The sequence below is a fragment of the Hesperophylax consimilis genome, chromosome 25 (genome assembly GCF_061612785.1).
Source record: "Hesperophylax consimilis isolate HC1 chromosome 25, BYU_Hcon_1.0, whole genome shotgun sequence".
Lineage (NCBI taxonomy): Eukaryota > Metazoa > Arthropoda > Insecta > Trichoptera > Limnephilidae > Hesperophylax > Hesperophylax consimilis.
The window spans coordinates 9,370,127-9,432,703 of record NC_142860.1 but is presented as its reverse complement, the minus strand read 5'-3'; the positions used below and the strand labels follow the sequence as shown (position 1 = coordinate 9,432,703).

The following is a 62,577-nucleotide window of genomic DNA, read 5'->3' as shown; positions in this document are numbered from 1 at the left end:
TACCATTCACTAATGTATACGACTTTGTCACCGTTTAAAATAGATAAATCGTCTTTAATTCGAATCCGAATCTTATTCCAATACAGAGATAATATAAATTAATTAGAAAGTTAAGTCTTCCTCGGGCGTGTCTGATTTTTATACTATTCAAAACTATACATAACATTTTAACTGTTAAAAAACTAAATTTTATCGTGATCAATTTGACTATTAATTTCATTCCAATGGAGAGATGAGTAAGATAGGCGATACATTACTAATCATGGATGTAAAATACTAACAAGATTCAAATTAACTACATTTTAAAACGAGGCTTAAGAAAACGAAATGTAAAAATAATAACTGTTTTCAAAAAATATCTTAAATGATTTGTATTATATTAGTTTATTCGGTTATTGTAAGGTTTTTTTGTCATTTTGTTTCATGTTCCACCTTTGCGATTACATTTATCACACCGATTTTTTAACGGATGTGTGCTGAATTTTTAATATGAAAGAATTATCTTTGGATCGTATTAATTTTTTTGTTCTCCATATCGTGTGTAGACATAATTATATGCAGAGTAAACGTTGGAACAGGAAGTTTACACCTGGTAAAATTAAAACAACTAATTTCCTTAATAATTATAATATCTACCGCATAAAAATTATGTTAATCGGTGTTTTGAAATTTACAGAACTTACTTATTATTACGATAGAAAATAAAAATTGAATAATCTTTTCCAATACTGCCAAATGTTTAAGTTAGGACAAAACGTTGGCTAAAGTGGGAGGAACGGCATACTTCGAAAATTAGCAAGTTATCAAAGAACTTTATCTAATAGATTTTATTTAATAGAGATTAATTTATCTTTAATTTAATTTATCTTTATTTTCATCGCTTTCTTATTTTCAGTTAAACCTATTTAACCTATACCTATTTTACAACTGAATGAATCATGTATTACATTTATATAATTATACACAAGTTTTGACTACCATAATACGGACATGTGTCTAGTGTGGTAGTCGAAAAGCATGTAAATCCAAATATATTTTTATGAATAAATGAATAAAGAAAAAAACAAAAAAAATGTCACAAATGAGCTGCTTTCCGTGCAGAAGTCAAATTGCACTATTTTTGAGCATTGGTTTGACTTAATTTTTGGTACTATGCTCTGGGGTCGAAAGGACAAATATGATAATTTATCAGAACCAGGACCGACCCTGAGCCAAACTATGCCTGGTTTTAGTGTTCCTTGTCACAACCAGTAGACACCTAGTGAGGTGGCCTTTCCATGAAAAATAATCTGAAGGGTTTTAGGTGTTATCAGCGCCTTGGCAATTCGTCGCCTGGGCTGCTTCAATTGCGCCCGCATATGGCCGGCCCTGATTAGAACACCTGCAATTAAAAAAGTATTTGTGATTTAACGCAATATAGTGATCTCCTCTTGAAATAATTGAGTTTTTAAAGGAAAAAATATTTATTCATATTGATATTCCGTATTTACGCCTGCCAATAGACAATAGATCTTAATATTAAAACACAACGTACTAAAGTATTTTATTCTAAAATATTCTATTAACACAATCTACGAAGATATGATATGAAACAATTTATGTTTCAATTTTCTTTTTTCAATCGGAATTCTTGTTTTATTTTTATTTTTTTATTATAACTAAACACTTATCACTTACATTACAATCTTATTTTTCTGTCAATCTTAATGTCTAGGAAGATAATTAATTATACAACAACGTCTTAAGACTACTTAAACAGAAATTTCATTCAATAGCATCATTTTTCGTATCATGTTATGTTGTGCTATAACTTCTGTTATTTCGTGTGGTATCTTAAATAAGTCATGGCGATGAATACAGCTCAAGTATTCAGTCGTAGTTGTCACCGAGAGGATTGCCTAGAAGAATGGGCTACCAATGGAATAACTCAAAACTTAGTATTAGAAGAGTTGCGTAACGTCTGGTTACTAGGCTAAATCTATGTTTTGCCTAGAGTAAGTCTTTATAGTGCATGAACCTCAGATAGGTTCCATGCATCCACATATAGACGTACCTGAGCAATTTATTCGAGCATATTTACATATTTAGTTTAGTCCAACACTGAAAGAAATGTTTAGGTACTATTTACAAAATTTTCAGTAATTATCTACTAAACAGTTTAGTTGCTGTGGTGACTGCCGAACTTTTAGCTACTGTTTGCTAAACAGCAGTTTATTTATGACAGCTTAACGATTCAGATATTCTAGCTAAACTAATCGGTTGAGACAGCTTTCTGTGTTTAGTTGTGTTACCTAAACTGTATTTATGACAGCTTAACGATTCAGATATTCTAGCTGAACTAATCGGTTGAGACAGCTTTGTGTTTAGTTGTGTTACCTAAACTGTATTTATGACAGCTAAAGATTCAGATATTCTAGCTAAACTAATCGGTTGAGACAGCTTTGTGTTTAGTTGTGTTACCTAAACTGTATTTATGACAGCTAACGATTCAGATATTCTAGCTAAACTAATCGGTTGAGACAGCTTTCTGTGTTTAGTTGTGTTACCTAAACTAAAAAATATATACCTAAACCATTTTGTAGTGTTTGGTTAGAAAAACATAACTGTTTAGATGTAGTAACCTTATTATTTAGTTAATATTCCGAAATGGTTAGGTTGATTAACTAAACTTCGGTTGGAATACCGATATAGGTGTTTTAGCTCTCTACTGCTAGCTAGCTTTAGGTACTGTAGCTTAGCTTTTTGGTTAGATTATCTGTATTAAATAGGAAGTGCAGCTTTGCAGTTTAGCTGAAAACAATACAGGGTGTAAATGTAACCACCATCAACTCCAAGAATTGATTCAGAATCATGGGTTAAATACTATGAGTTGCAGGTAGTTTATTACAACCCTTTTGAGAGATAAAACTTAAATAAATAAATATCATGTTTTGTAAGACTAGAATGTACTTATTAAAAACCTCATTCACATAAAATTTATTTTGTTAAGAATCGTCTCTCAAAATATTATTTCCAGCTACCAGCAAAGCCTCAAAAAAGAAAACACGTTTGATAATATACACATTTATATTATCATTTTTTATAATAATTTTTTCTTAAATATAGTAAAAGTTGTTTGTGTCCTGATTTGGCACATTCTTTTCGGCGCTGCCTGTATGTGTCTTTGTGCTTTTCTACGACAGTATTGAATGTTAAAATTTATCTGTTTATCAGAAAAATGAAAAACTTTGTTACATGTTGTGAAGTATTTTTATTTTATTTCACTAATATGACAGAAACAAGAAACACAAATAAATTTATAAGCACAAAACACATTTTAAATGTAAACCAAGTCTGCGACCGAATCTTTATCTGGTTTAAATATTCATTTGAGTCGCTAATATTGTTCCAAGTGATTAAATATTTCAATTTGAGGTTTTAGTCATAAATTTATTCAAAAAATAATATGAATACAGCATTCATGAGCACGAAACTCATTTTAAGTGTGTACCAAGTCTGCGAATGAATTTTGAACCTCACTTAGCACGTTGAAGTTAATATGAGGAAATATACTCATCTCATGAAACATTAAAATGCAGTATTTTTTAATATCCGGCATAGATACTGCTGTTTTTTTTAATTTTTCAAATAAATTTTGATTAATTCCCGGTTTTAGAGATACTGAAGCTAATTCATTTTTCAGGGTCAAAGGCGAAGGTAATGCAAAATTTTTAGATAAGAATCGATAACATTTTGGTCCTCCCTTATATACAGCAAGTGCCAAAGATTTATCCGCGCGACTATATCTTCGACCCTTTTTTTGACCGGGCTAAGCTTTGATTGTGATAAAATGAATTTAGAGAGAACGAGATTTAAGCTTGAAAGAGAATCTTCCAAGCAGGTTCTATTTCTGAACGAGTTGCCATAGAAAGGCGTTTCTTTAAATAACAATTTTTACGCTGGACATACCGCAGCTTCCGCTTGGTACCTAAAATCTCCAAACGCATTTTCTTCTTCCTGGGAGAAAGAGCTGCGGTTGACCCAATGTAACCTTATATGCTCTTCCTATTACCTGGAAAACACACAATATTTCAAGCTAATTATTACATTATTCAAATAAAAGGAAAAAAATAATGATTGTAAAACAAAAAACTATAAATATTCTTACGCAGGGAAGAAACGTTTTTCCGTGTGGCTGAATTACTGCCGCTGATGTCTGAAAAAAAAATTATCTTAGTGGAAAGGAAGAAACGATCAGCATATTGGATGATCAAAATTTTGAATATCGTCGGCTTAGAGTGTAAACCTGCTAACGGCCAAATAGGTAACTTTACAGGAGAGACAAAAAACGTTCTTAAAAAAAAATTAATTAATTTTAAGAAACGGTTCTAATACAGTATTGTGTATTTTTTTATTCTTTATAATATAAATCAAAAGAAGAGTTAATAAATTCAATATTTATTTAATAATTAACACATTTATGATATAACAGGTTTTTGTAGTGCAGTAACATTATTAATAAAGGATTTGGCAGTTTTTCACTCTTAATATTAAACTACTTCATTTTTTTATAAATTAAAAGTAATGCTTCTAAATACAACGTTTTGTTAATATAGATTAGGAACACCTTTTTCGGTCTCAATATTATAATATTGATAGATTCTATAACTTTGGAAAATTATCACGTAATTTAATTCTAAAACTAAATGCTCTATTATAATAGCTTCTCTTAATAACAAAATTTCTCTCTTATCAAAAAAATATTGAACTCTTTATATTTTACTCTCTAACATAAAGTAACAGTTACACGTTGAAAGTTTGTAACCTGAATATTTCTAAAATAAAATCAAAATAAATCACATTACACACCAGTCAGTCTCAATTATTACTAATACGAGTAGTGACTAGTCATGAAGTAAATTATCATAATAATAACGATAGTCTTCAGGTAAAATACTTTTTAAATATTGCAAGTCTTCAAACTTCCTTTTTGTAATTTTTATTTTTGTTTGAAAGTGATTTCTAAGGGAATCAAAAGGCTATGCAATTACAGTCGGTGATTTTCTTTGCGGTAGTATTTTCCATACATCAGTGAATCTCAATTTAAAAAATACGTCACCGTTGGGAGTGTACTGAAGAGCTCTAATATCAGTAACTTTAGCGTCATCTTTACCACGTCCAGGACGAATGCTTTTTAAAAAAATTACTTCATCAAAGCTTTGAAAAAAGTATGGTTTAAGTAAGTTACATCATAAGGTCTAGGGTTTTTCCTTGCCGACCTGCAAATAGATATATACTCCGCAGGAACATTGATGTTTTTAATTTTTCGAAGAAAACTTCTTCGGAAAGGTTTTCACTTTGTGATGGCATTATTTATTTTAGTAAAAAGACAAATAACTTTGTTTACATCACTTTATTTGTAAACAATCAACATGTTTCGTGAACAATTTTCACTTCTTCAGGATCAAACGTATACGTATACGTTTTTATATTTTTTTATAGTGAATACCTCACAAGAGTCCCAACTGCTCCCGTCTGGAGCCAGTGAGACTATGGCATCCCCAATTGGGGGATGTTGTGAGGCTGAAGGTAAGTGGTGAAGGGAAAGAGGAAGGTGGGGAAGTACCTGGCTATTCAGATCTAGTCACTAAACACGGCTAAAGCCATTTGGAGCAACGTTTCAATTCTGAATGGTGGTCTTACACCAGGGCGATACTGGTAGTATCTTCCACTCTGGAACGTGCCGCAAATATACTATATATTATTTTAATTAATTAATTGTGAAATAACACAAATAAATCAAATAAAATTTATTTGCGCACGCCGGGTTTGAACCCGCGACCTTCGGAATGGCAGTCCAATGCGTTACCACTGGACTATGCCGGCCGTCAAAATTTGGTCGTTTGATCCTGAAGAAGTGTACATTGTTCACGAAACATGTTGATTGTGTACAAGTAAAGTGATGTAAACAAAGTTATTTGTCTTTTTATTAAAATTGATGTTTTAGTCCATATGTGTGTGCCCAACTTCAAGAAACTTTGGTTTTATGATTATGTTGTGGTTTATAGCAGACAATAGCAATGCATTAGACGTTACACAATTCATGTTTTGATACGTGCAACTATCGCTATAAACAATGATTGTATTTGGTTTTGCTTGTTCATTTTGTCGTAAAACCTTGTTCTCAATTAAACTGACCCATATACTTGAAAACTCTTTCGAATTTAAACCTCCTTCGGTTTCATTCCATAATTAGCAATTGCCATCTTTGTTCTTTAAATTAAGGCAAGATTGTGTATTTGGAGCTTTGTTCTATAGTATAAACTACTCTTTTTTTATTTGGGAGCCATCAGAACCGCCTGCAAGTCAACCGTTAACACACTTTCTTCAGCTTTATCTTCTTCTTTTTCTTATCGAGCTTCTTCTTTTTAAAAACAAAAATACGTACCTTTGCAATATCTCAATCCTCAAACCTCCGTTTGCACAAGTAACACCGAATTATGTCATTATTTGTAAGAGCACGCGTGCTGTCATCGAAAACTCTATACAGAAAGGCGGTTAAGATGGACTTAGCAGCAGACTTTTGACGCAATGGATTTGGCAGTTTTACTTATCACGCGTTTTTGTCAATTTAAAGCCAAAACTGACACTAGCTGTTTTTCCTAGCTTGTGTATTTTTTTTCTTTTTTGAATGGTATAATAAACGTAAAAACAGTCAAAATGGATTTAGCAGGCTTACACTTTAAGCCGACGATATTATTCCTTATCAAGTAACATAGAACAGATGTAATCTTACCTACCGTAATCCTTTTGACAGGAGGAACCAAACTGCTGGTACCCGGTAAGATATTAACCTCTGGAATAAACATATTTATCGGGTTAACCAACGTCTGTGAGCACATAGCATATTATTCCTTAAAATAAAAATTATTCCGTAAAATAGAACAGATTTATACCTCTGCAATTCTGCATGATCCTTTTGGAAGGATTTATATTTTCCATGATGTAATTATGGTCTTTGAAGACATCGCACCGTCCTGGCGGAACACAACTTCAATTAGCTTAACACTTTAGCTAACTCATTTTTTTCAGTGCGTGTTTCCGTTTAGCGACTGAATTACTGCAGCTGGGTCCCACAGGAACAGGAACACTGATGTTTGAAAACAAAATGATCTTAGTGGTCAAAGGAAAGAAAGAAAAGATCTGCATATTGGATAACAAGTAACATAGAACACATGTTTACCTTTATAATCTTCCATGATCTTTTTGGCAGAAGGAACCACACCGCTGAAACCCGGTAAGATGTTATCAAGCTCTGAAATAAACATATTTATCGGGTTAACCAAAGTTCGTGAACTAAACATATCATATTGCAAGTAATTATGGTCTTTTATGACATCACATCGTCCTGATGGAAAACGGATGGGGTCTAAAAATAAATTAAATTCTTAGGTAAAATTAAGTTACACATTGCATGGAACACTGGAGACAAACAAAGGGATATTCACACCAGTATTTTCGTCATAACGGGTGCGATACTGTCTTAAATCTGGATAACTTCCAATGCCGGGTAGATTTAAAGTGGCAGTGCAGAACTTGCAGAACTTGAAACGCAGCGATCCATTGGGCTTTTTGTTTTTAATGGAGAAATGGCAGCCGCTAACTAACGCATATCTCGCCATTATAGGGTAGGATACGTATTTGATTCTATCAATTCACCAGGCCCATTTACCCTCATATACTCCGTGTTTCCTGTCTGTCACTACAGCCCTTCACACAACACGGCTTGATAACTTTATCCACTTTATCTTCAGACATTTTAACAACACAAAACACGCAAAAATCTGAACTGTCAAGATGTCAAGATGGCGTCACATGCGGTGGCGGGGGGTACTAAGAACTGAAAACTACGTCATCGCGGCTACACGACAAAAAGGCCGGTTCGGTTGTTTTAACTAAAGTTTTGTTATACTTTGCTCAAGTTTGTGCAATGCAAATAATTGTTGTGTAAAAATATCAAATTTAGATATTCCAACATCAGTTTAGCTATTTAAACAAAAAATTTAACCAAACTAGATGTTTAGTTAAATTTAGCTAAATACTTTGGGAAGTAACACATAAACTTAAGTTACTAAAGTGAAATAGGTTTAGTAAATTACTTTAGGTTAATTAACCAAACCGATTATTTTGTTTAGGTAAGTAAGCCTTTAGTGTGCTATTATTAAAGTTTAGTTGTAATAGCTCAAGCACATTTTACTAAACAACGACGGTATCTGCACATAAAGTAGTTTAGGTACTGTAGCTAAAGTTTAGGCGATGGTTACACAACTTCAATTAGCTTAACACTTTAGCTAACTCATTTTCTTCAGTGAAACACCACCATCATACTCCATCTTACTTCTTATAATGCCATCGATACTTGGTTTTAATTTCATCAGAAGTTTGAGATCATTCACTAACCGAAGACATCTGCCATATTTAACACAGAACTGGATGTCATTTATAATATGAGGAAAATATGAGGAACAACAGAGGACCAAGGTGTGAACCCTGGGGAATACCTGACAACGAATGGATTTTTTTCGATTTATGTAAAATTTATTACCAAATTTTGGCTTCTGGATTTCAAATAGGAGGCGAAGAAGATAAGTGTTTGTTGATCGGAGCCAAGTTTGAACATTTTGGGTAGTCTGAACTGTCATGATCAAACCGATTTTCCCTTGGCAAAATCCGTATACACTACACCTAGTTGGTATCTCGTACCAATCCCGAAAATGTCAGCAATTTAGATACTGTAGAGTTTTTGGCATAAAATGGTGGTTTTCTAATAGAAAAGGTGATTTGGTTTTGTCATTTCTTATAAATAATCGTTTCAAATATTTTTGGTATCGTTGACAGTATGGCTATAGTTCACAGATAAGCCTTGAATCCAGCTTTGAAAATTGGGCTTACACGTGTGAATTTCCAAAAACGGGGGAAACAACCAGTAAAGATGCTCAGATTACATAATATATAGCTCAGTAGATAACTAATGGCCTTTGACGTATAAGTAATTATGTTAGGAGGTATTCCGTCCGGCCCTGCAGCTTTTCCAGGCTTTAGAGTCTGAATACAGGCATCTATTTCCTCTGAACAGGTTAGCCTAGCACCGATTTCTTCTATGTTACAGGGCTCTTCAGTTGGAGTAAAGTCTAGATTTAGTAGCGCGGCTTTCTGTACACTGATTGGAAGTAGTCTGCAAATTTTTGGTTAACTATTTCGGGGTCGGAAATAATTTCCGGTCCGTCGCTCAAGTTGATATGGAATGTGGATTAGCTTCTTGGGATTTAATAAAATTCCAAAAGCATTTTACATCGTCTTTGATTCCAAAGGGTTTTTTTTTAAATATTGACGTTTCGCGGTTGGAATATCTTTTTTAAGCTCGGATCGTATTGCAGAAAATACTGATTGCTTCTTGTGCAGTTTTAAGTATATTGTATATGATGAAGACCTAATCGTAAATCAATGTTTTCAACCTAGTCACAATATGATATACAATTTTTTTGTCATTTGTTAAGAATATAACGTGGTGACACTTAGTACAATTTAAAAATAACTGGTCGTCCTGACATTAGGCTATTAATAATTGCTATTAAAGTCATCCTGTAATTTGATGCAATCATTTGGGTTTATGGGTTTGTACAGTTTGGCACCATCGGAAAATAATTCAATTTGTGATTAATACATATTACTTCAGTTCAGTTTTCTGTAAGAGTGCTGGCAAACCGGGGGCTTTATTTTTTAAATTAATTTTACAAAGTTTTCTTTACCCGCCTCACTAAACCAAGTCTTAATGTTGTGATTAATAATTTTTGTCATATTGTTATAGATTATTTTTTCTCACTATTTATACCTACTTTTATTTTATATATTAATTTATATTTTGTAATTCCATATGGATGTATATAATATCTATATAAAATGTTAATTGTAAAAAATAATATAATAATTATAAAAAACAATAAATAAATTATAGAATTTCATTATTTTTGAAGAATGTACTTTAAAATTTTTATTTGATTCTGAGTGTACTTCTAAACCTGTACAAATATTGTGATCTTTATAGATATATATATTGTGATCTTTATATTATAAAGGTAGTGAAAATTTATTTAACATAAATCACCATTGCGGGTCTCTACCTACTTACCACGTTACCATGACAGGTAGTTGAGGGCGGAGCTGAACTGTCAGGTAAGTGAAAAATATGTTCCATTTTTTTATTATTGAATATGGGTTCTGTTGCCGTTTCATAGCTTCTTACTTCCGTAGAGTGTATTAACTCGCATTGATAAATATAATGCATAGATACCCGTAAAGTCATTTTCCGCAGCAAGGAAATACTCGTATTACCCAAACAAGATCGTAGGGAGTAGGCTACTTAAAAATAAATAAGGTAAGTGCTTACAGGATACGGGAGCTCCGGAATCCCAAATCAATAATTATAATAAGTCAAAAGGTTATAGGAGAAACTTTATAGTGAAATATATATTGAATTGCCCGAAAACAGGAAAACAAACGGAACTAACAATGATACATTAAATAATGCCTGTCAAAAGCATATGACCAACAAATTCCGTTAACTAACAATGATGTTTTTTAGTTTAATAATATTTAGAAAGAAAAATAACAGTATATGTTCCACCACCACTTGGTGAAGGCAGAAGGTTTAGTTCCAGCATTCTGTAATATATACAGAGAAAATGCAGCAGTTCTTAGGTAGTAGATTCCAGTGGTTCCTGCAGTGGCATAGTAAAACATGATGGCAGTTGGATTGTTTGCGCACTGTCCCTTCTGGAAGCTATTCCAATCGGGACACTTGCTAGATGTGAAGTTCTGGGGGTATAGCGTAGATTCCTGGACTACCTTGCTATGGTGGTTAGTCCAGGAGTATGGTCACTATCGATGAGGATAGATCCGAGCTGATCTTGCCCTGAATTAGCGAAATAATCCACCTGACCTTGAAATATAATAACAAAAACAGAGCGAATTTATTATACAGTAGTCTTTATCACTATATGCTAGAAGTTACATCTGCATGTTCATAAAAAATGACAACTTGCGATGTTCTGCACACAGAAAAATGCATCTGCTAAAAGACATTGAAACTTATATAGATATTTATATGTAAATACGTTTATTCATTTTTACTATTCTTCGACAGACTATTTACCCAGTTACAATACAAAATTTCTTATTTTGAAATTCTTACATGATGGAAAATTTCAGAAAACGTTTTAAGGTTATTTAAAAAGTATAATATATTCTCAGTTTTATAAATGCTGTGCTAAAACATCTGTTCGTGTGGTATCTTGAACAAGTTGTGGCGATGACTACGACAGAAGTTTTCCGACACTTATAAGAAATATCATTCCAAAAGGATTGGGTTATCAATAGAATTATGAACTGCACTAAAACGAGATTTGCATATTGCAAGATTTGTAGAACTTCTAGTTTCTAAGTTGCCTCAAGTAAGTTCCACATTGCCTCAAATAAATTCATTTGATTCATGAACCTCGGATAGGTTCCATTCATCCGCAAATAGACATACCGGAAGAATTTTTCTTTGTTTAGATGTTTTGATGATAAACAACAGGAATTTGTAGCAAGTTGGAGTGAGCAGTGATATGTGGACCGATAACGTTAGTTTGGGATCAAATACGAAGCCGAAATCTTTAATTCTATTGACTCTGCAAAATGTTTGTTCTTTTACGATGTATAATACACTTAAAAATTTATTTAATTCTTATTTCTTTTTATCTGACCATTCTGCTATGGCATCGAGGTTAGGTTGCATTTCTAAAATGTTTTTATCATGTCAAAATTAGCTTTAAATCTCTTTTCCTCTGCTCAAACTCTCGTTCGTCACGGCTCATTTGTGTATTTCCAACCTTTTTACATCATTTGTCTACTAGGCAAGTAATCTTCAAGAATCTCGTTTTAATAATAATGCCTACTAGATTTAAAAAGAAGATCAGAAGGATGTCCACACCGAAAGTCCAAGTGATTTCCACTGCTACTTCACCATTACTATCACAAAGACAAACACTCTTCACCCGCAGTCTCTTGATACGAGCACTCGATCTTACCGATAAGTGCGAATTGAGCTGTCCAATTTCCACACAGTGAATTACGACACGGTACTTGAGCATACGTCGTATAACATACAGCATACACCATACGCCGTTCTCTGTTACTCTAAACACTAACGCATGCTCAACTCTGCCACATCAGTAAGAGCCCAAGAACCACCAGTCTTTACCTATGTGTACCACAAAGCATCATTCTTGGCAACACTGTCCTCGAATAATACAAAATATACGATCCTGCTTATCTCTACAGCACCACATGTTTAGTACTGGCATAACAGCAGAGGCCGGACGGCCTGGACCCCTTCAGATCTCTGCGAAAGTAAATCACCTTTCAACAACAAAGAATCACCATGCTTGCCCCATCGGTCCTAGTTTAATATTTGAATGTAATCTGAAATGGACAAGGTTATAGTGAAAATATAACCTACTAAGTTCGGTGAATTTATGCATTCTTGGACACGCTCACGTCACAAACCACCCTTTGCCAACTTATCTCCCAGACCAATGTACCCTCTAGATTATTTATTTTCAATACTGCATAGTTAGGTTAGACATCCCTCAGCAAACGCTGGCGTGGCCGAGATCGAACTGGCGTTTTTGTGGCTGTCGTCCAACAGTCTTTAAATCCGTGCTGAAGGAATCTAACATTCACGCGCTACGGCAAAAGCCAACTAATCCCCGATTACAAATGAGTGGCGTGTACATTATTTTAACCTAAATGGGCCTCCCGCCTAACTAATCAACCTAAACAAGGGATGGTACTAAATAGATGGTGCCAGACACTTTCAATGTGGGGGACCCTATGTCACAACCACATCAATTTTAAAGTAAATCTTCACTTGGAATACCTTTTTAAGAAAAAACTGAGGAACTCTAAAATAATGTATCAACAAAACTCTAATACGCTTTGGCGGCAATATGTAAATATTAATTCCTATATTTAAAAAAAACAATTACTAAACAAGTTTCATGTAGCTATCGAATCTTCAAATGTCACAGCACCCTTGAGGTGATTTTTTACGGTTATCCAATTATTGTTAACTTCTAGGAATAGAATGTAATTGAGGAAGCAAGTAAGGTAATTAATAAGACACTGTCACTTCACACACAACGACACATCATATAGATGCTGAGAGCTACAAAAAAGTCATGACAGTAGACCTTGTGAACATTAACAGATTCAATTATCGTGCTTTTATCTCGCCTTGACATATACAAATATAAAATCGTAATAATATAATGGAAGAAATAATTTAATCGAATTTATAAAATTGAGTTGCTCGAAAGCAGGAAAAACATACAGAACTAATAATGATACATCAAGTTATGCCTGTAAAAGCACATGACAAGAAAATGCCGATAATTAACAACAACTTTATAATTTGTAAATAATATTTTCAAAGAAAAATCAACAGATTACGCGAATGTGTTCCACCACCACTTGGTGAAGGCGGTAGGCGTAGATCCAACAACCCCTAATCCATACAGAGGGAAAGCAGCAGTTCTTAGGTAGTATGTTCCAGTAGTCCCGGCAGTGGCAGAGTAACCCATGATAGCAGTTGGATTGGTTTCACACTGTCCCTTCTGGAAGCTAGTCCAATCGGGACACTTGCTGGCGATGAAGTTCTGGGGGTTTTGGACAGATTCGGCGACTAGCTTCCACGATCGGATGTGGTCATCATCGATGATGATGGATCCAGGCTGGTCTTGACCTCCATTAACGTAGAAATCCACTTGACCTGAAAAGTAGAGCGAATTCATTAAACTGCGCTGTCTTTTTTACTGTATTGCTAGAGGCTACATTTGAATGTTCTTAAAATTATGATAATAATGTTCTGCACCTAGAAAAGGCCTTGAAACAAGTGAAGAAGATACAGTAATATCATTCAAACAAAGGGGGTATTCCGTCTGGGCATCTAGCCTTGTCAGGCCTTAGAGTCCGAATACTGGCATCTACTTCTTCTGAGCAGGTTAGCCCAATACCGATTTGGCCAATGTTCCGGGGCTCCTCAGTTCTGGTAAAGCTTAGATTTAGTTGAGGGGCTGTCTGGACTGATGATTGGAAGTAGTCTGCAAATCTATTTTAGGGTAGGAAATAATTTCCGTTTCGTCGCTTAAGTTGATACTGGAATATAAATTTGCTTTTTGGGATTTAATACAATATCCAAAGCATTTGATCTCTACTCCTTAACTGAATTCTTTCAAAATATAGACGTTTTGCAGGTGTAATATTTTTTTTAAACTTCTGTAGTTTATATCGTCTTCCATGTTATGCTTTTCTACTTTTTTTCAATAATTATTATTTTATAGAACCACTCTGGATAATTTGTTAGTTATAGTTAAAATGTCAAAATGTCATGTCGTTTTTCATTTAAAAATGATTTGAAAAACATCCATTTGAATTATACTTTTGTATTCGGTAATTAATGAATGCAGATTATGGAAACCAAATTAAATGACAACGAAATGACAACAACATGACAACTACATGATAGCGAAATGACAACGACATGACAACGACATGACAACGACATGACAACGACATGACAACGACATGACAACGACATGACAACGACATGACAACGACATGACAACGACATGACAACGACATGACAACGACATGACAACGACATGACAACGACATGACAACGACATGACAACGACATGACAACGACATGACAACGACATGACAACGACATGACAACGACATGACAACGACATGATAACGACATGACAACGACATGACAACGATATCACAACTAAGTTCACTATTTTCCAGCTTTGGGTAGATATCGTTTTCATGGTTAATGAGGAACATACGTTAATAAGTTTGTAGCACAAGATGTTGCAATTGTATTTAATTAATTATGTATTTGAATTAAAAGACTGAACAAATACGCACCTAGAGGCTTAATGATTCCAAATAATCCACCATCGGTGTGAATGACATCTACAAAGGTGGCATCAGTGGCAGACAGGGTTTGGTCAGAGGGGCTGTCGAAGAAGCAGGGTCCTGCGGGGTCCATGCCAGTAATTCTGGCGATCTTGGTTCCTCCAGAAAGGGCCGCGAAGCCTTTTCCGGCAAATCCGGAGATGTGGGCTCCGAGACTGTGTCCCACAAGATGAATTCCAGCAGGGTTAACACCAACTGCAAAAACGTACCGTTTTACTTAAACTTGTCACTCAAAGATCCAATAAATAATTTCAATTATCCAGAAACATAACTAACTTTACACAAATGCCTTGCATCAATAACCAGATTTAAATCAATAAATTATTATGTGAATTCATTTATTTTTTATTTTGTTTGCGAATATACAGTCATACATAGAATTCAATCAGTTATTTTTATACTGAAAATAAATTAATAAAGAAACTGATGAACAGATTAATAGAGAAACATTTGAAGCAAATAAAAAAATACACCTAGGTAGCACAAAAGTTAGAAAGGGGTAAGATCAAATTAGTGTATAGTGTATAAGCCTATACAAAGTAGCTTTTTGATTGTAAATGGAACTTAACTGGTTAATTTTATACTCAACATCTTAAATGCAAAATTAATTCAGATTTATAATTGCATATTTCCTAAATATACTCAAAAAATTTTGTAATATTTCAATAGGGAATTCTCGTGCATTTTGTAAATAATTTATTTCAATAAAGATAATTATTTTATTATGTGCCTCTTTTTTTTCTTTTTTTTTAAATGCATTTTCAATTTTTTGTAGTTGTTTTAAAAATTGCGTGCTATTTCGGCTCTGAAAACGGTCATGCGCCATTTTGACCGCTACGTCACAAGTGCTACGTCACACCTTTGCCGCCGCCGACGCCATCGGTATGCAGGATCTACTCAGGCCGGTCAACAGTGACGTCATCGTTCGCCCTTGAACGCTTGATCAATCACCGGGCGTTTTTAGCTGCATTGAAATATTTCGTTCGCGCCTGTTTTTAAAGTCATTATAACTTTAATAAATGATTTTTGAAAATTATAAAAACTATGTATTCTTGTGTCTGAAGTGTTTCTACATGTGAATAATTATTAATAAGTGATTTTTTGGTGTGAAGAGAATTCCCTATTCAGTAAGTATTTACAAAAAATAAATTATGTTTGGGAAAATGTTCTCAAAATATCAAAATTCTTAAAATCTTATAATACTTAAAAACCTAAAAATTATCAATTTCTCAAAATTCTCACTATACTTCCTTATGAAGAAAAGTGTACAGTAAATTTTATGAATGCTCACCTTGACCAAACTTCCAAAGTTGAACTGCCAGCAACTGTCCAATGATCCTGACCAAAGTAGCAGCCCTGGAGTAGAATGCAAAGATCAAAGAACTAGAATCCAAGTACAGGACGTTTGTCTTTCCAAGATTGACGAAGGTGGACGTCATGACGCTTGCATAAGGATTAGACGTTAGGGTGGTAAGGAATCCGTGAATGATGATGGTAATGGGTAGAGCACTTTTGAAATCGGGATCCGATAATATGTCAATTGCTGAAGAGAGTGCGTATGGCGTCTGGAAAGAGAAAAAAAATATTGATTTTTTTTTCTCAAAGTACGACAAATAAGATTCATTATAAATACAGGCAGGAATGAGTGTCATTAAAAAGATAAGGTGTTCCAACAGCAATTGTGTCTATGTGATGCATAAAGTGGGACCTTAGAGTCAGCAATTTGTGAACATGTGGCCATCGATTGCACTTTCCACTAATGCCTGGCGAAATTAGGTAGACGTGACGGTCAGGACACATAAAATCCAAGAATTATCTCGCAGAACATGTAGAGGCTCGTGATCTAACCACTGACCATTCAGTGGAAGAAGACTGTAGCAACACTGCCGTATAATATAATAGTACCTATATACCTGCACTTGAGCTATGCTCTTATTAAACGGTGTCCCTGAATTGCCACACGTTTAGTGCTGGTCCCATTGTATAAGGTTAAAATAATATTTTAATTCTGTCCGTCCTGAAAGCGTTCCCAAAAAGAGTACCCATGCATATAGCACCTATCTATCCAAACCTTAAGAAGTCAAAAACCAACAACTTAATGGCTTGGCCATTTGAAGTCTTCTTCTTTTACCAAAAAAATAAACGACACACATACAATATATTAATGAATAAATATATTCAGTTTTATTCAAATTGTTACTGGCACTTTTTTGGTTAGTCTTCGATTGATTTTTCGCATCGTGCTGATTTATTTTAATTTATATAATCTGTTTATGACATAATTGTTTATTTATATATTTATTTATTATTTATTTACACCTGTGTTAATTTAAAAAAATGTCTAAACAGCCTATCAGTTCCTCTTTTTGTAATTTTTAACCAATCATTAAAGACAAGATGTTTTCCTAATTTATGGAAACATAGTTTTCTTACTCATATCTTTAAAAAGGGTGTCAAAACGGATGTTACAAATTACAGACCAATATGTATCCAGTCATCGAAACCTAAACTTTTTGAAAAAATAGTACTTGATAAAATATCTACAAACATTAAAAAAATCATAACTCCATACCAACATGGCTTTTGTTCAAATAAATCTACATTAACTAATTTAATAATATAAGAAAATTTTATATCTACATCCTTGGCAAACAGGTGCCAGGTAGACTCAATATACACTGACTTCAGCAAGGCATTTGACAATGTCTGTCACAAAATATTAATCAATAAATTAGCTAAACTTGGAATATACGGTAATTTACTAAATTGGTTTATTAGTTATTTGTTCCAAAATAGTCTTTGTGTGAGAATAAATGGCACGAATTCATAAAAAAATATGGCGACAAGTGGAGTGCCGCAAGGCTCTCATCTAGGACCCATTTTGTTTATAATATTCATAAACGAAATTGTTGATGTATTTACTGATATAAACGTTCTAATGTTTGCCGATGAAATGAAACTTTATAAAGATATTAACCACATTAATGATTGTATTACACTTTAAACTAACTTGAGATATCTTTTTGAATGGTGCTCAATCAACAAATTAGCATTAAACATAAATAAATGCCAGTTCATTCATTTTCCCAAAATAAGTAATCCTATTTTTTTTCAATATTCATTAAATGACGAAAATTTAATTTGTTTTAATACAATTATTGATCTAGGCATTATGTTCGACAGTAAACTCACATTTGTATGTCATATTAATAATATTATCAACAAGGCCCTAAAGACTCTTGGCTTGAGAGCTGAAAAAGATTTCAATAATTTAGGAACATTTATTATGTTATATAAAACCCTTGTCAGATGCCGTAATATATATATTTCTCTCTCTCTCTCTCTACATATAGAGAGAGAGAGGGAGTAATGAGTAAACCCTCACTATTCAAAACCATTTGAATTCACAATGTGGATAAATAAGCTAACTGCTTTAACGACCTGATTAATATCTTCACTTGTAGATATCTATGGCCACTATACTTAACTACCACGGTAGAATTCTAAAAAATTGCAAAGCATTAAATAACTTACACTTTTACCAGGAGAATACAGTCTAAGTTGTATCTTAGATGTGTCAGGATCCGATAAATTATTGGTCAGCTGGGGATAATTAACTCCTAGGAACGTCTGAAATGCAGTACCTAGAATTTTTTTAATCCTTAAATTATTTATGAAGAAAAAAATTATGAAATTAGTAAAACTCACATAACAAGGCACTTGGTAAAGTTCTCTAATTTGAACCTAGAAATAATACGAACCCGGACATATAAAAGCTTTGCAGAAACTGGGAGTCGTAATGAAAAAATGTCGGACTTTCGTGAAATTCCAGAAACAGCTTTCCTAATTAAATCGGCGTCAAATGTACATATAAATAATATCTATGAATAATATGAGAACTACTATATGAAGCCATTATTTGTGGACATATTTTGAAAGTTTTCTTAAGTTTTTTACTTTTAATTTGCTGTTTTACTTTTATTGCATATACCTCTACCAAATTCATCAGGTCTTTTTGATTATATAGTTATAGCAACGTTCACCCATTCAAATCTATATTTCTCCATAGATCATCATTACATTTTCTTCCATTACGCTTATGTTCATTGCGTTTCTTTTTAGAGTTACAACGGCCGTCTTCTGTGTCAGCTGCAGAATCATAATAGGTTGTAATATAAGGTGTGATGGTAAGGTTGGTTGACAACCTAAGTCTTGCTTTTTAGATCCACTCATATGTCTTTCTGTTTTGCAAAAAGATACCTATCACAGCTGTGGCCATTATCACAACATTCATAAAGAAAGTCTTTATTTGTGCTCCAAGCGTTAGTACTGGAAAAATGCATTTGTTATTAGTTTACAGGAGTTATTATTGCATTCCAACAGACCTTATTACTATCACCGCATAAACAATGAAGTCGACCTTTAGATAATTTGACTTTTAATTACTTCTGGTCATCTGTTAGACTGTAATATCGACTAATAATGTACGTAATAACTAAACTGGGTACTTTAAATGTGAGACAGCGTACAATTTATAATACGTAAATATTTATATTTAAACTTATAAATAAGATGCTCCCGAAATACATGTTTAAGAATGTAAATTTCAATTTAGAAGTACATGGTTAACCCAAGAGAGGCTGTTAACATTTTACTCTTCCGAAAACAAATTTGTCGGAAACTCAAAATAATCTTTATTTCAAAGGATTCAAAATATTCAATGAACTACGTAGAAGCTTGCAGCTTTCGTGTGTTGTGCCTAAATGCCATAAATAATAAATACTAATGTAGCGTAAATTGTGCCTAAATATCATAAGTCGTTAGTTGTTAATAATTCTGAAGGTTTACATTAGATATAAAAATATAATTTTTTACAATCAAATAAAAAACAACAAAAAAAAAATTGTCTGCAGAACACGTTTCCACTCCTGCCGGTATTCTGTTTTTTTATATTCAGTTCCTTATTCCTAAGTTTCTAATCACCTAAGTTTAGGTCTCCCAAAACTTCGTAGCAATGCAGGGTTTTCTATTGTCAGATTTATGATTAATGTTTTATGGGTTCTTCGAAAAATAGTTCGATATGTTAATCCGGGCTATTGGTTAAGGTTAAAGGGTTTAAGGAAATATGTACTTACAGTTTGAAATGAAAGTAAGTTGCCCCTCTGCTAATTGCACTAAGCAAAGGCACGCCACTGTGAGAAAAGCTATTCCCTTCATAACTGAAAGAAAACTTTATTATTTATTTCACAGAACTTGAAAATGAACGTTGAAATTTGATGAATTGTTCAGATTCTCCGAAACAACCCGTCCTAAATTTTTTGACGTTTTGAGTAAAAATATTCTAAATATCTATAATTTTTTCGTTTTTTTCGTGTTTGAAATTAATATATTCCAATTTATCAATATCAAAGTCTATTTCTAATTTAAAAAACAAAGATTATGTTTTATTATTATAATTATAATTTTATCTTATTTCTTAAAACGGTATTTGTTTTAACGACATCTTCAAAAAGAAGAAATATATAGCACATTACGAATACTTTGGAAATATTTCTAAATTCGATGAGAAATTTAAAGTATTTGCAACAGATAAATATGCTTCTTTTGGCTGTGTAAACAATGTATATATCTTTCCATGAACTATTTCAGATCAATTATTGAAGACAATATTAGTGATTCCTAAACGAAAATCTGAACAGAAAAATCAGAAAAAGATACGGTCACATCTAGGTCCTATATTGTCTTCAATAATTAAATATTACAATTTGAGGTTTTACTCACTAAAGTTATTCCGAAAAAATAAATATTTTATATCAGTTATTATATAATGAATGCTTTCACATACACGGTCGTTTATCAATTGAATAAAATTATCACCACGTTTTTTAGTAAGACCGATAATGTTTATAAATGTTATGTATATAGTGTATACATATGATTTATGGATTTTACATACTATACACATATATAACATATTTTATAATAAAAACAAAGCAAACAAGCAACTACTAATACAACATTTTGACAAAAATAACTACAACAAAATCCCACTCAAAAATCACAATAACATTATAAGATTTCAAAATCAAATAAAATATTGGATACAAACATAGGGAGATCATAAATAGAAAACATACACACCAAAACAGAAACCAAACAACCGCACTATATATTTGTAACACGATGATATTTGTACATAAAATAGTAAACAACCTGCTACCCAAATATTTTTCAAATAAAATTGTATACAACAAGGACATACACAAAAGAGATGCAATGAAATCAGGCTACCAAAAAAAGAAAAGGCGAATACTCAGATTAGTATAGGTACTATATAAAGGGATGAAATACTATAATGCGCTGCCGGAAAAACCTAAAGTCTGCCCCAATTGGTAAGTTCAAGAAGTTGCGTAGGAGCCACATCAAGCAAGAAAAAATAAAGTATATTTATATGTAACAAATTAATTATTAATTTATAGACTTAAATGCACAAATTACTCAAATAAAATTTATAAATAAAAAAAAATATATATACATATATATATATATATTTATAATTCTTTCAGTTAATTCATACTTATAGTTTTGTGAAAAAGCACCTCAAAGTCGTTTATTCGCCTGACCGCAATATTATTTTAATATGTAAATGACATTCTCAGAGTAAAAGTTTAAAAAACAATATTAGCCCTGACCTGGAACCTTAGAAGAACTAAAATAACACAGTTGAGAACTACTTTTTCTTTAGATTTTTTTTCCTTGTTTTATCACAAAAATCAAATAATTATATTTCATAAAATTAATAATTAAAAAATTAATAAAAAGTCATATTTTATCAAATTAGAATACTAGATGTAATGCATTTGGCAATAACTAGTTGATTATATAAACACCCAAATAATGATATCTCGTGCTGGACTTACTTGTATCGGATTAGAAGAACTCAGAAACACTTCTGAAATTGAAGAAAAAAACGTTTTATTTATTGGAAAATTTGCAGCTTAGAACGACCGGATTATCTCCATGGGCGTAGGCAAAAGAGACAATTTATTTAATCTTGAAATTGTATTTTGTGTGATTATGACCATGGAAGGATGGTTCTAGGGACGTCTTATTACTAAATGATGCAACTTCTCTCATTTTTTTTTATTTATTGTAGGGTGGTATTTAGCCTCTTATATTCTCCAATGGCTGCTGTCCTTCACCACTTGCCTTTAGTCCTCGGTCTTTTTCGTCCTGGTATTGATAAATTGATAATACTATGTATGTACGACGAATATTTATGTGTCTATTACGATTTTTAATACCTTATGATCAAAAGAGGGTCCGGTCACAGACACAGGAATTAATTCATATGTCTATGGGTCCGGTCCAAATTCTTTGAATATGCCTTGGTTGTCAAAAAACAAAAAAAATATATTTATTTATTTATTACACGCCCTAGTGGGCTTTTCTTATAAAAAAATACAAGCATTTTGTATCAGAGTAAGCACTTAAAAATTAATACAATAAAGAAGAATGTAAACATAATGGCAAAAATGAATCCTCACGCATATAATTGAGTTTAAAAGATTAAACAAAACAAAATAGTAGAAGCGGAGAAGTTATATGGGTACATAGGTCTATTTGTGTCTAGAAAAATAAAAGTGGAAGAATATACAACATTTATACTGATTAGTTTTCAAATGAAATATATCACACAGATCAGAATATTTGGTTCCGAGATTGTGAAGTCTCGGAATCGGAGAATTTTGGTAAGCTAGTGTCCTGGTGTTATTTAAGTAAAAAGGTAAGAAATGTCGGCATGATTTTTCGGGAACATGGATATTGATACATTGAAGTAATTCGGGACAGTCAATTTTAAAATGTAGTATTCTTTGTAACAGTATAAAATCTGTGCTTATTCTTGTTTCTGGAAGTTTCAATAGAGACATTTTATTTATAGGTAATTGTAATATATGTTTTGTATAGGAATATGCAATTTATAATTTATAAACCTTAGAATCTTCCGTTCAATCTTTTCAATGTTATCTGAATTAATATTGAAAAATGGAGACCATAACGTAGAGTTATACTCAAGTTGGCATCTGACAAGGGTTTTATATAACATAATAAATGTTCCTAAATTATTGAAATCTTTTGCAGCTCTCAAAACAAAGCCAATAGTCTTTAGGGCCTTGTTGATAATATTATTAATATGACATACAAAGGTGAGTTTACTGTCGAACATAATGCCTAGATCAATAATTTTATTAACACAAATTAAATTTTCATCATTTAATGAATATTGAAAAAAAATAGGATTACTTATTTTGAAAAAATGAATGAACTTGCATTTATTTATGTTTAGTGCTAATTTGTTGATTGAGCACCATTTAAAAAGATATCTCAAGTTAGTTTGAAGTGTAATACAATCATTAATGTGGTTAATCTCTTTATAAAGTTTCATGTCATCGGCAAACAGTAAATAGGTATATAAAATGTATAAAAAAGTTCAAAAATTATTTTGAAATACTAGAGAATTTTTTATTGACAGCTAGTTGAATCATGATTTGATTTCCTTGTCGATAAGAATATGAAATATGTTGTTTATCATAGAGTACTATATTTAGTCCCATACAAATTTCATGTGTGACTCTGAATCGTCAAGAATTTCCTTCCATTTTATATATTTTTTCAAAGCCAGCTTATGTAGTTCGCTGAAAATTCAGTCCAGTGAAATTAAGTGGCCTGTTATGTGGAGTTGATGTAAAAAAATAAAAATAATTTTTTTTTTTAAATTAGTTACATTAACCAATAAACTTTTGATTTATAGCTTAGTAATATTTTTATGTAATTATATTGATGTGTTTATACTTTAATAATAATTAATAGTGATAGATAAGAATAATTTCAGGAAATGGTTCAAGTAAAATGTATGGGATCTATAACGTGGACATTAATAATTATTTTGTGAAAGTTAGTTTGATTTACATTTGAATAATCTTCAATAATGTTTATCTATCATTACTATTTGTTATTTGGGAAAAAAAATTGTAAAATTTTCAGTAAACCTTTCTTAATTTAATAGTCTTGAATAGTTTTTATATATCTTACAACTGTATACATTTCACATTTATTTTTGGAATAACTTAATGAGAAAAACCTAATATTGTCTTCAATAACATTTTGCATTAATAACGATAAGTTTTACATAATATCTTTGTGCTGTATATTTTGCAGTTTTTCAAAATTTTACTCCAAAAATAGCTAAACATTTTTCAGTATTACATTTTTTTAAATGAGATTGACTGATTTTCTTAAATAAGACTGCTCCTTTACACCGGATTTAAAATACTAAAAACAACTGTCAAAAATTATCTCACCTACTACATAGAATCTAATAAATTATTATCACAGAAATAATTTGGGTTCAGAAAAAAGTAGGAACATCCAACGCAATAGCACTAGTAATATAATATATTAAAAATTCTTTTAAATACATTGCCATATACCTCAACCTTTCTAAAGCCTTCTAAATCACAAATTAATTACGTATTTTTCTAGAATGTATAGGAATTAATGATAATGAGACGACATTTAAAAAATTTAAATGGAAAACAGAATTCAAACTGTAAACAACAAGATAACCAACAAATCTGTTCTAAAATTGGAGATGTAAAATTCAGGGTTCCACAAGGAAGTATTTTAATCCGAATGTGAAGGCAAAATCATAATCTTTGCGGATGATACTGCGCTTTTCTTATTAATGGAAAAGCAGAAGACGCATTAAACAAAAAACAATAATGGCTAGACTACACTCACTTAGATAATGCCAATAGAACAAATTCAGCACTTTCAAAACAAATAAATATAAGAAATTCAAGGAAAACATGAAACTTTACGGCTCACATTACATAAATGGGCAACGTCCCTCAATAGAAAATGTTCATAGGGCTTAAAAATTGGTCGCAGTTTAAAATGGACTGATCACATAACATATTTATTCAAACTGAACTGTAACAAGTAATTCTTTAAAATCAATCAGGAATGTCCGTTGAAGTAAAACAACCAAGATCTGGATCGCTCTCTGCCAATCATTATGTGAAAACGTTATTATTAACTAGGATTAAAATTATACTCAAAGTGACTTTAAGAAATAGACAACTATCTTAACGTCATTTCAATTAATTGACTTTATTAAAAAAAATACCCCGTTTCGTTCATAAATACAAAACACAATAAGTAGCAACAAACACGCACAGTAGAACGCTACATCTCAAAAACTTATCCAACAAGCAACCACGAATACAACATTTGAACAAAAAAAGCTGCTTTTACTACGGTACTAGACTCTACAGCAAAATGCCACTCTCATTTAAAACTCAAATAAAAAGCTGAATACAAAACAAGGAGATCTGAAATAGAAAACATACTAACACCAAATACAAACTTGACAACAAAACCAAATTAATTAAGCATTAGATTTTTTATTGCTAGAATTAATCTACGCTCATGTAAGACCATATTTACCCAATAAATTTTGACATTTGCAATTATTTTTATCATTCATCATAATTTTACGGATGTGTGCTGAATTTTGAACGCGAAAGCATTTTATATGGATCGTAATAAATTTGTTTGCTCTAAAACATGTGTTCAAATAATAAGATGCACATCAAACGTTGTAATAATAGGTTTACAGCTGGAAAAATAATAAAAGAAGTCATTTCCTAAATTAAGTCAACCGAAGCATAAAAATGTATGTAAATTCGTGTTTTCAAATTCACCAAGTACAATAATTGTGACGATAATACAGGGTTTTCCAATAGGAGGTGTTATTTTGATATTCAATCGTAAAAGATCAATGGTTTTGTTGCTTGTGTGGCACGTAGCGCCGTCTTGTTGAAAGTAAACGTTGTCCAGATCAATACCATCCAATTCCGGTCATGAAAAATCATTAACCATCTCTCGATAGCGCAATTTATTCATGGTAACTGTTGCTCAAGCCTCATTTTCAAAAAAGTAAGGTCCAATGACTCCGCCGGACCATAAACCGCACAGTCACACGTTGAGGATAGAGAGGCTTTTCAACAATAATTCTTGGGTTTTCCGAGCCCCAGATGCGACAATTTTGCTTGTTGACGAAGCCACCGTGGTGGAAATGGGCCTCATCACTCAAGATGATTTGCATTTGATTCACTCAACTGAATTTTAATAATTTTAATGTGTTATTGAAGCATGTATCGTTTCATTTTTATTAATGATGTATTTTAAAATGTCAAAAAATGACAGCTGCAAAAGTAACATCTACCGAAATAGCGGGCTATTTAAAATAACACCTCTTATTGTAAAACTCTGCTCTATATCTTTTGCAATACAATAATAAATTTCAACAAACACAAAATATCGTGAATAGACCAATTAGATAAGCGTATAAAAAAGCATTAAAACTCTGACGGTAAACACAAGCTTTGCATAAAGACACCACAGGTTTTTTCCACCTAAGACAACTCAAGTCAGTTCAAAAAAACCTTCTTGCAGATGAAACTATACTACTAATCACCTCTTACGTAGTCTCACATCTCGATTACTGCAACGGCATTTATGCGCGACTTCCAAAATATGAAATTGACAAACTGCAATCCGAGCAAAACCGGGCTCTCTAAATATTCGCAGGTATCAAATCATCTTCTTTACCTTCCCTGGCTCAAGTGCCTTGAAAGAATCCAAATTGTGCTGGACGGTGTTTAAATCAATCAATGAAATAGCCCCACCCTACATCTCTGAACTAGGCGTCCCGGATAACACTGGTGTAAGGCAGTCGGCTCATAGATCAGCAACATTTTCAGCAGAACTAGAACGGCAGATTAGAACCTAAGCGCAAACCAAATACTAAGTTTGGAGATCGCACTTTCGGAGTACCTGGGCCGAAGGCTTGGAATATACTCCCTCTGGAACTAATATGTATAACAAGCCTAGCAGAATTCAGGTCTAAACTAAAAAAATATCTGTTCGGGCATATATACCGATAGATATTTTCAACTATTATATCCTACCTACCCGTCCTTGTAACCCTGTCACCAAGAGAATAAAGGTTCGCCAGTACAATTTCTACACCGCCTCTGTAAGGTTGCATTCAAAGTTTAGTGCAATTTCCCCGTGGAGTTTCTTCAATCAATACCTTTTTCAGAATTAATACCTTTTTAGGCTCTCATACCCTTAAATTAAGTATACCCGCCTGAGAGTATCATTTTAGTAGTAGATACTTATAAGATATCTTAATTACACTTTTCTTATTGTTTTTATATTATTCGAAATATTGCTCATGCCGAGGGATGAATCACATTTATGACGATAAATTCTGATAAAATCCTTGTACTGTTGTACCGACAAATATAAAATTAGTTTTTTCTCTACTAAACACACTCATTGAAAAACATGTATAAATTTTACTAAAATAAATACCGGAATTAATGATGGCACTTCCAATTAAATGTGTTCCAATTATGTCCTCTGTGTGTGTACTGTATCTAAGTTTCTCTAATAAATAATGAAGAGTGTTAATCTCAAGTGACCTCCCAGGTATGTATGTTCTTAAATATTATCTGCTTGTACAATATATAAATGAATAATAATAATAAAATATGTACAATCTAACGCGGCTTCGCGTTCATTGATTCAATGCAATGTACTTATAGTTTGTTTTATGGATCAACCCTCCGGTAAATGCAATAAGTTGATAATAGTTTGACTGTGTAGTTAGTAATAAGAAAGATCATTGTATTAAGTATTTGTACAGCGCTCTTGGGTTGATTTCGCACAAAAGCGTAGCTATACCAATCAACCAAGTATTATTTATTAATATTATTAAGTTTCAGCAATGAAAGCATTCAACAATCTCTCACTTAATATAAAAAGTGAGTGAAACAAGAAACATTTCAGATACAAAATTAAAAGATGGCTTAAAGAACAAAAAAGACAATATTACAAAAAAATTTAAACTTGAAGGAATAAAACGTATTTAATAATACACAACACCATTACAAAATACACATCATTTCGTGGAACCGTAAAATTTTTAATTTCCGCATTTTTTATTGTCTCAATTTTATTTTATTTTGTTTCAAATTATTATTTCATATTAACTTTTTACTAACTATTATTACATTGTAAAATGGAGGACTTAGCAAGGGTAAAGCACCCAGTGAGGCCCACATTATCAAAAAATGTATTAAAATAAGTAAAATATTGTATGTAATATTAACATCCCATTGCATTTAAAAAGGAATACGTATAAATAAAGCCTGTAAGAAATTGTTATATCTGGTGACCTGAACTGAAGTTAGCAGAATGAAGATATCCCTGATGATAGTTGATATCCGATAAGAAAAGAGTAACATAAGAGAGAGATGATAAAGTTTTTGGTGCCGTTTTTGTGCAAGAGATTTTTGCGGGCCTGATTTTGTCCTTGGAAATCTAATGCGTTTTGCACATATCGTAACCCAATTGCAGTTTTGACGCTAAAGATAATTTTGGAAGTAACTTGTTATTAGGATCTGGTCACCAAACACGGTTTAAGACATTTCAAGTATTAAACTTTTGCAAGGGAGATACTGATGGTATCTTTTACACTTGCGTTCGGTAGCTGACAATAGATTAACATCTGTGTGTTTGTCTAAAGGTAAATACTTCGTGATGCGTTGATTATAAAATACGTGTTTGGATAGTTAGATAATTTTAATTTCCAATAATGGAGGATTATCATAAATTATGAAATATTACCATCTGCCAAAACCCGAAAACAAATTAAAAGTGTACATAACTCAGATACAATGTCATGAACGTAGATTTTTTACTAAATTCAACAAGTTTTTCAAATTTATAAATAAATGGAACCCGGAAGAGATAAATCCATCAAGCCATTTCTCTACAAGGGTACGCAGAAACAAAAACCGACGCGCAACTCTGCATTCCTTTACATTCACACGCCCCGTAGCATATGCATATTCATATGCCTTCTGTTATTCTGACTCTTGACATGATCCGACTAAACATAGTAGGTAAGAAATAGATTCAGGCCAGACTTTTAGCCAAATCAGGACTTAAAATCCCAAGCCAGAATGGCGACAAAAGGAAATAGAAAAATACTGTGCACTTTTCGGTATTCACTTTTCTAACAGCCCAGATCTTGAAGGCAAAAGGCATAGGGAAGTTAATTCGATTGATCTTTCATTTGTCTTTTAAGATCAAGTCTTGCAAAAGTAGTTCGGCTTGTTTCACTACTGTACACCGGTTTCAAATGGATAAATCGTGCTAATCCTTTAGAGTCAGAACATTAAAAATTTAAACATCAGTGGAAGAATCGTAGCCTTTCATCTGTAACCTATTCCAAAGATTGTAGTCGATCACTTGAGATAAATACTTTTATGGAACGGATTGCTTGGTTTTTTAAGGAATACATTTATTTTGATATTCTAGAACCAAAGCACTTACAAAAATACAAAATAATCTACTACGCCCTTCTATAATAAATCTACATTAATAAGTTATTAATACCTTCCACACATTTTATATAATTTAACGTCAAAGAATTGTGCAAGTTTGGATTGCCACGGTAGTGCCTGATTATTGTTTTGGTTGGGAGTTTTTCGGGTGGCTGCCCTGCGATCGGTTGGACGGGCGAGCAAAAATAACGCGGGTATACATAGATCGGGACAATACGGGAACAATACGAGGGACGACGATTCCGCGGTGCGCGTGGCGTTTGGCGAGAAAGAAGTGATATCGAAAATAATTAAAAAGATCGCGCGGATACCTTGAACTTATCCTTCGGAGACTTTCCGTTTAAATTTACAAAACATAAAACCAACGTTTCAACTCCTGTGTGAGATCGGCCTGTGCTTGTTCGAGTGTTGTGGCTTGAAGAGATGAAAATATACAATCGTTTGTTTGAAAGTAAAAATGGTTTTATTTGTGAGTGGTTTTGAGGGGTAATTCCTTGGAGACTGCACTGGATTGCCAAACATGCTGTCGAGGTGACGCAAAGATGAAGCATCATTGTCCCTTTAAACGTTCAATGGATGCTGAATGATTGAGGATGGCCTCCGCACTCTTTCGCACTCTATCCCACGAATCTCTACCCGGCGCAATCTGCTCACCGCTGGCGGACTCTCCAAACACCTTCAAACATGATCAAGGTTCTTCAATGCTTTTACAAATTATGTCTCTTTGCCTTAGCCCCATCATAGCCCTGGTGATTGACACGGGTCCATGCTCATCAGACGGGACATCAGACGTGACAATAAATACGGTGAAAATAATAATGTGTACCTCAATGTTCGTAGATTACATTCGAGATACTAATACGTCTATATTTCCACAGGAGTGAGTATTTTAGTTTGCACACAAAATATATTTATTCTTGTCCCTTAATAGGCAAAAAAGCCTATCTTCTGAAATATTTAACATTATTTTTTTATTGATTTTATTCGATTTTGTACATCTAAAATTTTAGCTTTATCTAAAAACCTTTAAAAAATTTTTAAATTTTCTAATTTACATGAATAATAACTCACGATAACATTTCTAATTTCAAGACTATGAAACTATTTCTCTTTGTTATTCTTTGCGGTTCTCTGCAATTGACAAGAGCTAATATATTGACAGAGATAAGTTGTAAGCCCACACATTACTAACATACATACTGAAATATTAACTTAATTTAACTTTTCGCTTAGATTGATTTTACTATTTTTCCCTTAAATAATCTTACGACTACGACTTCTTAGCACAAACCCAAAATTAAAGTTTATTTTATCTCACAGAAAATCTGAAGAAAATATACATACGACCTGAAGACAAGATAAATCTAAACAGACCCCACGGCTCAATTTTTGCGCATGAGTTAAATTTATTGAACTTTCACTTAATTTGTTACCCATTTTCCAGGTGATTCAATCAAATATTGGCTCGGCGTTCAGTATGGACAACTCAATGGCACGGATAGTGAACCGAACCTATCCCGTATGACGATTGATCTGTACACTACCAACAAGACGGTAACATCCTAATCCTTTTACTAAAAGCATTAGTTAATTTTTTTCGACAAACTTTGTCACTTCTGCCTGTCAACTTTTGTGTCTTACAGCTCCTCGCCCCAGGATTTGGTATCCTTCTTCCCACCAAATTACTTTGATTACTACTTCATTATGTAGGCTTATTATTCCCTTTTTCAGCTACCTTTTATCCTTGGTATATTATATTATTATGTTCAGAAAGGCCGATTCAAAACCTTCTTTCTGACCATTCTTCAAACGATTACTTTATCATTTCTAACAAAATTAAAACAAATTCATTGGAGAGTCGTCAGTGGCTCGCGGTTGTAAACCATCCACCTGATATCATTCTGTTGTGTGATACAAATTTGAATTTTGCACTTCAAAAGCCCTTTCATTTCATTTAAATTATAATTTCTTACAGGTCAAATATGGTCTATCCCAAGCAATCGACTTGATTTCAGTCCCTGAATTCAACAAATCTTTACCATTATCATTCACGGGTTCTTAGCCACTCCATATAGTTACATTACTTCAATGGCCAATATCATCTACAAGAGAGGAGAAAGCAATGTACTATTCATTGATGCCAGCTCAGTAATTTACGTTTACTACATGAAAGCTTCAACTTCAGTGAGATTCATTGGGACCGAGCTTGGATACCAAATTTCAAAGTGGATTGCGGGTAAATAATATAATACAATCAAAAACACCAAATGATAATATTTATTTGTTCGACGGTATGTCGTAAATCGCCAAATTAGTCAGCAGAATATATAACGTCCAAGTAGAAAGAAGAAATAGGAAGATTTAGTCCCGAAAAGTGGTCCGGACACTGTTTAGCTATATATGGAAATGGCAGAGGAAGGACCAAAGTATATTTAATGCAGTAGCAATGGAATTTTTTGTGCGTATCTATGGAAAAAATCATACACGACCCACAACAAGTTAGGCGATTCGGATCATCTATCAACCATCAATCGACAAATTAAATCTCGAAATAGTGCCTCAGATGATTTGGTCATGAATGTATAGCCAATGGACGGGATAGAAATAGGATACGCAAATGGATTGAAAAAACACTCGAAAGGCTCTGGGAGAAAAAGTCTGGCTAAGCAATTAAAATTTAATTTAGTAGGGTCATTGAAAATAGTTGGAAGAATAAAACTGCATTTACAGGTCTTGTGTCTTCTGTGAACAGTGGACTTCGGGTAATGTTGATTACTCCGACTCAACAGCTCACAAGATTGAAGATTGACCGGATACGGACACACAAACAAATGTACAGACAGACGAAACGCAAAGTGGTCGAGTCAAAACAGGACATTCAATGACGGCAATATGTATGTGGATGGAACAAGGAGTGCGCGTCACGACAAAGCTATTTTCCCATATTGCCCATGCATGCAAGTTACTTCATAATATGCCAACACATGAATTTGGAGGTAATTTAGTTGGGATACTTTACCATAAGATTCGGTGAGATTCACTGTGGCTCAGTGAGGAAGTTTGCTTACACATTTACGTCGTGGCTTCGAGATATTTCGGTATCCGAATTTTTATGTTACTAACAACCCGCACCGCATTGCTCGAAGTGGAAAAAATAGTTTTTTTTTTTTAACAAAACATAATTAAGAATACTAATATTTAGAACATTTGTATTCCTAGCGCTGTTTTGTGAAAAATCACTTCAAGGGCGGTGCAAACGTAATCTTTTTTCTAAGGCCCTTTCCTACTACCAACTTTATTACCGGCTTTAAAGATTGGTATTTCCTATACCAATCTTTAAAGCCGGAAATACAGGATATAAGTAACTATAGACCGATAGCAATATTGAATAATCTTTCAAAAATAGTAGAGAAAGTTATTAAGAAACAGCTCACTCAATATCTTGAAAAAAACCGCATACTATCTGAAAATCAATACGGCTTTAGAAAAAATATGGGAACTTCCGATGCCATCCCTCTATTGTAAAAAGTATAAAACATAGTCTCGATAATGGTAATAAGTGTATCGGAATATTTTTAGATCTATGTAAAGCTTTCGATACAATTGATCATACATATCTACTAGAAAAACTCAAAAAGATTGGAATCGTAGGTCGTGAACTGAATCTCATTCAAAGATATATGTCAGAAAGGTCACAACTAGTCAGGATTAAAAATGAATCAAGTTAACCAATACCAATTCAATACGGAGTTCCACAAGGCAGTGTCTTAGGGCCGATTTTATTCCTGATATATATAAATGATCTATGTAATCTAAACTGTCACGGCTCAGTAATTAGTTTCGCAGACAACACAGTTCTTCTCTTCCATGGAAGGTCGTGGGAGACTGTATTCGTAAAAGCTGAAGAAAGGATGAATCAGGTAAAACAATGGCTTGATACAAATTCACTAATATTAAATGATACAAAAACTAAATATATTAAATTCAAAATTAACAACAAACAGACAGATAAAGTCAATTCAAACCTAAACATAAAAATTCATAAAAATTGTTTAACCGCGAACCATGAAATTCCTTGCAACTGCCCAAAATTGATTGAAATTCAAACAATAAAATACCTTGGGATAATTATTGATCAAAACTTAAATTGGAACCCCCAAATAGAAAATGTGAGCAACAAATTTAAAAAAATAACCTATTTCTTCAAAACAATAAGAAACATTTAAGATAAAGAACAATTAATTCAAATCTACTACGCATTAGCCCAATCTCAACTACAATATGGTCTTATCGGATGGGGAAGCTCATGCGATTCCACTATAAAACCAGTCCTCATAACACAAAATCCCCATCCCCATCTCCATCAGAACTCCTACCGACTATGTTTTTAAAACCCTGAATGTAATGACACCAAAACAATTATACGCAAAAGATGTACTAATTTACGTATTCAAAAACCAGGACAACTTTACACAGACAAACTCAGACAGACTCACAAGATCCACATTACAACACATGTTACACCAACCTACAACTAAAACAACTTTTGGACAAAGAAATATGCAGTATTATTCTATAAAATTATTTAATGTCCTCCCTTTTGAAATAAAAAAACATTAAAAAAATAACTGACTTCAAAAGAAACATTAAGAAATGGATTATGGATAAGGGAAGGAAAAATATAGATATAATTTTGCAACCCAACAAAGACTAAAGCTTGTATTATGTTTTATTTTTTCTCTAAATATTGTTTTTTAATTTTCTATGTAGTATTTTAACATATGTACTTATACTATTTCAAACATATAACCATGTACAATGTGACCTTAGAACGGGGTACCCCAGTAAGGACACATTATCTAAAAAAATGTTAAATAAAAAAAAAAACTATCAGTGGTGCTCTTTTAAGAAGGTCATTTGGTCAATTACCACCCAAAAATATGCTGAAATAGTATAAAAGTAATAATATAAAAAAATACACATTAAAAAAAGGATTAAGCAAACTACCCGACAATTAATTTAGTTTTAACATTCGTGCAGATTCTTACGTTTTTTTCGATTCGTTCCAATGCCATCTAGCAACCAAATAAGAAGCTATTGAATGTATCTACCGTGGATCACTTTAAATTTGGTCCGAAAACCATCTTCTTTCTTTCATTTTGCTAAACAAACAAAAGAGGTAAACACTATCATGTCTGATGAATACTTAGTATCATACAAAAATCATTTTTAATAGATTTATGACATGACCGCGGTGAGATGGATTTGCGGATGCAATAAAATGAACGTATATGTACTTTTTATTTCATAGTTTATTTTAAAAATCTACTTATAAACAATGGACTGAGGTTGGATATATATATGAGATTACAAAATAAAATAAAACCTTAGTTAGTAACTTGTGTAAATAATAAGATAATTAGTCCTAAATTAAACAATATTATACTACCGGCCTCAGAATAGGTGAGTACCGGCAAATGAATTACATTCATTGGTGTTATTTATAATATTCACTGCGCATTAGCAATATGTATTAACATTTCAAAATTCATTTATATTTCCACAAGAGTGAGTATTTCAATTTGCGCACAAAAAATATTTCATCTTGTCCATTCATAGCCAATAAAGGCCTAACTACTGAAAAATTTTACATTATTTGTAATTGAACTTATTCAATTTTGTACACCTATAATTTTAGCACTATCTAAAAACCTTTAAAAAATGTTTAAATTTTCTAATGGAATGCTTTACATGAATAATAACTCAAGATAACATTTCTCATTTCCAGACTATGAAACTACTTCTCTTTGTGATTCTTTGCTGCGGTTCTCTGCAATTTACAAGAGCTAATATATTGACAGAGATAAGTTGTAACCCCACTCATTTCGATTGCCCTTTCATTTCTAAACCCTAATTTACCTCTGCCAACTATAGAAATTTTATCACAACAAGTTATGGCAAACAGAGTGCATCCACCAGTTCATCAGTCAATAACAATAAAAACACGAGGGTGATACTGCGTGAAAAAATATTCTTTGCATTCTTACACTACGTACCTACATTTTAAAACCCTTATTAGGCTGGCCGCATACATACGTTTTCCGTATTCGATTTCCGAATTCGTTTTCCGTATTCGGACATCCGAATGCACGGAATCAGTAGAAAATACATTAACTGCCGCACACGTTCGTTTTAGTTCCGAACGGAACAAATTCCTTACGCACGTTCCGAATGCGAGCCGGCGCGTTCGGAGAAACCGAATGGAAAAAACCTAATGAAGTCATGTGAAACGCAGCTATTGCATACATTTTGTTTGTGCCGACGCAAACGTTCGGAAATTTCCGTTCAGAAATTCAGTGTTGCCAACGGATCTTGACCTAATATCGCCGTTTCTCATACATAAGGTAGCGTAAAGTAGCCGAATTTGCTGTTAGGTGGGACATATTTAAAATTGATGTATTTACGTGAAAATAAAAATTTCTTGGGGGGGGGGTGACTAGAGAATTTCAAAAAAATAAAATTTGTCCCCAGAAAATAAAAAAATTTATAGAGAATTTCAAGAAAACATAAAATTTGTCCCCAGAAAAATAAATTTCATGGGGGGGGGGGGTGGCTAGAGAAAAAATTGATCTTTTTGAAGTAGTTTAATTCGCGACCAGTCGCCATTTAGATTTTTTCGGCGCCGATTTTCGCTCTGAGTACCCTAAATGGCGATATATCGCCCTTGTTGGCAACACTGGTACTGATGTTTATACATTCCGAATGAAGAAAAACGAACGTTTGCGCTAGTCTCACGGAATTTCGAATACGGAAAACGAATTCGGAAATCGAATACGGAAAACGTACGTATGCGGCCAGCCTTACTCTTATACAATATTTTCATCAGTTGAGTTATTTGTCTTCCACTTATCTTTACGAATAACACCCAGTGAAATTAGAGAATCACCCTATGCTGAGAAACCAACCCATTTTTTTACTAATTTTTTAAATCGATAATGTCTAGATTTAAAATAATTTATTTTACCCTCATAGCTGGCATCACAAATAAGATCCATTTGATTGGACACAGTCTCGGATCTCACATATCTGGATTTGCTGCGAAAGTATTTTGGGAACTAACAGGACGTAAGATTGGAAGGATCAGTGGACTGGACCCGGCTGGACCCTGTTTTTTCAACTCTCCTTCAGAACTTCTGCTATCGCCTGAAGACGCTGACTTCGTGGATGTGATGCATACTGATGCGGGGGGCTTTGGCTTTATTAAGCCATTAGGTAAAAACTTTTATCAAATCTTAACGGTAGTTTCAAAAACTAATCTATATCATATCTAATTTACCATCTTCACCTTCTTCACTTTCTTCACTTTCTTTAACTTCTTCACCTTCTTCACCTTCTTCGCCTTCTTTTCCTTCTTCACCTATTTCCCTTTCTCATCCTTCTTCACCTTCTTCCCCCTCTTCGCTTTCTTTCCCTTCTCAGCTTTCTTCACCTTCTTCACCATCTCCGCTTTCTTCCCCTTCTTCGCCTTCTTCCCTTTCTCAGCCATCTTCTCCTTCTTCGTATTATTCCCCTTATCAGCTTTCTTCACCTTCTTCACCTTCTTCACCTTCTTCACCTTCTTCACCTTCTTCAACCTTATTCATCATCTTTATTTTCAGGCAGTGCTTTTGGAAAGTAACATATTAAAATTGTAATTTCAGGACACGTAGATTTCTATCCCAATGGAGGTGCCGATCAGCCAGGAGCATCTGTCACCCCACTCAGTCACTTCCGCGCAGTACAACTGTATGCTGAGTCCATCGTCTACCCTCAAAATTTCATGGCGGTAAAGTGGGCAGACTAGGATACCTATCTCAGCGGCAACTGTCGCAGTTCCACTACTGAAAGATCTGTCATGGGCTTCTCGGCAAATTTTTTCTACCCGAGGAATCTTCTATCTAAGAAATGGCAGTATGCTTCCTACTTTTGGATTAGGAGAAGCGGGCACTAAACCTACGGCTTTTGCAACTTGGTGGAACAGTGTCATTGGATGATCTTAACAACCTAGTTTACCTTACCTACACACACATAATCACAATATATAAATCTGAATGAGTAGAGCATCAGCATAATCCACAAAACTATTATTTATTACTGTTGTTATATCTAACCTGATTTACATACAATAAATATTAAATAAAAATGCTTAAAAACGGTCAGTTTATTGAACTAAAGATCTTCATTACACCAAACGCTGCATACATTACGTACCTACATACGAACATTTCAAAATGAAAATATCTGACATTTCTTCTGGTAAGATTTTTGATGGCTTGGTTAAGGCCTTTTAAAAACTGTACATTAAAAAAAAATGGTTTGTAAGTGTTCATTGACATAATATATGCAGTACTAGATTAGTTCACTCATACCTAATTTTAATCTAAAAATATTATCACAGAAGAGTGATTTCAAAATACAACTCACCATCGAATAAGGAAGTTGAGTCCATTTTTTTTATTTTTTTTTATCAATGTTCGCATTCAAACTTAAATACTGGTATTTTTTTTTTTTTTTTTAAAGTTTGTTTTCATAGTTAAATTAATTCTCAAAGTTTAAATTTTATTAAGCCCGCCAAAACGAGCGGAATCCGAGCGGTAACAGGCGGGGTGTAGTGTGACGTCATTAGAACTGTGAAAACCACGTCGCTTACGCATTATGTATGGAAAAAAATTTAATTCTTCAACAAGGAATTCCAGTAATTTTTTTACCAATGTTAACCGTCTATTATAATTGATGTTATTAAAAAAAAAAAAAAAATTGATTAAGATTTCATAGTTAAATTAATATTTTAAGTTAGAATATTTGCTTTTCACGCCCGATACGGTACTTATACGGTATCGCCGTCGTTACTTGTTGACGTTCCCCGCGCGAATTCAGGACCACCGCGCAGAAAAGTAAAGACCAAAAGTAAAATAACGGTTTACAGCCCAGTTCACTGTGAGACTTTTCTGAGCGGCCGGCGGCCTGAAGTGTATCACATGCCATGTGACATGTATAATAATAAAAACATCTAAGTTATGCAATAAACAACATATTATTATAAAGCACTATACGAATATGTATCTTTAGAAATCCATTTCATATAATAATAATAACAAATACGTACATATATTTGACAAACCCAAATAAACCTTTGGCCTATACACCTCTCTCATCTAAATCGATCATCTCTCATGTAATAGAAAGAGATGCACCATAGGTGTTCCGTTGTACGTACAAGTCACGACACATGTGACGACAGAATTCTTTCGACCAATCGTGGAGCGTATACAGTATATTGCTATTGAATGCTTTTTCAAGAACGTTTAACTAATTCTAAGACTAATAATATAGAAATATATTTATATATTTAGAATCGATATTTTTTGATCTACATGAACATATTTTTTATAAGTCAAAATATTTTTCACTCAACTTCCTTATTGCGATGACTTGCTTCGAGAGCTTAGATATAAAAACGGGAATTACTTCTAGTTTTATTTATTTATTTTATTATAAGAACTTGTTGAACATTTATACATATTTGTGATAATTCATCCGCCATGCTAGGGATGTCCCTGTGTTATGGCGGGTGATGTTTACAGATTGGATTTATAAAATAAGTTAATTATAAGTTATAAAGTTATGCAAATTAGATTAAAATATAAGTTAATTAGATTATACAATTAAATTAAAGAATAAGTAAGTAATAAAACTATACAAAATAATTTAAATTAAAAGTTATTAAATTATACAAATTTAATTGCATTACAAATATTAAAAACATGGTTTCTAAATGTATTTATAGTAATAAAAATAAGATTAAATATTTTATAATAATTGATAATTAGTTGATTTAATTATAATATAATTAAATTTATGTACCAATTTTTATATATTGTGGTCTCCAAGTGAACTTATCCATTTTGATATTAGTTTTTTAAATTTATGGGGTTTGGTTTCGGTTTTTAAGTTTTCAGGGAGAAGGTTAAATATTTTGGGAGCTAGGTACATGAAATGTCTTCAAGCTGACGTGGTATGTAGTGTAGGTACGTTGTAGTGAAATTTATGGGGTTGGGTTTCGGTTTTTAAGTTTTCAGGGAGAAGGTTAAATATTTTGGGAGCTAGGTACATGAAATGTCTTTGAGCTGACGTGGTATGTAGTGTAGGTACGTTGTAGTGTCGGTTGGTTATTGTTCTGGTGGTGTAATTGTGGTGTACGAGGGTTTTTTTCTTATATTTGTACAAAAAATGCATTAGAGTAAATTTTATGTGGAGTTGCCGTATGTTTAGATGGACTAAAACATTTTACAAATGGATAAATCCTGTACTAAATAAATATGCAAGTGCCCTAAAATACAAAACAGAGGACACATTTATCGCTCAAATCCCATGGTGTAGTGTTTTAATTAATCGGCCAACAGCGAGCTTGAAAATCTTTGCGTCTCAATATGTCGAGATTAATTTAACAACCTAACTTGTAGTACAAGCTTCTAAATCAGTAAAGATCTTTCATTTTGCGCCAATTTTTTTTTATTTATTTATTGTTTATTTACGAAAAACAGTGATTCCAATAACATTTACAATTAATAATATAACTAATAATGCATTAATCAATTAAATATAATGGTTTTTGTTTTTGAAGCTTTATTTAGATGTAAGCAATTTTTTCATATATCGAGTAATAAAAACATATTAAATTCAAAATAAAATAACAATAGAATCATAAAATTATAGGGAAAAAGAAATATACAGAAAAACAGTTACCCCGGTTTAAGAAATAGAGGTTGAGAAATACATTTAACTCCTGTTAAGGTGACAATAATATTTTTGAGTGTATAGAATTCATAAATTAAAAAAATATATATAATGCACACGTTTTACGGAAAGTGTCAAGACTTGAGACTTCCTTTATGGCACTTGGTAGGTTATAATAAAGCTTTTGCCCTTTATAAAACAAGCTGTTCTGTGTGCACGTAAGTTTAATTTTGGGAAGCCTGAAGTCTTGGCAACTCCTCGTAGGATAATTGTGAACATTTTCATGGTACATAATATTAGTTTGCAGATATTTAGGGAGCATGTTATTTTTAAGCTTATAAATCATTGTTAACGTATTATATATTATATGTTGTTTAGTTGCCATCATATTTAAGTTTTGTAACATAATTTTAACTTTAGTAAAGATATTAAATTTTAAAATCATCCTTATCCTCCTATTTTGTATAACCTGTAGTTTATTATTCTGGGCTTCGTTACATAAGAATAGAACAATAGAACCATAATTTAAATGAGGAGTCACTGTAAAATTATATACAAGGTACGTTGTCTTAAGATCCAAGTTATTTCTGATTCTTTTTAAGAAGCTAACTGTTTTTAACAATTTTCTTAGTAATGTATTCGAAGTCTTTGTAAAATGTTTATTTTAAATCTAATATTACACCCAAATATTTAATACTGTTAAAACCTTTCTATATTTATGTTATCAATGGTTAGTATTGCATGATCGGTTCCACCTTGACTGTCTACAATCGAAAATTTTGTTTTCATAACATTCAGTTTTAGTTTGTTTAGGTTTAACCAAAGCGGTACATTATTATTCAAGTCATTTTGTATTTTCTCAATAGCGATCTGTAAGTTTTAAGTGGCTATGTATAACAATGTATCATCATCAAATAATTTAATGACACAATACTTTAAAACTTCAACAATATCATATATATATTATGAATAACAGTGGACCTATGACAGATCCTTGTGGAACGCCTTTACTGTTATGACGTGGCTCAGATTTTATACCACCATATTTTGTTACTTGCGTTCTTTTTGATGGGTAATTGACAAACTAATTAATTTCTTAGGCGTTAATTCCAATATTTTTTATTTTTTATTAATTTTTCTCTGTCAATTGTTTCGAATGCCCTTTTTAAATCTAAAAATACTGCAATGGTTTTACTGTTTTTATCTCCATTCATTTATTTCATAGCTAATAGCGGTTTCATTCAAGAAAATTTATTTCTAAAACCAGATTGTTGTCGAAATAATATCTGCTTTGTCTCAATATATTCAGTTAATTGCTCCTTTACAATGTATTCAAGTATTTGTTCGTATTTGGGTAAACAATTTATCGGTCGAAATTCGTCAATTTTTTTTGGGTTGTCGATTTTCCGAATAGGAGTTATTGTAAATGTCTTCCACGTTTTAGGAAACACTCCACTATTCAAAGATTCATTGATAATTTGGACCATCGATTCGCCATGTGTTTCAAATTTTTGTTTACAGTAATCGCACTTATGTTGTTTAATTTGTTTTGAATAAATATTAAGAATTTTTTACACGCATTCCATTTTTCATTAAATGGTTCTAATTTTGCCGCTTTATATGCATTATCTCTTTGTTTTTTAAAGTTATCTAATGTTATAGAATACCATTTATTAGTATTTTTAACCTTAACCCATTCTATCGGCATATTTTTATCGACTGCTGAAGTCAAAATTTTAGTAAAATTTTCTGGTTTGTCATTTAGGGAATTTGTCTCGGTAACTTGTGAAATACTGTTTTGTAAAGTTTCACAGAATTTAGAGTGATCATAGTTCCTTTTATCTCTCTGTACATAATTTCCCTTGACTCATTTTTAATTACACTCGTTTCAAATAGCATAATATTTCGTGGTCTGACATTTTTGGTGTATCCACAACCATTGTATCCAAGTAAAAATTATTTGCTATAACCAAGTCAATAATGGTTGCTGATGTGTTTGATATTCTCGTTGGTTTTGTCACAAGTTGTTTTAGTTCTTGAACATTCACTATACTTTGGAGTCCATGACTATGTATTCTTTACGTTCATATCAATATTAAACTCACAAGCTATATAAAACATATCTTGATTTTTCATATTTTTAATACACCAACTTTCGAAAAAATCTCAAAATATTGAATGGATTTGGTGGGGTGAGTGGTATAATACAGTGTATGTTCCTTTAATCAAGTTTTGTGTTATTTGTATTGCCAGCATCCATGTATTTTTTTCATCAACTACTTCATTTCATATTATTTTAAAAGATATACAATTTTGATTACGCATAATAACTCTTTCTACAGTTGAATACCCTATAAATGATACTTCAGAATCGTATGTATCGTATTACTATACCTATCAGCTGCGATGTATTACTAAAACTATAAGTTGCGATGCAGCATTGTGTTAAAATTACTTATTCTAATCATGAAATAATTGAAGTTTGACTGAAGAATGTCTATCTCCGAAGGAAGTTGGTTTAAAAGCGTAGTCATTCTTCCCAGAGGCATAATCATTGGAGGCTGGTACTGCCTCTTGGAAATATAAAAAGCCTGTGCTGCCGTATCTCCGGTGAAGATATTGAGGACATAAAACGTAATGCATTTCAGAAAATCAGGATTGCAAATGTGTCTATTGAGCACCTTTTGTGTTATTAACACCATTTCAATTTTTCTTGTTGTCGTAATTTGCATGTCATTGCGTGTCGTTTTACTAGAGAGGTAAGATAAAAAAAGTAAGATATTCATTTTTTTAGTGTAGAAAACCCAGTTACAGACAGTAATAAACACAACTATACATTAATCTATACGTCGCTTCGAAGTTTTTCATAAGGTTTTTATTTTTTATATATTCAAACAGCTGATTAAATTGTTAGTAATAAAGTTTGCGAGAACTCCTAAACTTAATCATTTTTACTGCCTCTGAAATTGTCGAAGAAACCAATGAAGAAAATAAGGAGGCGCCTTTCAAATTCGACATAAATGACTGGATAGTGGTTCAATATAAAATCAAAAACAAAACACCAATTAGATTGGGAAAACCTACTTGGTCATTTGGTATTTGGAATTGCTTTTTATTACAAACCTCCGTCAGTACCATTTTCAAAATTACGTCTCTTTTCTGCATTCGATTATAGAGTACCAATTTATACGGTTCTTCAGTTTGATCATTTTCTTAGACCTTTGCAGACTGTTACTGTTATTTTAAGATTAAAATAACCCTGTTTCTAGTTCACTTGATAAATTTATTTGTTCTTCAACACGCCGTCCCTATATGTACATTAGTCATTTATTTATTACACTTCATTTCATGGGCCAACATACTAAATAAAACTCTCATGAAGAATATTTTACTCTAATTTTCAATTTAATTTGTTAGTACAGGTGTTGATATTAATGCTAAAGGTTAATTGCTAGTGGAATTTTAGATAAAATAAGTTTACTTACATCAAAATGAGTGACAGTATATTTTTTTGACATTATGCTCTGAGGAAAAGTAATTCCCTCAGGGCCTACGTCATCTTTGGGGGCGCAGTGTTGAAGGTCTTTTTAAGGAAAGAAGGAGAAAATGTTCTGGGAAGGAAAAAGGTATGAGGGGTAGGTAGGAATCTAGGAGTCAATGCGTCCAGGAATGACGAACGTATAAATCTATCCCTCCTACTGCGATGCAAGGTTGGGTCTAGAGAGAGTCCGGCAGTAAAGCTCAAAAGGTCTCCCTCAACCAGTTTTTTGCGATCCGACCTATTAAGCAGTAGGTGGGTAAAAAAATTGAGACAAACCTCACTCTAAAAACCCGGTCACCCTTGCTAAGTAACCAAACGTAGCAAAACACTTGTGGTGAACTATTTGGGAGGCGGGTATGGGTTCCGCCTCCCAATTAGATCTTTTTCACCTTCATTTTCCCTGTGTCCTTCCCCTCCCCACTACCTTCATCCTCACAAAATATCCCAATCAGGTATGCCATTTTCTCAGTTGGGAGGAATTGGGATGTGCGGTTTCACATTAAAAAAATATCCGTATACATTTTTGAAATGCAAAACAATAAATAAATGGTTGTTTTTCTAAAATGTTGCTATTTAGCTTATTGCAAATTTGCGGCCACCTGTAAAAACATACGTCACACTTTAGACAGACATGTTATGAAAAGGCTTAACTGGTGTAAATATTAAATTAATTATAAAGCAAATAACCTGATCAAAATTTAATTTTATATTTTAAAAGTAAAAAATGCAAAGCATTACATAAATGTAGATAATTATCATAGATTAATTAAAATTGATGAAAAGTTACTGAGACAACACGCGTGATTGCACTGAACTGGGTCCAGTCGACAAGCTGGTGATTTACTGTTGCCGTCAATGAGACAAACTGTAACCGGTTGCCACAAGTATGTTGGTCTAGGCTCTTTTTTATGAAAAAATGCCTTCCTGTGCTTTTGAGATGTGTACAAATCATTTTCGAGCAAAAACCAAATCTGATGGAGTTTCTTTCCATTCGCATGTACTCAAAAATCACGTATTAAAAATTAAGTAAGACAGAGAACACAGAAATACAAGAAGGATGGAGGACAACTTAGTGACAGTGCGTCGTTTTTTACTACTCTGCTCGCTCGTTCGATCGTCAAGAATGAGGGTAAAAGCGGCCCACTGACGGCGGGCATGTGCGCGGCGAGCAGTCTGAGCATTTATTTATTTATTTATTTTATTAATACAAGACTTAGAGGGTACATATAGTTTTTTTGATATTTCACCCTCCATGCTAGGGATGACCCTGTGTTATGGCGGGTGAATTTTACAGTTTGAATAGAATCTATACATTACTATGGTATGAAAAAATAATAATAAAAATTGTGAAGAGCTAGTTAGGGTTGCAAGAAGAGAATGAAGAAGTTAGAGAATTATAAGAAGATTATAAGATTATAAGAATTACTCAAATTATTAGTAAATAGATCATACTAATTATTTATTTACATACTATACCGCTAAGTTAGGGAATAAGGATTATGTTATGTTAAGTGTTTAAATGTTTATTATGTGTTGTATGATTATGTATTATGTGTTACAATAAGTTATGTTTTGTCTGAAAGGTGATTAAATTGATAGAGTGTAGAATGAATGGGTATTGTAATTGTAATGTATTCCGTGTGTAAGGATCCATTTCGTAATTTGTTTTTTAAAGGAATGAGGTTGACTCGCAGTTTTTAGGTTTTCAGGGATAAGGTTAAAGATTTTAGGAGCTAGAAAGAAAAATTGTCTTTGAGCTGACGTGGTATGTAGTGAGGGTACTTTGTAGTGACCGTTGGTTATTGTTCTGGTGGTGTAGTTGTGTTGTAAAAGAGTTTTGTTTTTATATTTGAACAGGAAATGTATTAGCGAAAATTTTAAGTGGAGTTGTCGTATATTTAAGACCTTATACTCTATGAAGAGTCGAGTGGAGGGGTATCTTGTCGGTCGCTTGTTAATGACACGTATTACCATTTTTTGGGCTTTTAGAAGAGGTTCAATGTTAGATTGTGCACATCCACCCCAGATTATAATGCCGTAAGCTAGTAGGGATTGGCAGAGAGCGTAGTATACAGTTTTAAGAGTTGAGGTAGTAAGGATATTTCTTAGATTTCTAAAAGCATAAGAGAGCTTGCGGATGCGTGGGGTTAGACTGGCCAAGTGGTGATCCCAACGAAGATGTTGGTCAATGATGACCCCCAGGTATCTTATGTGAGTGACTTGTTCCAGAGCTGGGCAATTACAGGAATAGCAAGTTCTCAGACAGGAGTGAATTATTATCTTCTGGTTGTTGGTAGGTTGGGTTGCAGCTGACAGACTGAAGGTTAAGAATTTGGTTTTTCCAGCATTAAGTGTAAGGAGATTATCATCTAACCATTTTTTTATAAGGTCTATGTCGTTTTGAGCTATGTCGAATGCTCCTTTCCAGTTTTTATGTCGGGATATAAGCACAGTGTCATCTGCAAAAGATATTAGTTTTCCGGTTATGGGAAGGTTACAGAGTTTATTTATATAAATGAGGAACAGAATAGGGCCTAGGACACTTCCTTGTGGGACTCCGAATTGGATAGGTAAAGGGTTACTTACAGATATGTTGTTAATTTTAACCGTTTGCGATCTATCAGTTAGGTATGATGAGAACCAGTTAAGAGTTCTACCTCGAATACCTATTTGAGTTAGCCTTTTTAGAAGTATGGGGTGGGAAACCGTGTCAAAAGCTTTGGCTAAGTCTAAGAATATGGCTAAGCAGGAATCGCCTTCATCCAGGGTGTTAGTGATCTTATCAGTCAATTCTAAGATTGCAGATTCTGTGTTTAGGTTGTTTTGAAATCCAAACTGATTAGGCGAGAGAATCTTCTGGGTTTCTAAATGGGAGACAAGCCTACTTTTAACGATTTTTTCAATGATTTTCGACAAGACACTTAGCAAGGAAATGGGTCTATAGTTTTCTATATTTGTTTTGTCACCACCTTTATGTATTGGGATAACCATTGCATGTTTAAGTTGGTGAGGGAAGGAACCGCTTTTAAAGCTTAGATTAACGATGTGTTTTAACGGCTTGGTAATCAAGTGAACTATGTGTTTTATTATGTAGGGAGAAATATTGTCATTACCAGCAGCACTGTTTGTTTTAATGGTGAGGATTGTGTCAACGATTTCTTTAGTAGAGGTTGGGGCTAGAGTGAATTCGGGGTGAAGAGAGTTCTGTTGTCTTACCCGTGGGGAAAAGAGTTTTTGTGTTTTGTTGGTCATTTTCAGGATGTTGTTGGCTAAGTTCGTACCGATGTTACTGAAAAAATGATTGGAATGATCGGCTAGGGTTTTTGGGTCATCATGTATTTGGATATTTTTCCCATTAATAACGAGTGATTGAATTTTGTGTGAGGTTTTTTTGTTTTCTGAGATGTCATTGACTACGTTCCAGATTACTTTACTGTCATATCCTGATTCTTCAATTTTTTTTTATAATAGTTTTGCTTAGTTATTATTATTAGATTATTGCAAATGTTACGATACTTTTTATAGAAGCGCAAGAGTTGGGGGTCTGGGTTGTTTAGGGCTTGTTTGTGGAGTCTGTCTCTTTTGCGTATACAGAAGATAAGACCATTTGTAATCCATGGTTTTAATTTCTTTTTTTTGTTAGATGGCGTTATAATGGGGAAAGTAGCGTGATTAATGTGAGCAGTTAGTGATGCAGAGAAATTTTCTAGGGCTTCATTGACGTTTTCAGAAAGCAGGATAGATTCCCATTTTTCTTCTTTTAGATTCTTCATCAGATGATCCATTACAACAGTTTTATGGGAAGGATTGCTGGGCTTAGGGGGAGATGATTTAGTGTTGTGTAGTTCAAGAATGGTAGAGTAATGGTCAGTTACAGTGGATTCGAATACAGCTGAGTTAGCAGTTCGCTTTGATCTAACCATAATGTGATCTATGCATGTCTTAGTAGTGAGGGTGACTCGTGTAGGTGTGTTGATATAGGGTATAAGGCCATGTAGTGCCATTAGGTTTAAGTAATTTGTAGTGTGGGGGCTGGATTCATTTAGGATGTCTATATTGATGTCACCGATTATGATGAGATCATTGGTTTTTTCATGAATAAGTTTTTCTAGAGAGTATAGAAAAGGGGTGACATTGTTGGACTTAGGGGAGCGATATATGGCAAGAATATTTAAGTTGTCGATTGAGATATTAAGGCAATTTGCATGGTCGAGTGTAATTTCAGATACTGTATGTGTTAGGTTAGATTTGGCATAAACTATGACCCCGTCAGATTGTGACCTGTGGTGAGACGTGTTGTACACAGAGTAGTTGTTTATTACTTTCGGGATGTAATTAGCGCTAATCCAGCACTCTGACAGTACAATGATATCAAATTCATTTCCTAAGTCAGTAAGTAGAACAAGTAGGTTATCAAAATTTTTTTTTTGACTACGGATATTCATGGCAAATACTTTTAGAGCTTCTGATTTGGAGATAGTTTTTTTTAGTGCATTTATATTGCTTGTTGTTTGTGTTGTGTTATTAAGGAAGTACTCAATAGAGTTAATTGGGTCCATTGTGGGCATCTGTGTATGGTGGGTGTTTGTGTTCATCAGCGACTGGGTAATTTAGGTTTATGTGTAAGTTTGTTGATAAACCATGAATATTGTTATTTGAGATGTGTTTTTGTCGGTACTTAGTGTCTTCTGTTCTTGAGAGAATAACATTAATTAAGCAAGTAAGTATACATAGAAGATCTACAATCGTAATGGTTATTAAATGCAATGAAAGTATGAGATTTATTTGTTTGATTATAACTATGTAGATAATTATAATGTTGGAATGGATTACATGTATAATCAGAGTTACGCAAGTAAGGATTGTAAGTGTTGGTGTTGAGGGTAAGTGGTGTACATATGACTTATTGTGGTTATGAGCACTGGAGTGTGAGAGGTTAGTTTCATTTTTGGTTATAGCTATGATGTTTTTGTATTTATGGATGAACCTGGTAAAGTGATAGGAATTATTTGAGTAAGTGGTGCCATAGGTGTATAAAGATGATAATGGTAGTGAGAAATTTTTACAGTATCTATACATAGTTCTGTCATAACAGAGTTCAATGACATTTTTATTGCAGTAGGTGGTGATTTTCTGGTACTTAGGGTCAAATTCAATTGTATATAAATAATATTTTGGTATTGCAGGGTAATAAGCAATGTTTACATAAAGACTGTTGTAATAGAAAGATATAATCATTAAGTAATGTTTAGAGAGAAAGTAAGAATTGTGGCTATAGTATGCGGTTTTTGTATATTTATAGAAAATGAGAGTGGTGTGATTGTAGAGGATTACGATGTAGGCAAGACTAGGAAAAAATAAGCCTGGATAATTTGGATTTAGTAAGTTACATTTACGTGTAATGATAGTAATGCTATTGTTAATTAAAATATGTTTTGGGTGGTTAAAAAGGTATAGAGTGGCAGTTCTTGGAAATGTGTGCATGATGACATTAAATATAGGCATACCGTGTATCTTTAGTCATATAAGTTGGCGTTTCACTCGTTCAATATCTTCTTCATTGTGTATTGATATTATGTTCGAGTCGTCGGTCTGCCTAAGTAGATACGGCCAGATTTTATCCATGTGTATTTGAAGTGATGATCTCTAGCAAATTTTTTTGTCTGGGCCAGTAGAAATTTGCCTTTTGCAGTTATGTGTTCCGAGATGTAGATTCGATTTCTTTCCTGCGAGAATCCAAGATCTACTGTGTTAAGCTTGTTAAGATTGCTATTAGTCGATTTTATATATGATTTAATCTTGTCTAAAAAGGTGTCTCGAGCTTGGGTGTTGTTGAATGTCGCTATTATGGATCTTGTGGTTTTTTCGGATTTCTTTTGTCCCAGCCTGCAGATTTTTATGATTTCGGGACTCAGAGGAGAAGTGGTGTTGCTGTGGTTAATAATTTTTGATATTTTCTTCATTAATTCCATGTTGTTTTCAGCAGATGTCTCGGGAACGCCTCTTATATCGATGTTACAGAGAAGGCTTTGATATTCCAGTCGATCAATTTTTTCTTCTTGTTTGGAGATTATGTTTTGTAAGACAGCATACTGATTTTTTAATTCGATTGCTTCTGAGTTGATTTTAGCATTTGATTTTTCGACAGAATCTAGACGGTTCTTCATTTCTTGTTGTTGGTCAGCAACAAATTGAATGGATTTTATGATTTCGTTGTTCTGTAGGGCGATTGCTTCATATTTATTTAGAAAAAAATCGATTTTTTTCTCTACAAGATTCATTACTTCATTTTTTAATGTTTGAATTTCCGATGTGAATATTTCTGTAGTTAGGATGGTGCGGTGAGCGCCATCTGTGTTTGTGGGTATGATACTTTCTGTGTTATTGGGCAGAGCAGTTTCCAGTTTCTGTGGTTGGATTATCTGTTTTGGTTGTTTGGCAATAGATGGCAGGTCTTCGGTTTTTGTTGTTTTGTTTGGGAATTTTGGGTTTTTTATGTTTGTTATGCAGGTTTTACATTTCCACTGTGAGCTTCTTGCAGTGCGGCGAGATGTTTCAGAGATATCAGCACAGGCAAGGTGGAAGATGCCTTCGCAGATGCAGCATGAAGTGCAGTCTGAGGGGTTATCGATGTTTATTCCACAGGTAGAGCACTTAGTATTCATGGTAGATGTTTTTTGATTCAGTCTTTGAATAAGCTTTTAATAATCCACTAAAGTTTTTAACTAAATAATGAGGAACACCACTGAGTTATTTATTGTTATTAAGTTTAATTTGTAGAACTCCATTTTATTTTTTTATTTTTTATATATACAATAATATTATTATTGGGTTTATAAAAACAGTTTATTTTTAAACAAGTTCTGCTGTGTAATTATTATTACGCCAGTTTGATAATGCCTTCAGAGGGCGAAACAGCTGTCACGCGTAATAATAATTACACAGCAGAACTTGTTTAAAAATAAACTGTTTTTATAAACCCAACCACTGAGTTATTTTCACTTTTTGATTTGTAGTGATAGCCGAAACGTTTAGATCAAGTGACAGTTGTAGAGATGTTATGATGAGGTTTAAGCACTAAAGAATCCACTTCTTGAGATAAGAATTGCACTGGTTTGTCGCGCAATATCCAGTTTAGGCTAGTTAGGCACTTTTGATTTAGTTCACTGTCTTTTTGTACGTTTATTTTTTATTATTTTGATGCGGGCATAGAAATGCGTCAAAACTAGACTAGGGTGTAGGTAGATTATTCGTATTCGTGTTATAGCATGATACAATATTAAACTGCTCGTCGCTCGCCTTTGACGTCATGCTTGCCGCAGACATGCTCGCTCATCAGTGGGCCGCTTTAAGCTCGCAACTGGTATCACGAGGAGGCAAGAGAAACGAGGGGCGTTCACAGTAATATTGCCATCTCATCCATACACTTGAATAGCTGTCTATTTCTTATGCGTTCCGTTCATTTGGTTGTGTATGATGTTATTTGTAGCCCTTTCATTCATTCTAAAAATTCTTTGTGGCTATTCTTTTCTCGTGCGTTTCGTTATTCGATTTCAATCTGGAAACCGAAACGCGCCAACGCTTCGTCGTATTTATGTCAATTGGTATAGGTAATTTTTTATTATTATGTTATACATTTACAATATATTATATTGTACATTTTGATCGAACACTTCTGAGACAGGTGTGTCCTGTGACGTTTCCCACTTTATCCACTAACAGTGCAAGGAATTTCGATATTTTATCTGTGTTCGAATAACTGTTTATATTTATAATTACTAATGATATCATTGCAACTCAAAAAATTTTATCGTTGGTGCAATTCTGTTAGCAAAGTAAATATTTAAATGAAACAGTCTAGAAAAAAACATTGTGCATGCTCAGGTCAAATAATTAAAGATCGATTAATCATTTGTTTGTTATCGATAAATTAATTATTATTGGCTTTGAGATTCTATTTTTTATGGAAACAGCTGGTGATCTGTGTTATGTTTATATTTACCCCACTGCTGTTTTATTTCAATGCAGGTATTGGATCAACACCTTCCAATATTAATGCCTGGGCACTGAAATGATAGCGACTGATATTCTTCCAAAGCAAATTCTTACAGGGTTGTCGGCCTCCATGGTCGAGGGGTGAGGCTTTCGACCAGCAAGTCAAAGATCGAATCGGTTCAAATCCCGGCGTGCGAAAGATAATTTTATTTGAGATTTTCGAAGGAAGCAAACAATTTGGGGTGTGACATTATAAATTAAATGAAAAACATAGAAGTCACTAAAAAATTCAATTTTAAAATAAACCATTATTTCTGCGATTCAGATATCTTGATACTAACTGTTTCTACTATCGTGGTACGAAAACACCCAATGATAGGAAGGAAAACAGTTTCTTCAATTTGTCTTCACATTGATTTATTTTAATAAAATTTAAACATAAAGTGTACTAACTATCAGCCGCAGCTGTAGTTTTCTGGTAAGTATTACTATACCCAATAACTCTACCATACTCCTCAGTGATCTTCAAGATCTAAGACTCAGATTAAGGGTCTACATTCCCTTAATCAGTAGGTATTCTACTTACCATTTCACACAAAATATCCGCTCAGACTGACTCGATACTTGGGGCAACTGCTATTTTAATCTATGAATACAAACAAACACATTTAAAAAGTTGACCTTACTTTGGTTATTTTATCCCATGCCTTGGTTGGTGTATGAAATACATTTTCAAACATATTTTGTTATGATAATGTTAAAAATTGGGGGAAAACAAATCTTATAGCTAAATTATTTCAACACACTCAATTCAATTCAACACACTTTTAAAAAGTGATAAAAAGTCATTGAAAACTATGATTTTTTTTTAACCTAACCTACTTACCCCAGTTAATAAAGTTTTTGTTTTATCACTTTCCATGACTTTATATAACTTTTTAAAGATGTGATGAATTATCATTGTGATGATTTATCCGGTCATCGAAATACGAGGCATATCCAGAAAGTAAGTGTACTGAGGCTCTCACGACCGAATGAATTTTATTTTCGATATGTTGGCTACACTTACGTGTAGCCTGACTCTTCCCCTCCGCAACGAGACCTGTTCAAGGTCAGTACATTGAGAAGTGTCAACGCGACAACAAGTTTCGTGAAAAAAGTCAATCCAAATTCCCGCCAAATGCGAAATACGCGGCGTCATCCGTTATCTCGTTTGGAAGGAAAAACCTCCGTTTGAGGTTTATAATGAGGTTAAAACTGCATATGGTGATAAAGCTATAAATTGTACGAGTGTGTACAAGTGGTATCGCGAGTTTAAAAACGGTTCTCACTTCTTCACCCTCCACCAAAAAGTTCAAAACCACAATTTCAGCCAAGAAAATCATGGCATCCGTGTTTTGGGACTGTCAAGCCATAATTTTGATTGAATATCTGCCTCAAGTGGAGACCATCAACTCTGCAAGATACTGTGAGACCCTAAAAAAAAAGCGGAAGGCGATTCATAACAAGAGGAGAGGCATGTTGACAAAGGGAGTCAGCCTGCTGCACGCCAATGCCAGACCACACACGGCCAACGCCACGAAGGAACTGCTTGCTTCGTTTAAATGGGATATCCTGAACCATCCCGCGCATTCCCTTAACCTAGCACCTTCAGATTATTATCTCTTTACCTCCTTGAAGCTGTACATGGGTGGAAAAAGGTTTTTAACCGACGAGGAGGTAAAGGAGGAGGTGGAAAACTGGACGAAGGTGTTGGCGGGAAACTACTTCGAGGAAGGCATCAAAAAGTTGATCCCCCGCTTCACCACCTGCATTGAGAGGAATGGCGACTATGTCGAAAAATAGCTTACATATGTACTACGGTAACCATGTAATTTTTTTGTTTCAACAAAAAGATTTGTAACCTACAAAAATTCAGCACACTTACTTTCTGGATACGCCTCGTAGTAACCTAGGAACAACTATGTTATTATACCAAATGATGTAGTAACCTAGGAACTATGTAATTATACCAAATGAAATAGTAACCTAAGAACTATGTTATTATACCTAATGAAATAAAAAATGATTCATAGAAAAGTTTTTATGGGTCGAAATTTTAATTTATGTCTGTATTACAATATTGTATTTCAAAGTAATTAAAATGTTGTTTTCAATCTATTTTATTTAATATTTCGCCATGTTTTTACATAGCTCACAAAAATTTCCAAAGATGCCAATAATATAATGAAATATCAAATTCTTTGGGCCCATGATTCACCTAAGTACATATATAAAAATCACATTTCACCCTTTTCGTACACGCGAATCTCCGAAACTGCCCAACCGATTTAAATGAAAATTAGTGAATGTGTATGTTTGGTTCCAGCTTGAAATATAGGATAGTTTTGACCCGATAGGTGGCGCTGTTTTTCGTTTACGTTTTTTTTTCAGATTTCTCATCCAAAAATTCATACAACCACAAATTTTGACATCCCCACACCCCCTACCCCTCAACATTTTTTAATGCGATTTTAAGGATTTTTTATAGGAAAAAAGGGTTATTATTCATTGCAAGTTATTTAAGCTTCAAATAAATTGAGGTGTGAACAAATTTATTGACATCTGTATTACGCTTATAGAGAAAACACCATCCTACTTAAACATCGTTTTATTTTTAGTGCTGATTTAAAGGTTTTCCTGAAAATACAGACCACTAGTATTTTATAATTTTAAACACAAGTCAACAGCTAACAATCGTACTAGATATATTGGCCTCAAAACCAAAATTAAATTTTAAATGTATTTTCGTACAATGTAAAAACAAATATGATTATGAGATAGTGAAATGAACTTTGAGTTGAATATCACTAAATCAATATAAGTTATTAATAAACTTTAGTATTAATTTTTATAAAGGCACCTTTGGTATCATTGGAAACAATGTTGTTAAATAAACTAACAACATTGTTTCCAATGATAGCAAAGACACCTTTGCTATCATTGGAAACAGTGTTGTTAAATAAAATAAAACTGCGCGTGACTTGAAAGAGCGCTATAATATAATAGCTCGATTAGAAATGAGTTTTTCTTTTGGTTTTAGTAAAGTTAGCACTTACAATGCCTTTCTCATATAAAATAAAGTTGGTTGTTTTCAGGTGAAAAAATGTAACAAGCAGTAATTGTTGAATGAAACACTAGTATATATTGAATTATTTCGCAGATAAGAGATAAGCCGCCATAGCTCAGTGGTCAGAGCTGTCGACCGGAAATCGCAAGGACACGGGTTCAAGTCTCGTTGGCGTCATGTATCTTTTATCAGGAGATTTTTCAATGTGGATGAGTGTTTCAGGCTAATAATTATTGCTTATAAAATAATAAGTACACTATTTTTGATCATTGGTTTGACTTAATTCTTGGTACCTACTATGCTCTAGGGTCGAAGGGAGAAATATGATAATTCATCAAGCCAGGACCAGCTCTGAGCCAAACTGTGTCTGGTTTTAGTGTTCCTTGTCAAAACCAGTAGACACCTAGTGAGGTGATCTTTCCATGAAAAAAATCTGAAGGGCGACGATAGAACTGTTTAAGGTGTTATCAGCGCCTTGGCAATTCGGCACCTGGGCTGCTTCATTGTGCCCGCATATGGCCGGCCCTGATTAGAGCACCTGCAATTAATTAATAAGTATTAGTGATTCAATCCCATAAAGTGATATCCTATTGAAATAATTGAGTTTTTAAAGACAAAATTTTTTATTCATATTAATATTCCGTATTTACGCCTGCCAATAGACAGTAAATACATCTTAATATTAAAGCACAACGTACTAAAGTATTTTATTCTAAATATTCTATTAACGCCATCTACGAAGATATGATATGATACAACTTATGTTTCGTTTAGCCTTACTTTTTTCAATCGGATCGCTTGTTTTATTTTTTTATTATAACTGTACACTTATATCTTGCAGTAAAATCTTATTTTTCAGTCACTCTTAACGACTGGGAAGATAATTAATCATACAACAAAGTCTCAAGACTATAACAGAATATTCATTCAACAGCATCATTCCTCGTATCATGCTTTGTTGTGCTATAACTTCTGTTCTTTCGTGTGGTATCTTAAAGAAGTCATGGCGATGACTGCAGCTGAAGTTTTCAGTCGTAGTTGTCACCAAGGGGAATGCCTAGAAGAATGGGCTATTGATGAAATAACTCAAAACTAAGTATGTCATGAGTTACATAACGTCTGGTTACTAGGCTAAATCTATTTGTTACCTCAGGTAAGTCTATATGGTGCATGAACCACGGATAAGTTCCATGCATCCGCATATAGACGTACCTGGGCAATTTATTCTAGCATATTTAGTTTAGTCCAAACACCACCATCATACCCATGAATACAGCTCAAGTATTCAGTCATAGTTGTCACCAAGAGGATTGCCTAGAAGAATAGGCTACCAATGGAATAACTCAAAACTTAGTATTAGAAGAGTTGCGTAACGTCTGGTTACTAGGCTAAATCTATGTTTTGCGTAGAGTAAGTCTTTATAGTGCTTGAACCTCAGATAGATTCCATGCTTCTACATATAGACGTACCTGAGCAATTTATTCCAGCATATTTACATATTTAGTTTAGTCCAAACACCACCATCATACTCCATTTTACTTCTTATAATGCCATCGATACATGGTTTTAATTTCATCAGGGCCAATAAACTGTTAACATGTTCTGATAATAAACCCCAAGAGTTAATAGCACGCTGGGGTGAGCCGTAATATACGGTCCGAAAACAACAGTTTTGGACCATAAATGACACCGAGATCTTTAATGCTGTATTTAAAAACTATTGGCTCTTCTATTTTCTGACCATTCTACTACGGCATCAAGGTCAGATTTAATTTGAAAGCAGTCTTGCTAAGAAATTATTTCCATCAGAAGTTTGAGGTCATCCGCAAACCGAAGACATCTGCCATATTTAACACAGTCCTGGATGTCATTTATAATATGAGGAACAACAGAGGACCAAGGTGTGACCCCTGGGGAATACCTGACAAGGAATGGATTTTTTTTACGAATAGATTTATGTCCAATTTATTACCAAATTTTGGCATCTGGATTTCAAATAGGAGGCGAAGAAGAAGTGTTTGTTGATGGGAGCCAAGTTTGAACATTTTGGGTAGTAAACTGTCATGATCAAACCGATTTTCCCTTGGCAAAATCCGCATACACTACACCTGGTTGGTATCTCGAGTCAGCCCGGCCACCAATCCCTAAAATGTCAGCAAATTAGATACTGTTGATTTTTTGGCATAAAACCGTGGTTTTCTAATAGATAGGTCATTTTGTTATGTCATTTCTTATAAATAATCATTTCAAATATTTTGGTATCGTTGAAAGTATGGCTACAGGTTACAAATCAGCCTTTACTCCAGGTTTGAAAATTGGGCTTTCGTGCGTTTCCAAGAACGGGGGAAACAATCAGTTGAGATGCTAAGATTACATATATATCTCAGTGGATAAACTAATGGTCTTTGACATATAAGTAATTATGTTAGGAGGTATTCCGTCCGGCCCTGCAGCTTTTCCAGGCTTTAGAGACTGAGTACAGACATCTATTTCCTCTGAGCAGGTTAGCCTAGCACCGATTTCGTCGATGTTACAGGGTTCTTCAGTTGGAGTAAAGTCTACATTTAGTAGCGGGGTTGTCTGGCTGTACACTGATTGGAAGTAGTCTGCAAATTTTTGAACTATTTCTATTTATTCCATTATTGTCTTTGATTCCAAAAGGATTTTTATTAAATATTTACGTTTTGCGGTTGCAATATTATTTTAAGCTCGGATCGTATCGCAGAAAATACTGATTGCTTCTTGTGCAGTTTTAAGTATATTGTATATGATGAAGCCCTAATTGTAAATCAATGTTTTCAACCTAGTCACACCTTTGATGTACAATTTTGCTGTCGTTTGTTAAGAATATAACGTGGTGACACTTAGTACAATTTAAAAATAAGTAGTCATCCTGACATTAGGCTATTAATAATTGATATTTAAGTCATCCTTTAATTAGATGCAATCATTTGGGTTTATTGGTTTTTACAGCTTGCCACCATCGGCAAATAATTCTATTTGTGATTAATATACATTACTTCAGTTCAGTTTTCAGTATCAGCGCCAGCAACGGGCCCTTTATTTTTATATTAATTTTACAAAGTTTTCTTTTCCCGCCTCACCAGACCAAGTCTTAATGTTACCATTAATAATTTTTGCCATATTGTTATAAATTATTTTTTCTCACTATTTAGATCTACTTTTATTTTATATATTAATTTATATTTTGTAATTCCATATGTATGTATATTTCTATATAAAATATTAATTGTAAAAAAAGTATAAAAAACTATTAAATAAATTATTACTATGTAAGAATTTCATTTTTTTGAAGAAAGTACTTTAATTTTTTATTTGATTCTGAGTGTACTTCTGAACCTGTACAAATATTGTGACTTTAAAAATTACGCTCTAGTGAAAATTTATTTAACATTTACCTTTACCTACTTACCACGTTATCGTGACAAGTAGTTGAAGGCGGAGCTTAACTATCAGGTAAGTAACAAATATGTTCAAATTTTTAGTATTGAATATGGGTTCTGTTGCCGTTTCATAACTTCTTACTTCCGTGGAGTCTATAAACTCGCATTGATAGATAAAAGGCATAGATACCCGTAAAGTCATTTTCCGTAGCAAAGAAATATTACCCAAACAGAAGGTGTAGTTCCAGCATTCCATAATACATACAAAGAAGATGCAGCAGTTCTCAGTTAGTAGATTCCAGTGGTTCCAGCAGTGGCATAGTAAAACATGATTGCAGTTGGATCGTTTGCGCATTGTCCCTTCTGGAAGCTATTCCAAACGGGACCCTTGCTGGTGGTGAAGTTCTGGGGGTATAGGGTAGATTCCTGGACTAACCACCATACTCGGGTATGGACATTATCGATGAGGATAGATCCGGGCTGATCTTGACCTGGATTAGCGAAATAATCCATCTGACCTTGAAGCATAATAACAGAAACAGAGCGAATTTATCATTATACTGCTAGACGTTATATCCTATATATATTTACGTACGTTTATTCATTTTTAATATTCTTTGACAGATTATTTACCAAGTTAAAATACAAAATTTCTTATTTGGAAATTCTTATATTTGGGAAAATTTCGGAAAACGTTTTAAGTTTATTTAAAAAGTAAAATATATTCTCAGTTTTAAAAATGCTGTGCTAAAACATCTGTTCGTGTGGTATCTTGAACAATTTGTGGCGATGACTACGGCAGAAGTTTTCCAACACTTATAAGCCATAGCATTCCAAAATTATTGGGTTATCAATAGATTTATGAATTACACTAAAACGAGATTTGCATATTGCAAGATTTGCAGAACTTCTAGTTTCTAGGTTGCCTCAAGAAAATTCTTCTCAAATAAGTTCATTTGATTCATGAATCTCAGATAGGTTCCATTCATCCGCACATAGACATACCTGAAATTTTTTTTCTTTGCTTAGATGTTTTGATGATAAACCCCAGGAATTTGTATCAAGTTAGAGCAAGATAACGTTAGTTTGGAATCAAATACGAAACCGGAATTTTTAATTCTATTGACTCTGCGAAATTTTTGTCTTTTTACGATGTATATTACACTTAAAAAAAAAAAATATTTTTTATTTAAAAATATATTTCTTTTATATAAAAACATAAATATGTTAAATTAAAAAAAAAACTAATAACAATAAAAATGTTTTATTTTTAACGTAACTACCCAATTTAATATAGAATAACGTTTCTCGTGTTTTGTGTCGATTTGTATCGAACGTAATCAGCATCATCAATATTACATGTACATCAAATATAACAAACACAACAAAATGCCATCATATTTACCACTTTCGAAAACTATGTAAAAACCTTCAATAAAACTAATGTTGATAAACCTGCCCTACATATAGGTAAATCGTGTTTAAAAACCTGCCCTGCCGTTTAACGGTAAATTTTATCATAACAATTGGAAGAGCAGTTGTCTCGCCTTAACGCAATCAACTATTTTGCCCTCGCGAAGCAAACTCTCATTGGCCGAACGAAAAAACCCGCTCTTCCATCAGCAAGCAATGAGAGATTTAGAAAAAATACTAGAATTTGCAAGTCTTTTCTGTAATAATAGGAGACAATGCTAAATAGTTTTGTACAAAGATACTTACATGTTAATTAAATAAGCTTGAATAGAAATAAAATATGTAACACGTAAGATAATTAAGTACTCAGCGAAACTCTGAAAATGTTACAGAGATTTGACCACTTATCTTGTAGAATATGTCTTATTGTAAACAAATAAAAAATATTGCGACGATGTGGTTGTGGCAAAACAACAGCGGTAGATAAGGTCTAATATTATAAAATATTCCCTTATTTCTGAGATAAACAGATTTAATCCTACAACGTGGCGAGCTTCATAGCAACAAACAAGCAAAGCTAGTTACGTGAGTTTATTATCGCTCACGTTTGCCTTAACAGTTACTTGTTCAGTTCTCGCTCTGTAATTGCGTTCGCGCATTTATTTTGCTATAATTGCTCACAAATCTCGCACAAAAATCTTTTATCACATCGCCGGACCAAACGACGAGTGTTTTTGCATCAGGGAGGATTTCCACGTCGTGGTCCAGCCGCCAAGTAGTGTGTTTTCGTGAATACTCAGTAATTAGTGTGTGTCTGTGGTGAAGTTTTAAGTGTATAAAGTGCTGCACTTCGGCCTTCTACGGTCCTGTAAGTCTTATATTGTTTTTATATCCGCTCAGTGATTCTTTCATTTATTTAATTCTTACGCCCATAGATGATACAAAGTTTTTCGCCAGTTTTCAAGATAAAATCCTGCTTTTTATTTTCAAAGTACAGCATTTGCAAATATTTTTACGGTCAGCTACCGCGTTTTTTTCTGTGACTCATTCTTAATAATTCACCAGTTAGCAACAAGCCGTTAATTTACCTAATTCGTAGAATCCGCTCGCAAGTAAATATCAATTAGCCTTCAGCACCACTTATTAACCAAGCGCATACAAAGTCCCTATTTTCGTTCAATTAAAATAAAATAAATAAAAAAACCGAATTATGTCTTCCTACCAAGGTCCCTTCGAGACCGATGTCAGGTCTTTTATGGCAAGCGCCTGGGGCGTGGTCTTTCTTCTGAGGAGAAAGATCACCTCGCCAGCAATGTTTTAAAAACATATCTAGAGGAGGCCGTTGAAGCCTCTCCCAAACAGCTCACCCCATCTCAACTGAGTAGTACTCGTGGTTGGGAACACCAAAATGTTGTTGAGATGGAGGACTGCGCTTCACCGTCTGACGAATCAGGTGATGAACTAGTAGCCAGGCGCAAAAGATCGCGCACCAACTCTAACGGGTCATTGACTCCTGTCAATTCCCCATGTTCATCCCCACTTCTAAAAAAAAACCGGCTCTCAGTCGCCTAGAGCCGAGGCGGCTATTAATAATAAATTTGACGTTCTAAGATCGCCGTCCCCGACCCCTACGTCAGCTACCCAACAAACAGGTACTTCTGAAGTAGAGACAGCGCCACGTAGATCGGCGCGTATTCTCCCGATAGTTTTGCATAAAAAAAGCGACACAACATCCCTTCTTCGTTCGCTCGAAGACAAAGGCATCGATTTCTCGGCGAAGAATATGGGGACTGGTCTTCACATCTTAACGAAATCGCCGCGTGACCATCACGCCATCACGAGAAATCTTTTGGCAAGAAATATAGAATTCCATACATTCAGGCTCCCCGAAGAAAAGCCGCTGAGGGTCGTCCTCAGAGGCATTCCGGAGGATATCTCCTCCGAGGATATCAAGGAGGAGCTAATTAGAAAATTTCCTATAATTGCCGTCCATAGAATGAAGGACGAGCGTACAAAAAAGCCCATTCCTCTAGTTCTTGTCACGTTCGCAAAGACTGAAGCGGGCAAAGAAATATTTAACAAGCTAACGTCGCTATTGAGACTTAGAATCCAAGTAGAGTCCCTTCGCATCAAGGGAAGGATAGCGCAATGTTACCGTTGCCAGGATCACGGCCATTCGGCAACTTGCTGCCACGGCAGCGAAAGATATGTCAAATGCGGAGGACCACACAGGTCCTCAGACTGCAAAAAGCCGAGGGATACCCCAGCTAAATGTGCCCTGTGCAAAGGAGCGCACACGGCAAATTACGAAGGGTGCCCCGCCAAGCCCCAAAAAAATGTTAAATTCTACAGGAATAAAAATAATAACTACAATCAAAACAAAATAAGTCAACCGCCAAGCCAGGCAGGGCCAGCTTAGTCAGCCGCAAAAGCGGAATCAGATCAATCCAAATCAAACACAAGCTCCTACTTATCTCGCAGCCTCAAAAGCTGAATCTCCCCCCCCCTACCTCCTTCTCACCGCAGGTGGCCCGAGCCACACTACTATAACCCCCGAAATTCCCAGAGGGAACAAAGGGTGCCCATGAATCAGAGCAATAGCCAACAACACCGGCTAGAGCGCCAGCCCGAACCTAATTCAACTCCCCAAGACTCCTCTCCCAACTCTCCTCCAAGCCACGGCGCTTCAATTCTCTATACAACATGCCACCAAAGAGCTGGCAAAAATCCAAGCACTTTTAAAAAATCACAATGTCTAGACAAAATTTTAAATTAAATAACCTACAGACGGCC

At 33.6% G+C, this 62,577-nt stretch overlaps 2 protein-coding genes and 1 pseudogene across 3 annotated transcripts; 1 reads left to right on the top strand and 2 right to left on the bottom strand.

Moving 5' to 3' along the window:
- Positions 1–3,153: 3,153 nt before the first annotated feature.
- On the bottom strand, positions 3,154–8,511 carry LOC149411510 (uncharacterized). Its single transcript, XM_089646908.1, has 5 exons — positions 7,490–8,511; positions 7,223–7,294; positions 6,936–7,129; positions 4,148–4,195; positions 3,154–4,051 (listed from the first exon to the last, which is right to left on the bottom strand). Exons 1-3 carry the CDS (start codon positions 7,659–7,661, stop codon positions 7,068–7,070), a joined length of 306 nt encoding a protein of 101 aa, XP_089503034.1. The 5' UTR covers positions 7,662–8,511; the 3' UTR covers positions 3,154–4,051; positions 4,148–4,195; positions 6,936–7,067.
- A 4,831-nt stretch (positions 8,512–13,342) lies between these two features.
- Positions 13,343–22,043, bottom strand: LOC149411509 (pancreatic lipase-related protein 2-like). Its single transcript, XM_089646907.1, has 6 exons — positions 21,984–22,043; positions 20,199–20,282; positions 18,598–18,707; positions 16,355–16,628; positions 15,013–15,258; positions 13,343–13,849 (listed from the first exon to the last, which is right to left on the bottom strand). Exons 2-6 carry the CDS (start codon positions 20,278–20,280, stop codon positions 13,527–13,529), a joined length of 1,035 nt encoding a protein of 344 aa, XP_089503033.1. The 5' UTR covers positions 20,281–20,282; positions 21,984–22,043; the 3' UTR covers positions 13,343–13,526.
- Positions 22,044–30,641: 8,598 nt separating this feature from the next.
- Positions 30,642–37,647, top strand: LOC149411508 (pancreatic lipase-related protein 2-like; annotated as a pseudogene). The gene is made up of 5 exons (XR_016304815.1): positions 30,642–30,717; positions 30,991–31,100; positions 31,522–31,782; positions 36,579–36,818; positions 37,247–37,647. The product of XR_016304815.1 is annotated as a pancreatic lipase-related protein 2-like (transcript).
- The last annotated feature ends 24,930 nt before the right edge of the window (positions 37,648–62,577 follow it).

What these genes read in the sequence shown, in the direction of transcription:
- LOC149411510 (XM_089646908.1), bottom strand. Translation starts at nt 7,661, where the DNA reads ATGGCGAGATATGCGTTAGTTAGCGGCTGCCATTTCTCCATTAAAAAC. An exon ending in CCGTTATGACGAAAATACTG is followed by an intron (nt 7,295 to 7,489) that starts GTGTGAATATCC and finishes TGTTTATTTCAG; the next exon opens with AGCTTGATAACATCTTACCG. An exon ending in GATCATGGAAGATTATAAAG is followed by an intron (nt 7,130 to 7,222) that starts GTAAACATGTGT and finishes TTCAAACATCAG; the next exon opens with TGTTCCTGTTCCTGTGGGAC.
- LOC149411509 (XM_089646907.1), bottom strand. Translation starts at nt 20,280, where the DNA reads ATGAAGGGAATAGCTTTTCTCACAGTGGCGTGCCTTTGCTTAGTGCAA. An exon ending in ACTTACTTTCATTTCAAACT is followed by an intron (nt 18,708 to 20,198) that starts GTAAGTACATAT and finishes AAAAAATTCTAG; the next exon opens with GTACTGCATTTCAGACGTTC. An exon ending in ACTTTGGAAGTTTGGTCAAG is followed by an intron (nt 15,259 to 16,354) that starts GTGAGCATTCAT and finishes ACGTTTTTGCAG; the next exon opens with TTGGTGTTAACCCTGCTGGA.